Raw genomic sequence first — 64,208 nt, 5'->3', positions numbered from 1 at the left:
GTACTCGTGTCGTTTCATCGAGGTGAGGCTAGAGAACCATGATACATCTCTAGTCATATAACATAAACAGTTAGAGTCGATGAGCCACTTGTTATCCAGGCATCCACCTGCCACCTACATCATGTAAGAAGAGCCTGAGTATTTAGTGCTGGGTAAGTAAGAAACTCCTTAGGAATCCAGCATCGAGTCGCTCGAGGAGAAAGGGTAAAAACAGGTGTATGTAAATCAATCCTAGCACACTGAAGTTGAACACAGCGATGAGAAAAATGTGGTCCGTCAAAGCGTTATGACTCGAAGTCTCTTACACGTGAACCAAAATCATATGAATCATAGTATGGTCTACGTCGGGCACCGCCTCTAGACGAGAGATGAGAAGTGTCGAAAATTCGTGAGCAAGAGCGAGGAAAAGACTCATATATATCAAACGAGGGGCGGTACATGCTTAGATAACTCTACTCCCACTTATACCTCTTATCTCTCCTACGGCGAAAACCGAACACAAACAGGTGACCCTTTCTCTGGAAGGAGGTGCACACATAACATCTCTCAGGAACTGGCCTATTGATCACTCTCGGTTCTATCATAGGAGTTTTCTTCTTAGGTTGAGGAGCTCTTTTGGGTTATGTTTTTGGAAGCTCTCTCTTCTTTATTTGTGGTGTGGTTTTTTTCTTTTCTGGCACAAGAGGTGTGGCATTTATTATGGATCTTTCAGACTCTAGGGTGGTGGGTGTGGTGAACACAATCTTATTTTGCCCATTGTAAGCAACTCTCTTAAAACCCAACCCTAGAGCTAATTATCTCTTATATGTACACATCTTGATCTTGGCCAAGATCAAATCCATTTTGCTCTTGCCTTATGAGCACTTCTCCACAAAAGAAACAAGATACTCATTCTCAGTCATGAGCTTCTGAACTTGCTCTCTAACCCAGCTAAATTTGTCTTTAAGGACGATGCAGGTAGGACAGTTTGGCTGTATATCCTTGAAACTCTCGGCACTTTTCAATCTGGACTTTAACTCCTTAATGTGCTTGACTTTCACATCAACATCATTTATGAGCAAAGGGTAATTCTTGCAAGCACCTAAGAGAGTTGGTCTATACTCCTCCTCAAGGATCTTCTTCTCAGCAGTCTCAAGCTAGCTGATGATTTGAACATGTAAAGTCTAAAACTCGGTAAGCTCACTCATGACCACAAGATAACTATCACATTTCTCATCGTTGACCCTAGATCTATGCAACTCAAGCTCAGATAAAGAACATTCTATCTTAGACTTGACTCGACTTTACTTCCCTAACCTCACGAACTGCTTTCTCGAGTAATCTATTCTGGCTAACAAGAGCATCATTCAAGGTATCAACTTAAGCAGAAAGTTGGTCATAGGAAGGTGATACCTCAGAAGGATCAAACTCGGGATCATAGTCATTGTCATCCGTTATGAAGCAAAGGCCGATGAAGTCCTTATTGTTCTTCTTGTTTCTCATGGGCGACTCCTCCTCCATCGAGCTCTCATCATCACTTGAGGACGTGTCGACATCACTGAGCACCGCCATAAAAGCTCGTGAAGCCACCTTGGTCACCTTCTTGGCTATCTTGTCGTGGTTCTTGAAGAAGAGTTTCTTATTCTTCTTGTGCTTCCGGTAGTCGTGGTTGCGATCTTTCTTCTTCTTGAGTTTAGGATGGTTTGCCCTGCAATGAGTGGTGTCACCACACTCATATCAAGCACGAGAACCACCTCTCCTTCGGTCTCATCGGTTGTTGTAGAAATAGGTAAATTCTTCACAATCAAATTAAGATCCTCATCATCAAGTGTGTCCATCTGCTTTTCAGTGATAGAGACCAAGGAAGACAAAGCAAATCCGCTAGGTGAAGGGTTAGCACAAGAAAAACCAACTTCAGCCGGACTACTACCATTGAGTCTTAAAACCAACATCATGTTATGAGATAGGAGGTTTCTTATACCCATCCTAGCCATCTTGACTATCTTTATGCATCACAAGTCAATATGCCATAACTGGATGACTTCTTAATGCTTGAAATCTTTACTTCCCAAATAATATAGTCAAGAACATAGAGAAGTTTGATCACCCTCTCATGATCAGAGTAAGGTAAAACCCCAGTGAATCTAAGTTTGCTAATAATTACATCAAATCTTGCAAACATAGCATCCAAAGACTATCTGAGGCTCTGCACGAACATATGATATTTCTGATTGTACGTGCTCTGGCTTAAAGCCTTGATTTGGTCGGTACCCTCATGAAAGACACTAATAGTAGACCAGGTCTCTCTAACAGTATGAAGGTGCTGAACTATATCAAACTCATTACGACTTAGGTGATGATGCCACGTGCACTCCTCCTTTCCACGATTTTGAGGTCAAACCGTGAAACTGTCTTCCGCGCTTCTTAAAATGTGACTCACCGTCACTTGATTACACCTTAAGCAAGTGACCTAATGTCGACACATGTATTCCGTCTTGTGATCTTAACCGTCAGCAATTCTCTCTCGCTCTCACCCTCGGGCCGTCTTGTCACTTGCATCGGCATCCATTTCGCTTAACTTTGTCAACACGTCGTCTTCATCTGTATTTTCATGCTTTGCTTGATCTCCACGTGTACAGTTAGGATCACCCTTGACTCCATCCAGTCTCCTTGATCGTTCAACACCAAGCACCCCACTTAGTTCCGATCATTCTACAGTCGACCACCAAGTTGCATCCATCACCTACACATCATAAGAGAAGTATAAACATGCCTTCAACTTCATCTCAAGTTAGTTGAAAATTATAATTCTCAGTTTAAAGCACATCCAAAAAGTCGTAAACACCGGATGATCCAGTGTACACTCCTTCTGAGCATCGGATCATCCGACTCTTGTAATTCTGGCTCCACTGAAAACTTCCTGGAAAATCCTCCGTTGTATACTCATCCAACGTCAGACCACCAGATGAGTACAACACTAGTAACCCCATTTTGCATTCTTTTTGGAACAATTGCTCCAGTAAACTCTCTAGCGAGCACATCTTTAATCACCGGATCATTCAGCGTATACATCTTCATCAGACAAGCTTTGCAACTTCTCTGAAAAAATTAGTCTGATGTTCATTGTTGACCATCGCCGGACTATCTAGTATTGCAATAAATTTTCTCTTCTGAGCCAAAACCCTCCAACATAAAATCTTCCTAGGCAGCAAATATACAAATGTTTCAGTGCCAGATCATCCGGCGAGTGCAAATTTTTCTAGCTCAGAGAGAAAAAATGTTAACTCTATTTTTCTGTGCAACTTTAGTTAATTATGATCATAATTGCAATATATAGACATGCTTATGCAATTCTAAAATCATCAAACTACATCATCAACTTTATCAATCACTTATCACGTATAAACTAAAATATATTTTTCTGTGCAACTTTAGTTAATTATGATCATAATTACAATATATAGACATACTTATACAATTCTAAAATCATCAAACTACATCATCAACTTTATCAATCACTTATCACGTATAAACTAAAATATATTTTAACTTAATTTCTTAACCAGCCATAAAAACCAGCTTGTCAACTTTGCATACAGTCGCATACTTCAACCATGTACCTGACATCTAGAAGCTCCTAGAATTCACTATTCCGTGCGAGTTCTGTGTCTGCGGCATTTGCTTCGCTAGTTGTACTGGATAGTAATTCTTTGACTCCTTTATCTTGGATAGTAATTCTTTGACTCCTTGTATCTTTTAGTATCATTTGAAATCTTTGACTCCTTATATCTTCTATCATTTTAAATGAAATATGGAAGTATACACTAATAGACTTCTATCTACAAGTTTGCTTTACATATAGGTCTACTAGTACTGTTGTTAGCGTCTATCAGCACACACTTCAAGAACAATATTACTCTGTCTTGTTGCGCTCTTTCGCATGCCTGTCATCGTAAGCTCCCCAAATACTCCAAGCAGTTCACTAGAATTCGTTTTTATTTCGCAGATTTGTTTCTGATTCGACTTAATGAGGACCGTTTGGTGTGAATGTCAGCCCAGGTGCATGTCCGTTGCACATGGTTAAAGAAAGTTTGTGTTGACCTCTTCACAGATGCCTGCATTTGCCCATATGCTCGCTGCAAAGGGGAATGCGCTCCCTTTTCTGGAAGAAAATCCTCCCCGTTTCTGTTATTTCAACTGGAATGAAATGCTTATGTTGAGATTCATTGGCGCATGCCTATGCCACATCATATCAAGACCCTTTTGGTCTCTATGCATGAGACTAATTTTGAATCAAAATTCTTTTGAGATACTATAAAGTTTTTTTTGAAAATTGTAAGTTGACGACTTAATGCTTGCAGTAAAGTATGATTGATTCTATTGGGAAATTTGCCATTCACTTCACCGTGTCGCCTTTTTACCTTGACGTTCCGCTTCAAGAGATTCCATGATAAATTGATAATTAGTCCACATGGCATCATTACTGCCTAATCCTAGTTATCCGAGCTGGGGTTGTTACAAAATCCATTTGGGTTTTGTTTTACAATTTTTTATAACAGAACATATTCCATGGCGGATCATATCGAATTTATGGGTCCGATCTATTGATGCAGGTTCACTTGCTAATCACAAAATATTTTCGATTTACAACTTGCAATATTAAATGAATGCCTGATTTGGTTGGGTTTGGTTGGTTTGACAAAATCCCTGGACGCCTATTGTTATTTGTTTTCGGTAGAATCTTTTCTATTCGTTTTCTGTGGGAACTACTTAAGGAATGGTCCTAACTGTTCCATAAAATATGAGACAATTTTGATCTGAAATTTCAAACATATATAACAGGTAACACTATATCTTTCTTTTCCCTCTCAAGTCTCAAGTGGGTAAAAAAATATGCAAGCCGTGGAAGCGCTTGCATTATCCATATTCCAGCCACGGACAGTGAAATTTCAATCGGTGGGCCATGTGAACACAAAAAGAGCACAAGAAAAATTTTAGAAGACAGAACGGGACAGAGAATGCAATCTAGACTGTCGTTGCGATGTCTCCTTTTCACCCTCTCGCAATCTGTCATTGTTGGACGGCAAAGAATCATTCTTCCCCTTCTTGCGTGTAGCTCACTTCCTGATTCCCCTATGTTCTCTGCCCATTAAAAAAAAAGTGAAAACGAGATACTCTACCGTAGAGTGCAGACCTATTCTTTTTGAGGGGAAACATTAGGAAAACCCTTACTATGTTAGATATATTAATAAGAAGCCGGAAAGCCAAAGATAACACAAAAACGGAAAAAAAAAACCCAGAAAAAAGAGAGAGGGAGGGAGGGAGAACACTGAACAAAGGAGCAAGGGAAGGCTCTAATAGAAAGAAGAGAGCCAGGAGGAAACTAATATCATAAAGACATCCGGTTTGATTGCAAAAGAAAATCTTAAATTAAGCTATCTTTTCAACCATTGAAGGAAGGGGGAACTTCCTCATTTCTTTGTTTCTAAATGTTCCAGGTCGCAATGATGAAAATTTCCATGAAGAAGGGATAGCAGCAATCCTGTTTAGCTTTTTTCAGCATAAGAAAAAATTGGAGGTTGAGATTCTAGGTGATGTCGATAGCCCTCTAACATCTGGAAGCAAAGGAGCAGTCGAAGAACAAGTAGAAGGCAGTCTCTTCAGTCATATTGTTGCAAAGCACACAGCTGTAGTCATCTCCCTCAACCTTGAATCTTTTCTTTTTTAAAAGGTTTCTAGTGTTGAGTCTATCCATCAGGAGCCAGCAAAACACTCTCAACTTGTTGCTACATTTAGACTTCCGGATCCAAAGGAAAAGGAGCCGATGGCTAAATCTCCTTGAAAGTAAGATTGTAATTTTTTTTTTTTTTTGGTTTGTAGATATTTGAACCCTATATGTAATGCCACTCATCAGCTTGGTGCTATTCGTTCTGAATATGAATCATTTTGTCAGTCAAAACTGCAAACTCTTAGAATGCTTGCTCTGAGAGAGGTGTATGAAAGTGGTTGCGAATGGATATGTCTTGCCTGAAGGAAGTAATCGAGACGTTCTCATTCCTAGCATAGGAAAAAAGGCATGGGAGTTGTTCTCTGAGGAAGGAAGAGTTTCAAATGTTAGTCCTGAGTAAGACCGAGCCTCTCATGCCCACCTTACAAGAAGCAATACCCCTGAAATGGTCCACCGATTTGAGGATATCCTTTCATCAGAATGATCCTTTATTAAGCTCCAGGTAGAGGGCCTGACCCCGTTGATAATAAGCCTCCCAAATCAAGTGCACTCGGGCAACATCATTTTTATTATAGAACTTGTGAAGATTTTTTTTATCAAAAGAGCCTCATTCTGAATTTTAAGGTTCACAACCCCCATGCCTCCTTTTGCTTTCGGTCTACAACTTTGTCCCAGGCGACCAGTGTTTCTTTGAAGAGTTAAAATTAGAACCTCTCCAAAGACAGTTCTTTCAATAATCTGAATAACTATAGCAGGCAGACAAAGGGTACACATAGAATAAGAGGGAGGACAGAAAGAATAGAGTTGACCATTTCCAGTTGTCCAGCCATGGTGAGGAAATTAGAGATAGTCGAAAGCCTTCTTTCAATTTTGTTCATTATAGGTGCCTGATCCTCCACTTTTGGCCTGGTAGTACCCAAAGGAAGACTAGGGTAGGTGAAAGTTAAAGAGCCCAAAGAGTAGCCAAAGACACCAGCCAAGAGGGTAGCCTTTTCTTGCGTAATGTCGATGGGGACTAAGCAGGATTTGTTGTAGTTTACTTTGAGACCTGTTGAATCCGAGAAGGTTTGCAGAATACCTTTTAGGCAAAAAAAAAAACAACATTTGGGATCCTTCCATGAACAGAAGAATATCATCAACATATTGGAGAATGGGGAACTCCTGATCGCTCTGGCTTTGAATAGGCATAGAGAAGACCCTTGATCTAAAGGCTGCATTGATAATGTATTGAAGCTAGTTAGTGGCCAAGACAAACAAAAGAGGAGAGAGGGGATCTCCTTGTTTGACACATCTTCTGCAATTGAAATTTTTTCGAGAACTCCATTAAGCAAGACTGCAGAGGCACCAGAGGTCGTAATACAGTTCATCCATGTGACCCATTTTGCAGGAAAGCCCAAAGGCTGAAGCATCAAAATAATGGTGCGGTGATCAACCATATCAAAGGCCTTTTCCAAGTCCAACTTTAAAATGATCATTTCCCTTTTAGACTGATAGCATTGGTGAAGATACTCATACGCCCAAGCAAGACAATCTTGAATTGTTCTGCTTTTGATGAAACCATACCGGTTTTTATGAATTATAGAGATAATCACCTTCTCCAGTCTTTTCACAAGGAGCTCAGTGATAAGCTTGACGCTAGTATTAAGGAGCGAGATGGGCCTGAAGTCCTGGGGATAAGTGGGGTTGTTATTCTTTGGAATCAAGGTGATGAAAGATCTGTTGATAGCCTGAAAGATTGATAATACCATTATAGAAATCATCACAAAGAGAGTAAAAGTCATTCTTAATTATCATCCAACATTTCTTAAAGAAGAAACCATTAAAACCATTTGGACCCAGTGACTTATCCACAGGCATATTAAGAATCACTCTATCAATTTCCTCCCTAGAGAAAGGAATCACCAAATTATCAAGGGAGTTGGCTCTGCTATGACTCTCAATCTCTCCGAGCCAATTGCCTCCATGACCCCCGCTCCCACTCCACCGAAATAGCCAAAACCGCCACCACGATTTCCCCTGTCTCCATAACTGTTCGCCTCCCAATCATCTATAAAACCCAAATAAAAGCCTCGGTCGGGCCTCCCTCTGCCTCACCACGCCCAAGCCCCTAAGTTTCATCAGATTTCCTCTGCCAGAGAGCTTGTGCGCTTTTGCAAATCCTTCGTCGCAATCTACCACCATCGCCGAGCTTCTCCGCGCAATCTCGACACAGTCCAAGCTTGCGATAGTGTTCGCCGGCAACATCTCGTCGTCATCTGCCGCTCCCCGCTAAGTTTCCATCACCGCATCGAGCTCTCATTGCCGCCGAACTTCCGTCAAGGTGTGGTGTTGTCATCGCGCTTCTCCGAGTTGTCCCGAAGCTCGGCGATCCGTCAAACGAGCTCATTGCAGCCCCAGGATCTCCTTCCACCGCTCGCCATCAACTCCCGAGCTGAGCAGTACCATTTTCCCCTTCTCTGGCGATCCTCCGTTGTCCTCGAACTGTCGTTGTTGTCGATCCCAGGCGGAGCCCAGGTGAGCCCTCCCTCAACCATCTGATCTCGCGTAGATGGCCCAGATTAGATCATCTAAAACCTTACCCCTCCAGTCCACGATGGATCGGTGGACCATGCCACCTTAGCCGGTCCACGGGACCATAGACCCAGTCAGCACCCACGTAGGCACCACGTCATCTGTTTAAGCCAAATCAGCTATGACATCAGCATTATGCATTAAATAAAATTTTTAGTTAAAAAATAAATCCTTTTATTCTCTAAAATTATGTCTTTTTACAGTTTAATCTCTAGACTTTTCTATTTTTACAAAAAGACCCTATCAGTACTATTTATTTTACATTTAGCCCCTTGAATTTTTTATTTGCATATAAGTCCCTAAAATTTACAAATAAGCCTTAGCCATTTTCTATTTTTACTAAATAGCCCCTATCTTTTTACAAAATGACCCATGTAACTTCAAACCTTTATAATTTTTCATATGAGCTCTGTTTTAGGCGATTCTTACGCTCACACGGTTGTAGTAACGAGTACTTTTTGTTAGTAAGCTTTTTATAGTGCTTTGATGCTGTTTGGTATGTTGTGTCTTAGTATTTCCTTTGTGTTGTTTGTTGGTAGTTCCTGCGATTAATTGATAACATTCTGAAACAGTTCAAGGGACTTCAAGATCAAGATTTCAACCACACTGAGTAGCATCTAGGCAAGTGTCCAGAGTAGCATATTGACCCTATTGTAGGAAAGTGGGTCTTTTATTTTTAGTTGCATGCTTGTTAATATGAATCCCATTGCTAGGGTTTACTATATACTTCTATGGTTATCCTTGTCGCATGTGTTGTAGTTTGGGTGTCAAGGGTAGAAATGCTTAGTCGTGGTGTCGAGTCGAGTGATTTAAATGTTAATCTATTTAATGGTCTATGCAACATGAACTGATTTGGGTAATCTTTGTAGCAACATGGAACATAGGGATTCTGAGCAGGAGGTGGTATGATGATGGTGCGGGTATGCACTGTGGGTTGGTGGTAGTACCTGTTTGGGATCCTAAGGACCAGTTCTTGAAGTCTGTAACTAGGCTGAACAACGCAACCATGAGGCCTATATGGATACGGTACGGCCTGGCCAATTAATTAGCCATCCCTTTGATTCTGTAGGCACCAGTGGATGGTTGAGTGACACAAGAGGGGACCTCTGTAGTGATGAAATCACTATTAGCAGTGAAACCTTAGTGGGAGTTTACAGATCGGTGGGAGCTTGGTAAAGGCCTTGTAGTGATCTCCTGGTAGCACACCATAAGAAGTGTGCAAGTGCTTGATCAGCACGGCAACATGGAGATTGTCACCTGGTAATGTGAATGATGAAATCATGACTCATGAGTAAAGTGTGCAAACTCTGCAAAGTATAAAATTAATTGATCAGCCATGCTCATAGTCAAGAGTGGCTTGGGCTTCTTCTTGATTAGTTAGGATCAGGGTTCTAGTTTGGACGGTCGGGTAGCCAGGTAATGGAATTATCTATTGAGTCTTGGTAGTCAGATGGTATCCGATGAGCTATTCTTCTTGTTTAAGTAATACCTTCACACTTAGTAATTAGGATGCCTATTCTTGGAGTTACATGATAAGGTTGCTTAGTGCAATAAACCAGTTTCTAACCTTTTCTTGACTTAAACCCCATGTCATACTTTCCCATACTTGCAGGGTACGATATGTACTTACACTTGCTATTTTCAATAATAAATAATGCTCAGTTGGAGAATACTACACGGAGATCAAGGAAGCTAAAGACTACAATGAAGACAAAGCATCCTAGGCCGCATTGCCCCCAGTCAATTGCCTGTGGTGTGCCTTGAAGCTTTCGTTGAAGTTTCCTCTTTTTCTTCTTCTACTGATTAAAACTCTGGTATTTATTTCAATAAAGTTGTTTTGTTCGATATAGAACTGTATATCACTTATGATATCACCGCATGTATGATAAAACTGATCCTGACATACATGTGAAATACACCTGGTTATTCTTTTGAAAACAAATAGGCATGACAAGTGGTATTAGAGTTATATGTTGGTTGTAGGAACATGACATTAGTTAGAAAGGATGTTTGGTAGACTTCTTGGTAACCTTGCTGGAGAAGACAAAGATCTACTTCAGAAGCCTACCCTTAACGGTTAAGATATTCCGCTCACTTATGTGCCCTTTTGTTTAATGAGTGAACGCCCATCCTTTTATGCAAAGAGTTAGTAAACGTTGCAAGGTGTTTTCTTAACAAACATTTTTTTAAGGGGGGTAGCTGATCGCAAGACAAACCCTAAGGCCACATGTTCTTCCTTCTAACCTCTCTAGCCCACCTAAATCTCTGGGCGAGATTTCATTTAAGGGGGGGTAGATTTGTGACGCATGTTCCCTCAGTGCCAACCACCTCCATGACCCTACTCCCACTCTGTAGAAGCCGCCACCATGATTTCCCCAATCTCCACAACTGCCCGCCTCCCAATCGTCTATAAAACCCAAATCAAAGCCTCAGTCGAGCCTCCCTCTGAATCACCGTGCCCAAGCCCCCGAGTTTCATTGGATTTCCTCCACCAGAGAGCTTGTGCACCTTTGTCGATCCTTCACCGCAATCTACCACCGACACCGAGCCTCTCCGTGCAACCCCGACGTCGTCCGAGCTTGCAACGGTGTTCACCGTCAACATCTCGTCGCCATTCACCTCTCCCCCATTGATTTTCCACCACCGCATCGAGCTCTCGTTGCCGCCGAACTTCCGTTGAGGTGCATCATAGTTGTCGCGCTTCTCCGAGTTGTCTCAAAGCCCAATGATCCATCAAACGAGCTCATCGCAGCCCCAGGATCTCCTTCCGTCACTCGCCGTCAACTCCCAAGCTGTGCAGTACTGTTTTCCCCTTCTCCGGTGATCCTCCATCATCCCTGAGCCACCATTGTCATCAATCCCAGTCGGAGCCTAGGTGAGCCCTCCCTCAGCCATCTAATCTCGCGTAGATGGCCCAGATTAGATCAGCTAAAACCTTACACATTCGGTCCACCACGGACTAGTGGACCATGCCACCTCTATCAGTCAACGGGACCATAGACCCATTCAGCACCCACGTAAGCACCATGTCATCCATTTAAGCCCAATCAGCGATGACATCAGCATTACGTATTAAATAGAATTTTTAATACAAAAATAAATCCTTTTATTCTCTAAAATTATGTATTTTTACACTTTAACCCCTAGACTTTTTTGTTTTAAAAAAGACCCTATCAATACTATTTATTTTACATTTAGTCCCTTGAGGTTTTATTTATTTGCATGTAGGTCCCTAAATTTTACAAATAAGCCATATACCTTTTTTGTTTTTACTAAATACCCCTACCTTTTTACACAAAAACCCTTGTAACTTCAAACCTTTATAACTTTTTCATACGAGCTCCGTTTTAGGCAATTCTTGCACTCACGCGATCGTAGTAATGAGTACTTTTTGTTAGTAAGCTTTTTATAGTGCTTTCCTGCTATTTGGTATGCTGTTCTTAGTGTTTTTTTGTGTTGTTTGTCGGTAGTTCCCGCGATTAGTTGATAACGTTCTGGAATAGTTCAAGGGACTTCAAGATCAAGATTTCGACCACACTGAGTAGCATCCAAACAAATGTACTTGATCACATTGACCCTATTGTAGGAAAGTGTGTCCTTTACTTTTAGTACATGTTTGTCAATATGAATCCCATTGCTAGAGTTTACTAGATACTTCTATGATTATCCTTGTTGTCTATGTTGTAGTTTAAATGTCAAGAGTAGAAATGTTTAATCATGATGTCGAGTTAGGTGGTTTGAATGTTAATATATTTAATGGTTTATGCAACATGAACTGGTTTGGGTAATCTTTGTAGCAACATGAAACATAGGAATTCTGAGCAGGAAGTGGTATGATGATGGTGCAGGTATGCATAGGTGCGGGTATGCACTGTGGGTTAGTGGTAGTACCTGCTTGGGTTCCTAAAGATTGGTTCTTGAAGCCTGTAAACTAGCTGAACAAAGCAACCATGAAGCCTATATGGGTATGGCCTGGCTAATTAATTAGCCACCCCTCTGATTCTGTAGGCACCAGTAGATGGTTGAGTGGCACAAGAGTAGACCTCTGCAGTGATGGAATCACTGTTAGCGGTGAAACCTTAGTGGGTGTTTATGGGTCGGTGGGAGTTTTGTAAAGATCTTGTAGTGATCTCCTAGTAGTACACGATAGGAAGTGTGTAAGTGCTTGATCAGCATGGCAACATGAAGATTGTCACCTAGTAATGTGGGTGATGAAATCATGACTCGTGGGTAAAGTATGTAAACTCTGCAGAGTATAAAACTAATCAATTATCCGTCCTCGTGGTCAAGAGTGGCTTGAACTTCTTCTTGATTAGTTGGGATCAGGGTTCTAGTTTAGATGGTTAGGTAGCTAGGTAATGGAATTACCTGGTGAGTCTTTATAGTCGGATGGTATCCGATGAGATATTTTTTTGTTAATTGGTATCTTCACACTTAGTAATTAGGATGCATATTCTTGGAGTTACAGGATAAGGTTGCTTAGTGCAATAAACCAGTGTTTAACTTTTTCTTGACTTAAACCTCATGTCATACTTTTCCACACTTGCGGAGTACAATATGTACTCACATTTACTATTTCCAATAATAAATGTTGCTCAGTTAGGGAATACTACACGGAGATCAATGAAGCTGAAAACTACAATAAAGACGAAGCGTCCTAGGTCGCGTTGCCCCCAGTCGATTGCATGTGGTGTGACCTGAAGCTTTCGTTGGAGTTTACTCTTGTTCTTTCACTGTTGTTTAAAACTCTAGTATTTATTTCAATAAAACTGCTTTGTTCGATATAGAACTGTATATCACTTATGATGTCATCGCATGTATGATGAAACTGATCATGGCATACATGTGGAATGTACCTAGTTATTCTTTTGAAAAATCGGGCGTGATATTTACGAACCAAACTATACATATCAAACTGTATACTCAAATTATCCATGAAACCCATTCTACCCTTGAAGACATTTAGAAGAATTGCGGCCTTTTCATCATGGTCACTGACAAGGCTACCATCCTGATCTTCAAGAAGGTAATAGTGTTCTTTCTGAACCTCTCTGTAGCAGCAGCATAGAAGAACTCTGTGCTTTCATCTCCAAAAGTGACCCATCTAATGGTACATCTCTTTCTCCAATATTCCTTTTTGGACTGCAAAATCTTGAGAATGTGATTTTTGAGGATTCTTTTGAAGTTGGATTCTTGGATGAAGACGTGTCTTCTCTCCTCAAGTTTCTCCAAGATCAGAAGCACATGGTTACAATCCTTGATGAGATTGTTTAGGTTGGAGAGGTCATGGCACCATCTCTTTAGGACCCTTCTAAGAAGCTTCATTTTGGTCGAGATAATTTTTGGGCTGAAATTTTCTCTGAAGTTAGAATTCCAAGCCACTTGGACAATCTCCATGAACCCCAGATGGTTCACCCAAAAGTTTTCAAATCGAAAGATTTGAGCTTTGGGAATATTTTGGTCCAATTTGAACATAACAGGGAGAGTGATCAGAAGTTGGCTTAGAAAGGGGGAGTAAAAGGGTGTTTGGGAAGTCCACAATCCAGTTAATAGATGAAAAGCACCAATCCAGCTGTTCAAGAAGGGGTTCCATCTGCATGTTGATATAGGTGAACTTCCTTCCTTTTAAAGGGATTCTCAATAAGCCCAGACTGTTGATAACATCATTGAAGATTTCGATATTAACAAGATTTTCTCTAGACTTGTTCCTATCTTCCAAAGAATGGTAGAAATTAAAATCCCCCAAGATTAACCAATTTTCCTCATCATCAATCTGGAGATCTTTCAAGCACTCAATGAAAGTCATTCTCTCAGGGCCATGGCAGGGTCCATAGACCGACATGAGGTGCCATTGCTAAGCATTGAGATTGGAAGTGAAAATAATTGTCAAGGCAAAAGAAGCAGTAAAGGTAATGTTGTCAGTGAAGAGAGACCCAATCCAGACAATAAGGATGCCACACGAAGCTCCTATGGAGGGAACATAAGTAAATTTGTTGAACCTTTTGAGGGCGATTTTCTTGAGAAAGGAGTTATCAATGACTCCCATTTTAATTTCTTGGATACAAAGGATAGAGCAGGTACTTTCCTCAATTTTGCTCCTAACGGCCAGCCATTTCCTTTCAGCGTTGAAACCTCTGATATTCCAGTTTAGAATGTTCCAGTTTCTTTTGGAGTTATTCATTACAAACACTTAAAGATAAAAAAGCCAATTGTCTGACCATAGGTGAGACAAACCAAGTTAAAAGGCAAAACATAGCACTGAACTGGCAACACATTACAGCGCAAACTCATTAATGGGGGAGGGGGAGGGGGGACAACCAAAGATGAAAAGGAGTCCAGCAAGAGAGGACAATTGTGAGGCTCCAGGTACTAAGGACAGCAAAAACAGTCGCTAAGGCATACAAATAGATAGTCCATTTGGCCAGACTGCACAAGAAGAAGCAATTTTTTTACACACTAATAGGAAGTCTGGACATGCACCAAAAGAGCCGACTAACATATCTTGGTGTTTTCCTAGCCATACAAACAAAATTTAAAGATGTAAAGGACTATGCTGGGAGTCTTCAGACTCCCTCCTTGACTCCGGTAAAAGCTCCTTGGTCACCTCCCTAGGAAGAAGATGGCAAACCTCAACGGCCTCCTTCTGAATAGCATCAATAGATATGGCTGGGATCAACGAAGAGAAATTATCAATATCCTCAAGCGAAGGGGATTTAGAAAGACTAGGAAACACATTTAGGGAGGAAGAATTACCCATAGACAGGGCCAGGACTAAGATATCCCTGGAAACTCTGGTGTTTCTCTTAGATGTTGTGGTTGCGCTAGCAAAGGAGGAGTACTTGTATCCCAGCAAACCCTTGTTCCTTCGCTGACTCCTTCTGACCTCAGTGTCCACTGAAGGGACTGTTACTTTCTTTTTTAAGCTCTTTTGGGCAGGCAAAGTCTTGGGGCCATTCTACCTCCTGGAATAGGTCCTAGAGATGGACTTATTCACCTTGATCCTCATATCTTCGTTGATGTCCATCTTAGAAAGAGATTATTGCTCCTTTATTTTGTTTCAGAATGCCAGGCGATCAAAGGAACCTCATTGCAGATAACCGAAGAGCAGCGGTCGTGTTCATGCAAAGGAAGGGCCAACTATGATGGATCCAACAACATGATGTGATTACCAGGGATCTGCTTAGACCTTTATGATAAAATGACATTGTTTAGAGAATTGGCAAAAGCTTAATCAAGATTGTCCGAGAGACCCATCGACATCATGTGTTTGATAGCCACCAAGCTGTTAGACTTGACAAAGAGATTGAAGTTCTTGCAAATATCATGCGGATTCAACGTAAGTTGATGCTGCTCTGTGCCGAACAATTCATCCTTGCCACCTCAAGAATCCTAGTGAAGGCATTATTCATAAAAGGCAGCATCATGTTCTGAAAGATGTTCATTTGGTCAGCGGACAAGGAACCAATCTGTTTGAAAGACCGAGCATCATTGTCCTGAGGTATCACATCCTAGAACACTTGATCCACCGAAGAAGAGGAGCTGATTTCATCCTCCTCCTTAGTAGTAGAAAAAGAAACAGAATGGTGGTGCACATTCTATTGGGGTGCCTGGAGAGCTAGAATAATATCAGGGGCAACAACCCCTTCTTGGTGATCAGGCACCTGCAAAGCCTGTGAATCAGGATTGATCTATTAATGGATACCATGGTGAGGCTGCCAGATATGTGCCTGTTAGTTCTGCATTACCTGAGGGAAACCAAGAGGTGCATGATCCTACATTGGGTGTAGGTTTCCATTCCCTGATGGTGCAGCATCTTCATCTTGTAGGTGTAGGTTAGCGGCTGCAGAGTTTAGAATGTAGATCGGGACTGTCCAGGAACGACCAATGCCTCCCATTCCTGACCTTGTCTGACCACCAGGCTCTTGGGCACACTATCCATATCATCGAACAGACATTTAACTGAAATATGAGCTTTATTTTTAATATTAAAATGTCAGCGAATCAACTTGTCAAAAACTACACAAGCTTAATCAAGAAAATGCAGACCTATTCTTGCCAAAAGATTTGCAAAATCTACCGAATCTCTGAAAAAAAGAATTGGACCGGTGACCATCGACTGGTACTAGGATATACAGTATATTTCCCTTTCTCCGTACGTACTGTTCAATAATTCACTGAAGTCCCTGGGCCTTTCTTTCTAACTTCAGCCTTGACCAAGCCCGGTGGAAGTCTAGAAGAAAGACTTGCAAGAGAGAGAAAGAAATTATAAAAAAAAACTTGTCAGAAAAAAATTAGAATTTTCCGGAGTAAATGAACTTTGGTGGGCCCTGCAGCCGAAGGATTATCAACTTGATGAAGTGACCTGATGAGTTGGCCATCGAGTATATATAAATGCATCTCCTCTTCACCGCACCACACCACACCTTTCTTTGGTTTGGAGTAGTTTATTATGTGCTTGAGGTCCTACTTAGGCAAAGGATTAGGCACTAATGACTAGTCAGCAACTTGGCCATAGCTCACAGAATGTGTTTAGTGTGCTCCCTATCTGCATTGATCCATAGCATCTATTCTCAGGAGGGAGAAGAGCCAAGAGACAGACCAGAGAGAGGCCTTCTCCAAGAACAAAATTTTCTCTTTGAGGAAATAATCTTTTTAAGTTTTGGTGCATAACAATGCACTGATGTTAACCTGTGAAGACAGGGATAATCCCAAACAAACCCATTTCCAGGCACCTAAAATTTTTATAGTTTCCATGCAAGTGGTTTTCACATTGGAGGTGCTATATCATATTCGATGGTGCTTTGGTTAGGAATGCCTGTGAGTAAACTAATTGTATCTGATAATTAGAAATGTATTATGAAGTGAGAGCATATAATTTGACGAATCAAAACAGCTCCTCTGTCTCGCCTAGCTCCCCTGTCTCTATGCTTTCAACTAGATAGGAGATGGAAGTGTAGAACAACTTCTCAAGCTCCCTTTTTAAAAAGGCTTATGTCCATTTCTCTCTCTATTCAATGCTCCTTTTGTTGAGTACTTGCCGTCTCAGAGGCGAGGGACCAATGAGGGATCAAAGGTGGTTACAAGGAGTGGAGTAGGAGACAGAAATCCTGACAGAAAAGCCCTACCACATCTCTCTCCCTCTCTCTGTATCTATCCCTCCAACTAGCTGAAGCCTGTGAAAAAAGAATGCAGGCCCGTAGGACGTGTTCAAAAAGACAATATCTTCTTTGCAGTACAGTGGATGAAACTCCAAGGCGGATTCAATTCGCCAGTGCTAGTGTGTGAGAAGAGAAACGAACAGGAGAAGAGGCTCTGCTTGCATGCCTCTAGGATGGTATGTGTAGAGAGCATCTTGTTCTTTCTCTGGCTCTCCTCTTCTTATAGTTTATCACCATCGCTCACTCTCTTGTGTCTTGTGGTGGTAGAGCCAGTAACCATGGTGCAAGGCGAGGAGAGTTCTTGGAGGATGGCGAGTGCACATGAGAGAGTAGCACTGCCTTTCAACCAGGCACTCGCATATGGAGTACAAGCCCATGCTGCTGCTGCCGCTGCACCGCCTGCCTGCTTCTTGTATGTACTACCTCTCTTCCTTCAGCTCCTCACAGAAGTCATCAGGGGTTTTTCTTTGATCTCTCTAGCCATCTTCTACCTCACCTCATTCAAGAGCAAGCATGAAAGACCAGATCACTACTGCAACTTTTCTGCCTTGCAACTAGCTATAGGAGCACTTGTTTTTCAAATCCTTGAGTGGGTAACTTCTTTAAAGTATTTTTGTCCTCCTTTTATCCATCTTTATAACAAACTTATTCCACAAACTTATGCCGTGCCACTTTCATTGGATTACACCTCCGCCCACACCCCAAATTTCTTAGTGCCTAAGGCCTGAATCCTGCGAGTGATTTGGGCACCGAGAGCTCCATCTTTTGGCCCTCATCCTTATCCGTCCAGCTCTAACCCTCATGCTTTAGGCAGGTCTCGGCCTTTCCATTCTTGAAAAGTTTTTAATTTTTTATCTGCTTTGCCTTCTGCTCGCTGCATATGTCGCCTGCGGCTATAGCTTGAAGGACTGGTGATGACTGATGAGTTCTGTACGAATACGATACTGCTTGGGCAGGGACTTCCAGCCTGCGGCCGCAGCCGCTGCCTACTTCGGCGAGTTGGAGGAGGCACTGATCCATGGGGGCGCCAGCGCCAGCGTCGATCCCAGCATGATCAAGAGCGACGTGCAGACAAAGTGTAAGCTCCTGCCTTCTCTCTCTCTCTCCAAACCTCAACCACACAGTACTTGCCAAAAAGGCTCGATTCTTGCATGCCTGCGCACAGCGCCGCACAGGGCGAGACATGCCTCGCCTTTTGCGTTGATAGTTTCCTATGAAACAAAGAAAAGATGGAAACAACTCCTTAACTCGCTTCACCTCCTCGCTCTCTGCAACAACTTCATGGAGGGAGGAGGAGAGAGAGGATGAACAGGGGAGGAATCAGTAAGGCCCCGTGTTAATTCTGTTTGTATGCATGCAGCGGCAGGATATCTCGCGGCCAGGCCCCCCACGCTGGAGATCTTCCCTTCATGGCCAATGAGGCATCAACAGCAACTGCACAGTGTGAGTAAAGGACCCGCTTCCCATCACTCGTGGCCAATGAGGCATCATTCATGCATGCATGCATGCATTCATTCATCACTCGCCTCTTCTGCTGGCTCGTCGCTGAACCCAAGAAAAGATGTGGCTGTTCTTGGCTGATTCGCTCTGTACCGCGACCACGAGTAAAGAGAAGAGAGAAAAGGAGCGATTTTACTGCACCAGATATGGTATAAAAAAATTTACCGTCCACTCACTGTTGTTCTGTCTGGCCTGTGTAATTGCTGAACAGGGGAATTCGCAGTCAGTAGGGAGCACCCCTGACTCGAGCTCAGCACAGAACACAATGTCACAGATGGAGTTGGTGTCCCCAGCCTCGTCTGCGCAGCGGCAGGAGGTCATGATGGTGACCACTGATGATTACAGCTACAAGCCAGGCCTCGCTGCTGCCGCTGCCCCTCCTCCGCCTGGCCCCGCTGCCGCGCCAAGCTTTCAGCAGCAGCCGATGCAGCTGCACGGAGGAGTCCATGACAAGGTACTACTGCCGCTGCACCACCCCTTGATCTTTTCCTATCAGGCTATCAGAGCACTAGCACGTAGCACCAGTCCTCCACTCCTACTAGCTCCAAGAGTTTGAAGAACCAAACACGACTCACCAGTCTCTTCCGGAATATTGTTGTCCAATCGTTGAAAATTTTGGCCCTGAATCTGGTGGCAGTAGTATTGCCCCGTCGTGTCACCAACGACGAGGCAATGCACGGCAAACCAGTACTGTACTGTACCCCTGCCACTTTGCTTAGGTTATGTCCCTAGGATGACTGATGTCTTAAGGACTAGTACTGCTACTAAACCAAAAGCCATGATTGTTTGGGAGAAACTGGGCAGTCCTGGATGATTGGGCTAATGGCATCTGGTCAATGTTAGGGAGAGGACACCAAATGATGGCCAGGGTCACCCTAAACCTCCCTTTTGTCTCTCCCTGGGTGTATGGATGGATGAAAGCAGGATGATGTTGTGATAACACCATCTCCCTGCACCTTGCCTCAACAGCACTGATAGCAACAGAGCTGCGGTTGCCAATACAGCTCAGGCACTGAGCTTTCAGGGACAGCTACAGCAAAAAGCTGTTTGGAGAAGATAGGCAGTAGCAGTAGTACCGAATCAACAAAGCTTTGGCTCCAATCTACACCAGCTTGCTTGTTCCCTGTAGTTGCTTTTCCTTGATGGTGAGAGAGATGGGCAATGTGCTGTATAGGAAAGGAGGAGAATACTACATGCATCCTGCTCTAATTCTGCTCTTTTTGGTGTACTTTTGCACAGAGGAAGCATGGATCCACAAGAAAAGATGGCAAGTTGGTAGATACCAAGGTGGGATAGCCTACCTCTTGTTGCCCACTCACTCACTATTGCTGCTTGCTGTACTTGTATTTGATTTCTGCCACATGATAAACAAACCACTCTGATCTGAATTCTCAGACGGAACGGAGGCTGGCACAGAACAGAGAGGCAGCGAGGAAGAGCAGGCTGAGGAAAAAGGTGCCAAGAGCTCCATGAACTCAGTCAGTTTGCTTAATCAACTAAAAAATGCCTGGTCCTAAGATTGTCTGGTAATTTACTCGTCCTTTCTCTGCAGGCTTACGTGCAGCAACTAGAGACTAGCAGGATCAGGCTTCAGCAGGTCGAGCATGAGCTCCAGAGAGCACGGTCACAGGTTTGTTCCAGTCCGAACCTCTCGTGCCCATCTGATGCATTGGAAGTTCGTATCATGAGAGCTTGATGTGTCATGGCGCTACCGTGGTCCAGGGTCTGTTCGTTGGAGGGTGCAGCGCCGCCGGGGACATGAGCTCTGGTAATTCAGCACCGTCCACTTCCATAGTACCACTGCTCCAAAGCTTCAAGCTTTTTCACCGTGCCATGCAGCTGATGCTGCAGGCCGGCTCGGTTTCCGAGATGGCTGATTTCTTGCGCACGTACGTGTAAAACATGCGCCGTGCAACGCATGCATGCAGGCGCCGCCATGTTCGACATGGAGTACGCGCGGTGGCTGGACGACGACAGCAAGCGGCTGGCGGAGCTCCGCGGCGGCCTGCAGGCGCACCTGCTCGACGGCAACCTGGGCCTCATTGTGGAGGAGTGCATGCACCACTACGACGAGCTGTTCCAGCTCAAAGCGGCACTCGCGCGCTCCGACGTCTTCCACCTCCTCACTGGCACGTGGGCCACCCACGCCGAGCGCTGCTTCTTCTGGATGGGCGGCTTCCGCCCGTCAGAGCTGCTCAAGGTCCGACCATGTCGACGCCCGTGCGTCTGTCCGTTCACGGCCGTTGAGGCGGCGCGCCGTACTGAGGCCTTCTTTTTCTTGAGCATGCAGATACTGATACCGCAGCTGGACCCGCTGACGGAGCAGCAGCTGCTGGGGATCTACAACCTGCAGCAGTCGTCGGAACAGGCGGAGGAGGCGCTCGCGCAGGGCTTGCACCAGCTGCACCAGTGCCTGGCCGACACGGTCGCCGCCGGCACGCTCAACGACGGCGCTGCCGCCGCCAACTACATGAGCCTCATGGCCGTCGCACTGGAGAAGCTCGGCAGCCTCGAAAGCTTCTATCAGCAGGTCACCAGTTTTTACTCCTCTCCACTTCGTGCATCATTCCTGCCTTAAACTGTTATTATTGTTATTAGAACATGATCAATTAACATTTTTAACTCTAGAATAAATACAACGAGGAAAAGCTGGCCAAACTTTCCAGTACACTAGTCCTTCTCTCTGTCAGAACTGTACAGTAGCAATGCAGCTGGTCCTACAGACCCCTGAGCCTTGTCCTGCTTTCTCCATGACAAGTCAACTTTTTGTCAGAAAGCTAACTTAAACCTGCAGAGAACCAGATAAACATCATTAGCACTTTCCAGCATGCATAATTAGCCTGTGATTAAACAACAAACAGCAAGCTAATGCTGCTGGTGACAAGTATTGTGTGTTTTCTAGAGGAGTTGGTAGGGACCAAATAAGGCAAGGCTTTGTTCCTGGCCACACGTGTACTGGCCGTATATACACGCACACACCCGTCTCTTTCTACAGAAAGTCAATGAACGAATACATACGGTTACCACTGTGCATAAACAATGTTCCTTGTGCCTCTACCCTGTGCCGGCCATCTCTTCTTTATTCTCTCCCTCCACTGTTTGCTGGTGTCTCCACTGTGCAAATATGCATTGCAAAAGTTGCAAGGGTTCAATCCATGAATAGTACTCAGGAAAAGGACACAAGCACCTAAACTTCAGTCTGACAGGCAGGACTGCAGGAGCCTTAAATAAACAAGACGGAGCATGCTGTTCCATCAAAAGTTAGAAAACAAATGATCATGCCTTTTTATGGATTATCTTCTCTCTCAGGGGGGTAAAAGCAGACTGAGACATCCATTTTGTTAGTTTGTTTTCACCTTTCCTGAGTTCTGTTTCCTTTTGAGATATATGTTTATTTGCGGTTTATGGACAGCAAGCAGGTAACTAATTAGTATTTCCTAGGTTCATGATTGGAGCAATAATTCCACAGAAAGTCTTCTAAGGAAAAATGGTGTACAATGAACAAAGTACTTAGGTCGTAGCAGTATATTTGAACCAGAAAAAAAGATGCATATAATCATTCGTGAATGCTAGTACGGCACAGCATATGAAAAAGACTTGGCAAACCTGATCACACATGATCCGCTAGAGGCTGGTTATTGCTGATCTACCGATAGTTCCTTTTTCTTTTCATCCGCTAGAAGTATGTAAATATAAGAAAATGATAAGAGATAAGACAGCAGGCTCATATACACCGTCAATATATCAGAAGCAATTGCTACAGCATCAATAGTCCAAACTTAGCAGAAAAGAACATCTCAATAGATTAAGCGCCAGCAGGAAGCTTTCAACCAGTGTCCAGAGTGTTAGAATAAGCAGGAACAAGACAGAAGCAATTGCTACACCATCAAAAGTCCAAACTTAGCAGAAAAGAACATCTCAATAGATTAAGTGCCAGCAGGAAGCTTTCAACCAGTGTCCAGAGTGCTAGAATAAGCAGGAACAAGATAGCAACACAACACTAGAACAGATGCATCTGCATGATTTGAAAATGTCCTGTCAATCTATCATTTAAGATAATGGAAGCACTAAGGTGTAGCATAGGTAAGACAAGAAGCAAACTAATGTGACACCTCAACTTTCTTTTCATGTATGCTGTTCCAACTACAGGCTGACAATCTAAGGCAGCAGACGTTGCATCAGATGCGCCGGATCCTGACCACTCGGCAGGCGGCACGGTGCTTCCTCTCCATTGGGGAGTACTACCGCCGTCTCCGAGCTCTCAGCAACCTCTGGGCTTCCCGTCCTCGCGAGTAAGATTCAGACTTCTTCAGCTGCAGAAACTACACTCCCTTCTTAATCCACTGCACTGTGGTTGTTCCCAATCAATCTGAATCACATGTCTTCTTTTTCTTCAGAAAGTGCATTCAGATTTCATTTAACAAAAGGGAGAAATGAACATGGCTGACAAGCACGCATTTCATTCTCATGTTACAGGAACTTCATTGGGACAGAGAGCCTCAGCCCCACAGCAACCGAGCTGCAAGTCATGCATCAACAGCAGCAGAATCAGTTCTCCGGATTTTGAAGCCTCACCTGGAGGGTGTAAACTTCTGCCGGCGACAATGGTGATGTTACAAAGAGGGAGATATTGGGAGAGGAGAGGAAGTTGGATTGTAATGTTCTATTATTAAAGTACTGAAAGCAACATCACTTGGAGAAAGGGAGGGGATGAAATTGTTGTGGTGCAATGCTGGGTGGCTCACCTGTTCATATGGCTCTTGAACTGATTGAAGGGTTAGCACCACAGACTTTTGTGCGTAACAGAAAAAAAAAAGAGTAAAGGCAGAAGATTCGTGTCTGTTCACTTGCCTGAGAAGACTTATTGCAACTAGAGAGACAGAGTAACCGTTGAATAACTTTTAAGTTTCAAATAGTTGCAAACACTCTTTCAGTAGTAGACTATCTCCAAACTTATTCTGGACAAATAGATCTATGGAATAATACTACAAAGAATAGCGAGACAGTGATCTATCATCCAGTATTATTCAACAACAAACAACGAAACCAGATAATCGGGTGGCAGCCAGTTGTCTGAACCTGATTCTATTAAGCACTGATGGAAATGAGAGAGATGGTAACTTGGGAATCTGTCTGTACCCTAGGTGAAAATGTAATACCGTCAAATAACAAAAAAATCACCTGGTTACTAAGTTAAAAGTAGAGTGTCTGAAACAGCTGGAAAATATAAACCAAGAAAGTAGATGCAACATGAAAAGCAATCTCCAGCAATACATATAGAAGCAACATAAGGAATCTAACATCAACTAAAAAGCAAATCCGAAAATGCATGCCCAGAACAGTAGATGGACCAATAATGGAAAGAGGCCAATGATCATCAACTTATCAATTGACTCAGAAAATCAAAATCAGCTCTGCTTTGTATGTCATCAACCAAGAATATTTGAATTAGGTTGTTGTCAGGCATGAGACTTTCCATCAGATGATCAGATGTACATTCCAATCATGTAGCTCTGAAATTTGCTCCCTTTAACTGCAAACCTGCTGATTTAGAAATGCCAGAGCCAGACAAATTGTGAAAAGGATAAAAAACCACAAGAGCATACAGAAAGCATAAAATATGAGTACACTTCTGCTAAACCTCAATCAATCAGCAAAGGCAAGTCAGAAGATTAAACACCAAAACTTCTCAAGATTGAAATAGATTAAATGTATACACAACAAGATTGAAATAAGATTAAATGTATACACAACAAGATTGAAATAAGATTAAATGTATACACAACAAGATTGAAATAGATAATATCTATATACAACAAAAGAAAGTGATCAATAGCTGTGCACTAACTTTGGAATCAAGTGAAGAACCGAACCTAGCAGAGATATTAAATGCAGGTTGCTGAAAATGAGAAACATATCGCATTTCTCTATAAATGAGAACCTTGCAGGCCAGCAGAGATTTGTCTCCCCCCCCCCCCCCCCCCCCAAAAAAAAGGTCTGACAACAGCACTTCTCTGGCATGCATTCAATTGATTCAATTGAGAGGTAGGGTCACTAAATGTTCCTTAAAGAACTAGCAGTGCAAGCTACAGTGGTAGAATTAGGTACATATACTTCATACAACATTCTACTCCAACAAAAAACTAACCTAGAGAATGATCCATGTGCATTTACTAGGGCAGCAGTAGGCAGTATCAAATGGTGAATTCCACCTTATATATCACAGTTACTGAACAAATCTGATTCTTGGGTTCAATTTCTTTTTCGGTTATAATCCGAATGAATAACAGAACTCACATCTGATTCCCCACTTCTTTTTTAGGAGGGGAGCAAATGTTTTGACCATTCCTCCAAGCTTTTGCGGTGAAGAGTGTTCATGCTAATAGAAGGTCGCTTCTCACGAATCATTTGCTCAGCAGCTTTCCAATCTTCAGCTAATCCTAGTGCGACAAGAAGTGCACACATCACACAGACGCTTCTGCCATGACTTGTTACAGATATAACACGCTATTAAATTATGAAATTCAAGAGATCAATCTTATCGGACTTATAAGCTCATTGGGCGGCCTATTGAGCTTAAACTTGGCCAAACAGTCTCTTAAGATAAAGTCTGATACCATTATAAGATTTGCCACCATAATATCTGTGAACCTTGATCCCGTTTACATGTATTGAAGGTACAGTTCATCTTAAGCGCAGCAGTTTCACTTGTCCGCAGAGAAAAGCAGAAATAAATTGCACAATGGTAAATAACCACATGGCATAGATGACATGAGAATTAGAAATACAATCATATCAGCATGCTTTTGTTCATAACAATCCAGCATATTACATGATATATGGTGCACCAATGCAATGGAACTACAAAGTTCATCATCATACTCTGGAGGTAAATATGTCTCTCAAGTCTCAGCAATTATCCATTATGACTAAGCTACAGAAATGCATTCAGGAGCATAAATATAAGTATTTTACAGAAAAAAAAACATAGACACAACATAGTTCCTTATCCAAAAGTAGAAAATAGAATAGCATATTTACCATAGGCACAGTGGACATATACAGGCTTGTTCTGAGACCGCTTTCTCAAAGCCCATCGCACTGCAGACTCAATCTGCGATGGCTGAGGAGCCCTTGTATCCCAGCTAGCAACACACAGATATACATTATTAGATAGAGTCGAGCTTTTTGGCAGCTCGCATGTGCAATCTATGACTGCAGGGTCACCTGGTGGCAGGTGTTCAACTGAAGAAGGCCATCCTCCAACAAACATTCCATCTGCTATCTCAGTGTACAAGGGCTCGTTTTTCATGAATCTCCGTAGCAGCACAAACAGGTGGATGAAGAGAAGAAATGGTGAGAACACGATCCATGACCACAAGGGAAATTCCATTGGATGCCTTGTCAAGGAGTAAAGGAGGATCGACTGCTGGGTGGGAAGCAATCGAGACTAGCATTGCAATCATAGATGTGTATATGAGGGGAAAAGAGATAAGTGTCACTCCTAGTCCTTGGAAAAAATGCGCCACCAAAAGCAGGACAGCAGCCTTCAGTCCAATTAACCTGGATATCCCCCAACCAATCTCTGCAAGTCATTAAATATTTACTGAATCCCAATATCAAGGAGGCATGAAGCACAAAATCACAAAATAAGTAGTAGCTAAAGCATCCTTTAGAGACCTCATACTAAATAACTGAAAAGAAAAAGGGGGGATAGACTTCGAGCAAATTCACCATAAGAAAACATGTAGCTAGTTCAATAAACAGAACGAACAGGAAATCTATTATTTTTATGAGGTAATGTCATTCAACATTACGCCCTCCTCAGTTGTCTTTTATTTCCATGTCACAGTACTCAGTGGCTTCAATGTCTTAACATTAGAGGCACGCAGAACTTATTAATCCATAATCATCCCAATGCACGACACACCAATTCCAGAAATTACATAGTTGTGACCCTTAATTAGCACAATCCCATGGTTCTGAAATTTAGCATTTCAAAACTGTAGATGTCACGATTAACCTAAAAAACAAAGTGATACGCCACGCACATTCGAAAATTAGCAATTCACTATATCGATAACGAGCATTTCGCTCAGTTTCTCTTGAGTCACAAATCTCAGAAAATGCGCAACAAAATCAATTCGCAGATCACAAAGACGGAAGGAAAACCTTCTCTCTGCTTCTCCTCGTAGCTGAAAATCTCAGAGAGTCGCGCCCGCCTCACAACTCCAGGCTTCGGAGGAGATTCTCCTTCCCAGCACCGCTCCTCCGCCAGTTGGCCTCGCCTCGCCGCACCCAAAGCGCTGCCTTGCTCGCCCACCTAGGGTTTCGGGGATCGCGTCGCGTCGCCTGATGGGGAATCTCCACGTATGAGCGTGAGGAAAGTGCATATCAGCATAGTCTACATGGTCGCTACCGAGGTTAAGAAATGGATCATCCACTAACATTAAAAAATCTCTCTCTTAGCGGGTGAGCCATGAGAGCCATGTCTTCGGTAATGGATGTCCGCTGGAGGGTAAGATTTAGAAAAATCTCCTTCCTAACGAGTGATTCATTATGCGAGACAATTTCTCGCCCGTTGGAGTATAAGAACTATCGGGTTGTAATGATTAGTATGATTCACCTAGTGAAAATAAAGGCATTGACTCGAAATTGACTTGGTACCATTAAAACGGATGAAATTTTTATAGCATTTTCATATATGCTATTTGTGCTTGAATTTTTTTAACAAAGACTCAAGTATAACGTGTTCACATCACACCAATTCTATTCTGTCATAACATCACATCACACCATGTTGTCATGTCACATCATTTCTCTCATATCCAATAGGCGAGAAGTACCTATTTTTATAAATTTTAAAAATGGATGTATATTTCTGCTAATTTTAAAAATATAATATAAATATATAAATAAAAAAATTCAGGCTAACGTGTATAAAAAAGAGGCCGTATTGCAGCCTGGTAGCGCTGCGCCCAGCCCATTTACGGACCGGCGCACTGCGAACTCTCTGTTCTTCTTCTAGCTCGATCCGAGCATCATACTTTGCAAAAGGCAGTGAGCGAGCCTGTAAACTAAACACTACGTAAAAGAACTTGCGTGTCGTCTCAACTTAACGCTAGGTGAGAAAATACAGATGCTCACACACAACAAAATCAAGTGTAAAAGACACACAAACAAGCGACATAGTATGGCTCATGTTAATATACATGGAGAACAGAACACAGAGCTCATTCTGTGTGTAATCTTACAGCTGGTTTATTGTTTGTACAGCCCACGGCTTATAAATAGTAGCAAGCCACAACATGGAGATTTTACATAATGCCTGTATCTAGGCACCCTTGCAGATTTTACAACCATCATAGCACATACTAAGATGCTGCCTGCTACCAACACCATTACCGCCATATTACTTTCTGTAGGAGCGAGCAAAACGGAATGACAGAATGCGAGTCATTCGTCAGTCACATTTCACCACATGGAGCTGCCGCAGCGACGCAGCCCGCGGCCGCCCTTCTTGGCGCTAACGTTCTCCCTCGACTGCTCCATCATCTTCTCCACCAGCTGAAACAAACACAAAACCATGACATTTTCCCGTCAGCACACTGACACACATGCTGATTGTTAAACTATAACAGTAAGTGAATGACGAGGACTGTGTAAAAGGATAGACCACGGTTGAGATCGGAATAAATACCATCTTTTTCTTTGACAGCAGAATTGTCTTCTGCAAAAGAAAAGGGAACAGAGACGCTGTGAGATACAATGAAAATCCAGATGAACCATGTTTCGCTTCTCGGTACCTCCTCGGCTCTAAGGCGCGCATTCTCCTCCTTGAGATGGTTCAATTCAGCCTCAAGCTCCACCGTATAAGCCTGCACCAATTGAAATACAAAAAGTCTATTCATTAACAAAAAAATCACGCTAAAACGACCGTCGCAAAAAAGGCAACAAGTTGGCATACACCAAACGAACAGGGCCACGCACACCTGCTTTCTGGCGCGTGACCTGGCTGCCGATTCACGGTTCTTGATCATGCGCCGTTGCCGGCGCTCCACCGTTTTCTCGGTGCACCCATCCTCCGGGGATTCGCGCTTCCGCGCGTTGCCGTTCCTAACCGTCCCTCCGTTGCCAATGCAGTTCATCATCTCCGCCTGCGTCATCGCGCTCATACCGTCCGACGACCCCGGGCTCACGGCGGTCGCTACGCACTGGGACGGCGGCGGAGGCGGCACCACCGCTACCCCTACAGGGTACCCGTTATGGTACCCCATGCCGTCGCCCATCACCGGGTACACGGCGTTGGCCGGCGCCACTTGGAACGTCATGGGAGCTGCAAACTGCCCTTGCTGCATGTGGCTCATCGGCCCAGCTGGGACCATGCCAACTTCCGAGGCTGCCTGGCCGTGGCCGGAAAAGGCTCCTCGGACGACGCCGACATGGACCAGGAAGTCCTCCAGCGTCATCTCGCCGAGCGTCACCTGCCGACCGCTGGCCGCGACGCCGCTGCTCCCCATCTTCGGCTGGACCATGGCCTGCGGCGCGGCGTGAGCTAGGGCATCCGCCGGCCCCTGGCTGATGTCGGCCCAGACCTCCTCCACCGTCTTCCGGGACAACGGCGGCGGCAGGGAGAACGACCCCTGCCGGATCAATCCGCTTCCTCCCGCACCTCCACCTCCGCTTTCACCCGTCCCCGGCACCATGGCCTCCTCCTCCATATCCCCCTTGCAGCCGCCGGTGGCGGCCTGGAATTCCTCGGCGTTCCATATGTTGGCCATGAACTCGTCCATGTTCATGGACCCGAAGTTGCGCCCCGGCTCGCAGAGCGAATTCTGCAGCTCCTCCAACGTCAGCGAGAGGATCGACGACTGCCGCGCCAACGGATCCGCTTGCTCCTCGGTGGCGCTGGTCCCGGCAGGAACGCTCTGGTCACGCTGGTGCGAGGTGACCTCCTGCTCGTCGAGGACCTTCACGTTCTTGCTCGTCTCCGACGCCATCTCACTCAATTTGCAAGAGCTTGTTAGTATTCCGCTAATGTGTCGCTGGATTGAACGCTACACACCTTCCTTATTTATAGCCTGCACGCGAGAGAGCAAAGCGTGGTGATTAGATGCGGGTTACAATAGATGGTCACGTCGATGCATCGAATCGAAGGCAACCCGGGCGCGGGTGCCGGTGGTTCTTGTCGCATGCGCTTGATTAAAAGGGCGCGCAATCGATGCACTCAGCTCAGCCTCTGATCGGCTCTATGCGGGTGGATGGTGGATAGACACTTCCTCGTTCAGTCGTTTGGATATTTGCTTCGTGAGTTACGTTCAGTTTCTTGCAGATGGATCTTCTGCACTCGCCCATTTCGGTATGCATGTTATGCAGAGTGCAGTGTGATTTTAACTCTATCAAACAATTGCAAACAGCTACGACAATAAGCTGAGCTTATTCTCCAGCCCCCATCCTTCAGCGGCGTCTCGTGGCTGGATCTGCCTTTTGATGCATAAGAGCGTACACCAGTGTCTACGAAAATTTGTGCACTTTTTCTGGGAGTTTTTTTTTTCTTTCTTTCTTTCTTCTTATATGTGATTCGATGACGCCTGCATGCTCTGTTCTATCTGCAGCCAAAGAGCGCAGGTGACGCTGCACTCGTGCAGTTTCGCGGTAGGACGTCACTGTGGATACACTGCGAGGAGGCGTGTTCATTTGTAGTTTTGGACTATATTTCTACAGCTTTTGTGGGGATATCTCCAAACCCAGCCGTGTGCTAAGCGCGATCTGACGAACTCGTTGTTGACATTTAGCATGCGGTTCGTTCGGCAGACGACGGTGGCCACCGCGAGGACACCTCACCGCACCGACTTAGCATGGCCGTAGTGTGATCGTCTACTCCTACTCAAACTCAGAGATAAATCGTGTTCTATGTGCAGTCACAGTATTTCACTATTTCTGGTGTGCATTTCGCGTGAAATCTGAAGCAATAGTCGTGCCAAATGCAGGCCAATTCTGAACAAAAGTAGTATTTTGTTAGGGCTGGACCAGCTAGGTTCAGACATGGATTCCGTTGTAGGCCCATAACATGATTATAACTCTAATTTGACCCATAAATCAGATGTTGGCCCATTGTAGGCCCATGTACGGGTAACAGCCGAACGACTGATAACTATCACTCCTTTTTAATTTTCTAAAATTTCTTTGCTCAAAAATATTTAAACTCTTACAAAGATGGTATAAATTTACCCATGTGTAATTATTAGCCATATAGATCATACCTACCAGAGTTTGACGGATCGCGTGGGCTTTCTTTTTGGCAGGAACTTTGACGGGTTAGCGACATGAATGATACTATTCATCTTTAAAAAAGAATGAATGGTACTTTTCAGATCGTTTTGGCCTACTCAACTGTAAAGGAATGGAGGACAAAGCATGCATCAAGAACCAAGAGATCGAGAAGACTGCTTCTTCGAGATTACGGCAGGAGACAAAGAGGAGTCGAGCTAATTCTTACAGATTAATGTTAGCTCTAATCACGAATTACGCAACAAGAAGCATCAAACACTTGCATTCCAACTCAATTCCAAATAATTAAGCAACAGCAGTGAAAGATAACTAAGCAGTAGACAGTGGTACTAGCAACTACAAGCTGATGTGAAAAATGAGAGCAAAAAGACTGTGCGGCGCCACACATACCTCCTCGAAGCGCCGCCGAAGAGAGCACCGTGGCTGCCGCGCGCCGCACGACCTGCAGCCGGCCGGCCGCTCACTGCAGTTGACGAGCGCCCAACTGCCCAAGCGACGGAGGGGAGAGTGCTAGCCGTGCCGCGCGCACGCAAGCATATGCGCGGGAGGGGGGTCGCTGCGTGCGGCGCCGAAACCGGAGGCAAGTCAATTTGTTAGACATGCGCGTTGCCATTTTTTTAAGCCTTAGCACGGTACATAAGCTACAGTATCTAAACTTACTCTCAAACACATCCTATATATACCTATACACTTAAGACGTAAGCTAGACTATAACATATACTCATACACATCTATCTAAAAGATTCACAAAAGCTCATACTACACTACGGAGTAGCAACGAACATCTGTCCGAAACAATATTTTAAGGGCAAGCCTTGTGCCTTGCCATTTTGACAGCACTTTATGGGGGGCTCGCTGTTTGCCTCCTGTCGTGTTTGGACGTGTCGGGCTCGTCGGCACGTCGGCTTTCCACCGCAGTCACTATCCTTTCCTTCCGAGGCGGGGAGGGAGGCGATCGGCTCCGAGTTCCGAGTTCCGAGGGGGCGCTACGGCTTTAGCCCCTGCATGCTGCTTGCTTCCGCCTCGGGGTTTTGTCAGCTCTGGTGCCCATGCAGGCGCAGGCAGGCGGCAGTCTGCCGCGCGTTATCTCCTTGCTTTTGCCTTCAGAGTCTGCGGAGGTGCGCGCCACCGGTGCTCACGCTGTGGGCACCAACGCTGGCGTACACCCAAGGGAACGTTTGGAGTGTGCTAACGTTTGCATGACCCATCTCCGCCAAGTTTAGCCAAGAGTTTTGTTGTAACCACTGAGACAGCCATGCATGTCAATGTGAAACCACTGGAGTTTTTGCTACGAACTGAATCTGTCCATGATAGTTGCAATTCAATTTCTTTCAGACCAAATACACCCGTTATTTATTACTTTAGTTTCTTTTGCAAAAAGATACACAGGCATGTACTACTACAGTTCAACGAATTATGCTGTATATAATTGGCTGTGATTTCAGTTCCAATATCCGGAAAGATATAATGCAAGGTGAACCAGCGTTTATCTCGATGGTACCGTCTCTAGGTGCGAGCGGTACTGGTGGAGGTTCGAGCCATTGGCGGGGCATAGTGAGAGCTAAGGTGGGCTATGACCCCCTTAACCTTGGAAATTTATTGAAAAAAATACTTAAATTTACTACTAAATACTAATAAATTGCCAATATGATCTTTAATCTGATCCTCCTAATCTGATTGGCCCCTCTCCTTTTTTTATTCAAGCTCCGCCACTAGTTTGACCGAGTACGCGCTAGGTGGTGGGGTGATTGTGGCGTCACTCCACTTGCCCAGGTTCGAGTTTTAGGTGGATGAGGATGTGCTTGCGTTTAAACGGAGCGTGTGGGTGCATGCATTTGTACTTAAAAAAAGCATGATGCATACCGGTGTGGTCGTGGAAAACGAGATGGGGGCCGAAACGTACAGGTAGTGGGGCGTGGACACGTGTAGGATACGTGCCGTGACGGTGATCCCCACTCCGTGTTTGCAGTCGGCGGTCCAATCTCCGTCGTGCAGTGCAATCAATGGCTCTGCGCATCCGGTGTCCGCAAGTCCACAGGAAGCAGGCACGCACATCCACTACCCTGTCGTGTCACTTGCAACATCCATAGTTGGCACGCCTATTGACTGCAGGTAAGGTTAAAAGGAAGGGTTAAGAAAAGATTTTGGAGCTGTTGGATCAGGATCTAGCCATTGGATTAAAGAGGGCCAGAAAGAATTTCATGTGCTTGATACACGAACGAGATCTACGAGAATGGGATCCGCCCGTTCTGCATTGAGTGGAAAACGGTGTACTTAGGGCAACTCCAGCTGATACGTTTTTCGAGTGATACAGGAAAAATGACGACTGCAAGCGTCTGTATCCGGTGTTCAGCAGCGTCTGGAAGGGAGAAAGCGACTACAAATTTACGAACGAAAATAGGATCACACAACACTGTTTATAGAGGATATCTATAAGTCTGGAGACATGAAAAGTAATATAAATTAATAACTATGTAGTTGTTGGATATAAAAAATATATAATACTTTAATAGTATTGGATAGTATTATAGGAGATAAATTTTTAGAGTATTTATTGAAGAAAGACGAAAATTGTAATAGTATTCTCATGGCATTTTCAAGTTTGAGCGGTGTAGTTGAATCTTCATCTTTCATCACTCTTTTCCACAAGTTCTAGTAGTTTTTTTTCACGTGAGAATAACTTTTTTTCATATGGGGAATTTCTGAAAATTTTGGTTAAATCTTTTTGTTTTAGCCTTATTTAAGGTACGATAGTATAAGAAGTAAATTATTTTTTTACGTGAAACTTTTCTGTAACCATGTGTAGTATATCAATCAAGACAGCACTACACACTATTGTCATATTTAGTTCTATTAGAGGGTGCCTATAAAGAGATGAGGCTAAAAAATGAGCGAATACATGGTAAGAGATAAGCAAATGGAGAGCCCCTCTCTGCTCCACACACGCAAGATCAGCTCACTAGCTGCATTGGCCTGTCTCTACATCCATACACCAGCACAGTAGAACCATGCTAGCCACCTCAGCAGCCAGCCTGCATAGCACCCAGAGTCTTAGACTGGGCCACGTCATCCACTACTAGCCTGAGCACATACTACGCTCCACTAACCACATCGACCTGCACAAATTATTTTAAGGAGTCAACAGTGTTATCGTATGTAAATTTTCGGCTCCCGTTACCCTGCACGCTCGACCCCACTGTCTTATACCGAGCCGCCATCATCTTGAGGTATGCTGCCCCTTTTCCTTTTCCTTTGTGTCATTATCGGGCACCCTTGTCGTTAGCCGTCGCCGCCCTCAATCCTAGCTGCCGCCTCTACTCGTGCGAGAGAGAAGAGAGGGTCGGGTGGGAGAGGGACAGAGAGATGGGATAAGGGAGAGGGAGTTGAGCTGGCCTGTTCGGCCTACCAGCCCGAGAGAGAGGGGGAAAGGATGAGCCATGCCCATTTCGGCTAGCCCATGAAAAAGAAAAGAAAAAGATGGAAAAAAACAGAAAGAAAAATGAGCCCAATAGAACCCACATGCACAATACTTCTAATAATTTTTAGTTTCTTCAGAACTTGAGTGGATGCATATGCAAATTAATATGTATAGTTGAATGTTCATGTATCATATTCATCATTTAAATTAAATATACAGTATATCCGCGTGTGGCACCATAGTACCGGCGCCACCAATGCCGCGTTCTCCCTTATCGCCTGGGCTATCATCACGCTCGCCTTTAGACTGCCGTGCAAGGAGATCTATATCGGCGGGCACCACGAGTGATGACAAGAACAAGAACACCTAGTCTATTATATTATTTATTAAATTTTTATATTCCTATTGCACCGTACGTACATTAAACTAGTGAAAACCAATAGGAGCACAGCAGACATGGCCTAAGTCATTCCGACGTTGGTTCCATACAGTAAAATCCTACGAGACGCGGAATCGTCACGGCCTTGGGCTAGCTGGCCGGCTTGTAAAATCTGAACGTTCGGAACGCTTCCAACAATCCGTGGGCTGAGCGTTCCGACTCTTTAGTCAATTTGTGCAGGCCCCAGCCTGACGCCCAGAGCGGCTTGGATTCTACAATCGGTATGTCAGCCGATACAGGCCCTTTAAGATATGGCCCAAACGCGATCCGTCGGGGGCAACATTTACCAAATTACTCCGTTCAGATTTCAGTAAAAAAAAACCCGTGCAGATTCGTTACAAAGAAACTAGCAATTAGGCCACTTTAATAGCGTGACTAGTCTCAATATAATATTTTATCATGATAATTTTTAATTAAAAAGTAGTGTCTTTAGTTTTTTATAGGCAAAAATAAAAAAATAAACAATATATACTTTCATATTTGTCAAAATATATAACATATTGGCGTATTTGCAAATATAGCATATGTATTTGGTAGCTTAAATACCGAAAAATCGATTCCGGTACTTGACACACCGAAAAACGATAGGTCCAGCATGTATTTGGCACCTTAGGTGCTCCCGTATACAGGTAGAGCGTGGTGCTCCCGTCCCTTCACGTCGCGTTGTGACGCTGCTTTCAGTGCGTCCGGTTGCTTTTGCTTTTTTCGGTTTTGTCACCCCACACGTTGTTATCCCCACGTTAATTAGTTAGTCCCGCGCTACCTTGTTTCGCTATAAGATGAGAGCGAGCTAGTAAGGAGACGCAACACGAGAAGGAGGAGATGAGCAACGTGAGCAAATGAGAAGAGAAGAAGCAGGGCGAGGTGAGGAGTAGCAGCAGCATAAGGAAAGAAGAATTAGTCCGAAGCGATGAGTAGTAGTAGCGTGAGTTACAGTAAATACTTAAATTGTACATTTAATTAATACTTGTAGAAATAATAGTAATTAGAGTAAGTAGATTATTTAATCCATTCAATTATATTTATTTAACTATTTGCTTAGTCAGTATAATAGTAATTTGCGTGAATTCGTATAACAGTAGTTAGCGTGAATCTGTATAATAGTAATCATTTGCTTAGTCAGAGTAAGTAGATTGAATAATAGTAATTTCAATGAGTTTTGATTAGTTGGTGTAATTAAATTATTTATTTAGTTTAATAACACACTTTATGCTAGTGGCGGCGTAGGTTGATGGTCCAGTGCATGCATGCTCTCTATAAATGTAAGTAGGGTGTAGGTGCAATGAGAGAACATAGAGAAAAAGAAAAATTATAAAGATTTTAAAAACTTGGGTTGGACAGAAAGATTGGATTAACATCTCAATACACCAAAAAATTATCAAATTGAATTTTTTTTAACTAATAGTGTTGTGCGCGTGTTTATTAGGATTTTAACTCAATCCATTAAAATTATGATGCGCACCAAATAGCTGTATGGCCAGAGAGGTGGTAAGTGATAGGATGTGATGAGAAGGATGGATAGATAGTGGTGTCGGCCTGTTTAATTAATATTTTAATTTAATATTAAATATTAATTATTTTATTTGAACTCAATATTGATGATTTAATTAGCATTGTTAATTACATAAATATTTAGCAATGTTAAGTATTGTATTATTTAATTTCTATTGTTAATTTATTTATTATTTATAAAGATGTGTAGTCGTGTATCGTACATACATCTAAGTAATTATTTTATTATATGTACTTTTGTTTAGCAGATATGGTATGACTTTCCATATTTATTATGGAGAATGTCCTACAATTTTGCATAGGAGACTCGTAACAATTCAGAATTGCTAGCACATAGAGAGTTCAGTTGAGGTACTAATGAGCTAGATGGCCTGAAATCACATGTTATGAGCCTTTTATGTGTGAACCAACAATCTCGTACTGTTGTTCGAGTGGGTGTGTGGCCACGACTTGTTCCAAAAATCTTGATCGTTGTCCATACGTTGTTTGAGATGAGAAGGAATAACACATGGTCTTTATACTCACACAAGGTATTGTAGGAGAACTTTAATATGGGGGTGTATGTAAACATAGTGCCACGACTAGGTTAAAGTGATGCAGTGACTATCGTAGAAGGATCAGGTCAGCAGGTAATGAATGAAGAGGATGAAGGGCATGTCAGGGAGGGCATTTCCGATAAAGAGGGAGTTAGAGTGAACCCTTCTGATGTAGATGCAGGATACATGAATGATGAAGCCGGTGGTAGCGGGGATAAAGAAGTTGCTGACAACGATGACCTGGTGCCAACGATCCAATACTTTTGTGGTACTGGACTGCTGGATGGTGCCGTCGGTGAGTATAACATCTTATCTAACTAGGGATACAAGAATAGCGACATCCAGATCGGGCAATAGTTTCTTAACAGGGGGAGATCATCCATTTTATTAGCAAATATGATGTAATGACAAGAAAGGATCACAAGTGCACCCGGTCTAATCCTATAGAGTATGAGGTTATGTGTATCAAGCAACCGAATTCGTCCTTACTTCGTGCGAGCACATTAGTCAAAATATGATAATTATTTTGTGATAAATAGACACACCTCACATACATGCAGTGAGTATGCTATTAGGAATATGAGCCACGCCATTGAAGCGAGGTTCATAGCCCAACTCCTCATCACCCTTGTTAGCACGAACATTTATTTGTCGCTAAAATTCATTAGAAGGAGGTGCAGACTAAGACGAGTATGCTGATCAATTACCACACCGAGTGGTGAGCGAAGCAGAAGGCATTGAAGATGCTATTTGGAAGCTTCGATGAGTCTTAAAACTATGTTCTGAGGTTATTGCAGAAGATTGCCATGATGAATCTAGAGACTCAGTGGGTCATGGCGAATGAGCTGATCAAGCTAGAGAATGGGTCATGCAACACTACTGACCGATACCTCGTTAGGTTATTTCGGTCCTTTAGACAATGCATCGAAGCTTTCAGATATTATAGGCCGGTTGTATGTGTTGATGCCATATTTCTGAGCGGCAAGTACCATGATACCCTTATGACAGCGATAGTGGTAGATGTAAATAATCAGATCATTCCTGGTTGAGAGTGAGAATAATGATAGCTGATTGTGGTTCCTCACTTTGTTAAGGACACGTGTCGTGGGAAATAGGAAACGAGTTTGCATCATCCCATACCGCAACAAGGGCCTTCTGTATACGTTGGATGTGTTGCATGATAGCACAAACTACTCCATTGCATGACCTGATGTGTAGAGAAAATGGTGCATGAGATATGTCACATCCCAAAATGCTAATTACAAGACTAAGCATGTATAATCATTATGGTGGTATGTTTTATGCGATTAGTTATTATTTTTGATATTTTGGGAGTGAAAATGATATAGTGAGATATAGGAAGACCCTAAATACCTTGAAGAAATAAGAAAGAAAAGAGAGGAAAATTAGAACAAAATTCAGCAAAAACCTTCTCGCGGTCTAACCAGGCTCAACCGCGATCTGACCGTCAAGTGGACAGCCACGTAGGCTTACCACGTGGGCTTTCCGTGGTCTGACCGCCAGCGCATAGATGCTCCCTTAAGTGGTTGACCACCTCTGTCACTCCTTCTCTCTCTCATTTGCCCCCCTCTCCCTCTCATTCACTCTCTCACTCCAACAAACCCTAGAGAGAGAGAGAGATCCAACTCGACGTGTTGACGGGCGGAGATCAGAGGTGGGGACTCCCATGAGCTTCCCAGAGGACGTCCCCTAGCTTCTTCCCTCTTTCCTCCCGTCGAAGGGGTTTTCTCGCCGTTTCTTCCTCCACGAGTTCATTCACCCTCCAGAAGCGATGGATCGAAGCTTTCCTATAGGATTCCGATCTAATACAAAGTTTCTCTACACCGAGGTAAACATACCTCTACCATTTTCCCGTCGTTTTGATTTTTGCCATGGAACCATAATGAATATTGTGGTCTAGAACTCATTTTTGGGGTTTTACATTTTCGGACCGTGCATGTCGTCTGAACAATCATAGAATATGTTCCCTTGGTCCTATAGAGTACTTAGGTGCCCTTCATCGTTGAAGGTTTCACCAGAGTCCTTGCTGGTGACCCCATAAAGGTGATGTCGGCAGGATCTGACTACCACTAGGGCCGGTCTGACCGCCAGTAGGTCGGTTCAAAATATGTGAATTTAGGAGCCAGACCCCTGTTAGGGGTGGTGTCGGAGGATGAACACCTCAAGCGGGGATCCAGAGGGACCCCTTTGAGATTCGACCATGGGGATGGTTTTGAATCTACCTCGTATGTGAATTAATGAGAGTAAATGAGATGCAGGCGGGACATATGATCGGATGCCAGAGGAAATAAATGCTCAGGGGATTTTAGATAGGTTCGGGCCGCACGGAGCGTAACACCCTACTCCTGTGTGTATGCTATTTAATGCTCTAGAAATATCTCTCTGTGGATCTCTTGTGTTACAAGGATTTCTGTCTAAGTCTAGAGCTTCGGTCCTGGAGAACCTCTGCTCGGTTTCGAGCTTCGTGTGTCCTGTCTTCGTTAGCTTGTCTGCGTCTGTTGAACTTCGTGAACTTGTCTTCGTCTGGTTCCCTCCTTTTCTCCGGGGTATGCTCCCATTTTATATCCCGTCGGGGAGGCTTGACGTGCCCAGAAAGGAGGGCGCGAGTCCCCATGAGCCATAAATGGAAAGCAACTATCATGTGCTGCAGCTTGATGTTATGGGGGTTGAAAATGCGTCCTCAACCGGTCCTGTCGTCATCATGCCACTTTTTAGCGGGTGCAGCAGGGAGGGGGCCCACCGGGTAGCCACCGAGCAACCCCGCGTGCCCGCCCGGTCAGAGCAAGCCTGACACAGCAGGGCGGCAAGCGACATGCCTCGAGCCCGGCGACGATATCTCCAAGCCACACCGGATGACGTGCGATGTGACCCGTCGCATTAAATGCCCCCACGCCTCCCTAATGGGAGTTGGGAGGGACTGACAACAGGCATGGGGGGAGTGGTTGGAAGTGTCAGGCCACGTCCCCTCTTAAATGCAGCATTGAGCCTTTCACCAACTGACACCTCACTGCTGAGCCCTTGTGGGGTCCACCGGCAAGGGGCTTCTTAAGTCCTCGGGGAACTCTAGGTGCTCGAGGACTACTGTTCATAGCCCCGAGCGCCTCCTCCCGGATATATCTCTTTTCGGTCCTCGGGAAACTCGGGTACTCAGGGATCACTGTTCATGGCCTCGAGCGTCCACTCCTGGAACTGAGTCTTCTCGGGTCCTCGGGAAACTTGGCGCTCGGGGACCACTGTTCATGGCCCCGAGCGCCCTCTCCCAAAACTGCCTTCTCGGGTTCTCGGGGAACTCGGGTACTCGGGGACCACTGTTCATGGCCCCGAGCACCCCTCCCGAAACTCGGTCTTCTCGGACCTTGGGGAGATAGTCTCCGAGGGATGGCGCCACGTGGCATTCTGCTGTCCTGGCCTTAGGACTTGGGGACCCTTGGTTCCCATGTCACCGACAGGCGGTCTGACTGTTAGTCGGCGGTCTGACCGCCACCATTCCTTTGATCTAACCGTCAGGGCCCTAAACTCTTTGCACGCTTGCGGTCTAACCGTTACTTCCACATCAGTCTGACCGCCAGCTCTTCAAGGCTTTGTGCACTGAGGTTATCTCATATCAGGTTTCAAACTTCGGAACTCTAATCCTTTGGCAGTCTTTTGAAATATTTTCAAAACACGACGCTCTATTATTATCCAAGCATGCACCATTTACACATTTTTCTATCATTCATTTGTTTATGCAATGTGTCCTTGATTCGTGTAGAGAGCGTTGCAACGACGGTCCAAGAGGGTGAAGGCAATGCCAAGCTACCGGAGTTTTGTGAGTGCTGTGCGGGTAGTATCATGTAACCACTAGAGTAGCAAGGAAAACATCTAATCATATTGCATATTTTTTTGAATTGAATGGAGTCTAAATTGATAAGTTGTCGCTTATGCACTGAAGTATTTTACACAGAGAGGCTGCAAAGGCTTAAAGGCTCGAATGAATGCACCGGAGCATTTTACACAGAGAGGCTGCAAAGGCTCGGATGACTCAAGATAACTCACTGGAAGGTTCGGTGATAGATTTGAAGGTACATCGAAGTGTCCGGTGTTCGCAGAGGTATTGAGGGAAGTTCCAACGGGTAGTTTTGAGGTTTACTCACTGGATGATATGATGCTAGTACTACTGTTGTTACCAGATTATCTGATGTTAACAGTTTCTGTGAGCTATTGGGGCAACGGATAGTTGGTGGGTTTAAGGCTATAAATACCCCTCCACTCAGTTATTTGGAGGAACTAGAGTCTAGGGAAGACTATAGACACTTGAGAAGACATCCAAGCCATCAAAGTGCTTAAAGTGATCATCCAAGGCAATTAAGCACAAGATTCGTGAGTGATTAGTGCTTATAGGCCTAGAGAGAATGTTACTAGGTGATTGCTGCCTAGAAAGTGGATTAAGTAGTGATCCTAGCTTGTACCAAGTGGTACACCGGTGCCTTGGAGACTCGCCGGCAACTTGAGTCGGAGTTGCTAAAGCTTGTTGAACCTCCGACTTGGTGTGGAGCGGTGGCAAGATACATGTATGGGACGTGGAGATCCTTGCCTTGGTGACTCAAGCTTTGAAGTAACCATGGCGGCAAGTGATCGAAAGAGAGGTTAGTGGTAAAATCTTATCTTGATGGCTTGGTGGCTTGGTAGCTCAAAAGTCATGACCTTGTGCTGACCGGGAGCATATCCTTGGTGGTGCTCCAAGTGAACTAGGGGTGGTATTCATGCTATCGATACCATAGAATAAAAATCTCTTGTGCCGAGTTTGTCTCTCTGCCTTGTTTACGTTTCTGCATTTATATTCTTGCAATTTACCTTGCTAGAGTAGGTTACAATCCTCTTGAGCGGTAGAGTAGACACACTAGATAAAGCTAAAGCGTATTTAGATAGAAATTGAGATAGATTTATGGAAGAACTTGTGAGTTATTACCGTAAGTTCATCGAGAACTTCTATAAGATTGCCAAGCCAATGACTGAGCTGTTGAGTGAATATGAATTAGCGTTCTAAACTTTGAAGAAGCTGATCACGACTGCTCCCGTTCTTGCTCAATCTGAAGTGGACAAGGGTTTTGACGTCTATTGTGATGCTTCCTGCATAGGCCTTGGATGTGTCCTCATGCAAGAAGGTTAGGTTGTTGCTTATGACTCACGTCAGTTGAAGTGCCGTGAGGAGAACTACCCAACCCATGACTTAGAGTTTGCGGCAGTTGTACACGTTCTGAAGATTTGGCACCATTATATGCTAGAAAATCTGTGTTGTTTCTATACTGACCACAAAAGTCTCAAATACATCTTCACTCGGGTGATCTGAACATGAGACAGAGAACATGGCTCGAGTTAATCAAATACTACAAGCTAGAAGTTCATTATAATCCCAACAAGGCGAAAGGCTCGATGCAATTGTCTTATGGTTAAGCTCGGAAATACCATACTTTGTGATGAATTTCAAAGGCTTGGACTCGAAATGGTCCCGGAGGAATTTCTTGCAAACATAGAGGTCAAATCCACCCTCTTGGATGAGATCAAGGAAGCTCAAAAGGTTGACAAGGGTATGGCCCGAATCCAAGAGAAAATGAAGGAAGGCAAGGACACATATTTTTCTGAAGATGATCAGGGTGTCATATGGTTTGAGAAGAGACTTTTGTTCCGAAGGTTGAGACGCTGAGGAAGAAGATTCTTGATGAAACTCATGATTTTGGATGAACTTTATATCTAATCAATGTGATGGTAAGTTTATTATATTAATGTACTATCCAAGCATAATTCTTTCCAACATATGAAAAGCATTATTTACAATGCTACTTAAGTATGTTTCATCAGACCCGCTCACGTACTCATGAATACACTTTAGTGCATATAGATGACTACTTCATCTCCAACATAATCTCATTGTAGGTCAATTATCAAACAACAGAGACACATCACCTCATCGCACTACAGGATTGATTCATGCACTGATTTTTCACTGTCGCTGCAATTATGCCCGTTAATGAGCTTACCAGAGTATCTGATGCCCTTTATCAATATAAGGCACTGCAACATTGGCTCATGCATAGGTTTTCCCCTGCCATGACACCTCTGTCCTGACTCGGGCTTTAGACACGCCAATGCTTATTCTAATGTCTTCTTTGACTAATATTGTAGCACGAGCACCTTGGGGACTGGCATAGATTGGGGTTGTATCACTAACACATCGGGGACTAATATTAATTGCAGCTCTAGCATCAACCATGTGATTGTATGAACCATTCAACACACTAATATTGCTTGCTTTAGGATGAATGCTTAAAACAGACTTTGACTTTGGATTAAGATCAAAGGGATAGATGTTACTTCTACATTCACTCAAAATCAATAGCTTTCACAAGGAATGCTTTCATAGGATTCTATGCCTCCATGCAAAGGCAACAATAACTCATTGCTGAAATTTTGCAGAATAAAATGACCACACTAAGCAACAGCTTTCACATGAAATCTCTGCCAAACATCAATACCATAACTTTTCCAACTTTCACATGGAATCATATGCTTCAGCCCCTAACTAAGCTCATGCATGCAATCCATGCACCATCCCCTAGCCACCATAAATAATCCCACCCTTATTCATGGGTAGATCACTCATTCCTTAGCTCTCTCAATTGCAATATCTTCCTCAGAGGTCGAACCGCCGATGTGCTTCTGTGGTGACCCTTGTAGGCTTAGGACATCCCTACACCCATGCCACACACTTCTTCATATGTGCCAACTACTAGTACGACAAGTCTCGACATAGACCGTACGAGTACCCACCGGTATAGCGACGCATATCACTCATGTGGCACTTTTCGTAGGATTTCATGCACTGTCTTACTAATCTTCTCTCTTGTTTCATTTGTCCAGTCTCCTCCACCTATTTGTGACTTCATGGAATAGCTAGACATGGAGAAAAAATGAGCACAAAAAGTGGTGGATCGACATGAGCATACGGTGAAGGAGGGAAGCGTATGAACGCTAGAAGTATGAGCAACAACATGAGGAAGTATGTCTCAAGCGTCAGGAGGAGGAGCTTATGAGGAAGATAGCAAAGGAACACGCTACGACTGAGGCACGTGAAGCAGAGAGGGAAAGGAAGCCAGAGAGGGCCCGTCGCGCTAGAGCAGAGGGCCCTGATGCCCTACGAAAGGGCAAATATCCTAGGTGCATTCAGTAAAGAACATCTATTGTAACCCAGTCTATTTTTATTTCCTAAGGCATATTAGGTTTAGCAACGGTACGCTATTAAGTTAGTTTTTAGGCGTACTGTACATGCCAACGTTTGTTGTCATCATCTCTTTAGAGTTAGGGTCCATTCGCGCAGCGACGAAAATCTTTGTAATGTTTATCAGCATATGTAACCTCTATGCTGGGTTATATGATAATCGTACTTCACAACTATTATTGTTCGACAAATTAGAATTTGTATCATATCAACGCTACTTCACTAAAAAGTTACGCACACAAATATATTAAATGAATAATAAAATATTGATAAAATTACGTTGAAACAAATTTACACACACTCACTTATCCAGTTTCTTTCTTTATTTATTCGTTCGTGCGCTGATAAAACAAAGTTGTGCTACTGTATTCTATTCAGCCCCACTATCACCAGTAGGTACAACACTCTATTCAGAGAGATGACACGAAATAACACATACTCACTCGTCAAATTTCTTTCTTTCTTTATTTATTTATGCTCTAATGAAACAAAGTTATGTTATTGTACTTTATTCAGACCCACTATCAGCAATAGGTACTACACTCTATGCAGAGAGATACCATGAAATGACACATGACAAGACGTGACATGAGCGATGAAAGCAGCACGCGGCAGGGCCGGCCTATTTTCGGAACCTGAGGTGCCGAATATATGAGTGCACTGTATTAAGCACCCCAGGTTCTAAAAACAGGTCGACCCACCCATTTTCGGTGCCTCATGTTCCGAAATCGAATTTTCCATGGTGTTTAAGGTGCGGAATACAGGTGCTATATTTGCAAATACATCGCTATGTTGTCTATTTTGATAAATACGATGACGTATATTGCTTATTTTTTATTTTTGTCATTTTTTATAAGGTTAGTATCATTTAGTTACAAGCCACATAAAATTAGAAGAAGAAATAAAAATATGTAAGTGGAAAAGAAAATTCTTTATACTCTAAACTTGTACCCAAATCGTATATATGTATTGGTTTGATTTGTATACGTTTTGATTAACTGTCAAAATTATACGTCAGATATAGACAGTTCAACCAAAATTAGAATATATTTCACTTGGCTATGTGCTATGTCTTGCCTGATAGTTGCTTGATGTGATGACCTTGAGCTACATGACACTTCTTAATATATTACTTAGTAAGAATTTAAAAAATCATTATTTTTTATTATGAATTTTAGCTATCGGTTAATTATATTTTACATTTGACTCTTTATTAATCGTATTTGGTATGTGCTATTTGATTTAATGTAGATCGTTAGATATTTTTATATATATTTTTTGATTAATATGATAATTTCGTGATCTTAAGAGTGATGGTGGTGACTTTTTATCTCAAATAATAATATAATAGAGTACGGACTTTGGTGAGCCAGGGTGGTCGCTGCCCTGCTGCTCACTCCGACCTTCTCCGAGCTAAAATCCTATGGGACCCGGTCTACAGCTCCATCAAGCTGGACCCTCTCCACACAATGACACGTGGCAAAACTAATCTTAATGTACTCATGCCACTAACCACCCCCATTAATCGAGGGATCCCATTAAACCAACGATCCATTCCCTATTACCATATGCAATCATCAGGTATACAATGGGAATCGGAAAACAACTATGGCTTTCGTCCCAGATCTACTCCTTCAACCAGGGCTCGACCACGACGCGCATGACCAGAGAGGCCTCAACCACTATGGTGCGCCGAATAGAAATGACCTTCAACCCTTCACGACAACCTTGTTGACCACAACGACGCTCCCTGATGTCACGACCACCACGGTGCTCCGGTTGGAAGAAGCATGTGAGGACTCGTCGGCGCCGTAGTTGACGATGATGCCAAACTCAATACCTTCGCGCCGATGGCCTCGTCGTGCGCATGCCTGCCTGCATGCAGGCTTTTTTGTACAAGTCACAATTGTTCCACCTTTGTTCATTCTCAATGTTGTAAATTAATCAATTTTTTTTTGCGACCATAAATTAATCAAGTTTGTAGCACTGTATTAAGCAGCCATCCAATCTCTTTCTGGTTATCCTCCTCTAAATTACTAGCTAGATCGAACATACTTCACTAGTCACATATGCAACTCGTTTTGATTTTGGAGATTTTGTAAATTAATCAAATTTGCAGTACTCGTTTTGCATAACGCTCTGCTCTCCGAACTTTGTTTTTATCTGATCTTGGCAAACACTATGATTTTATTCTGTCATGACTGAATATTTGTGCTCTCACTAATCTGGAATATCAGTTATGCAATCACAAATAGTTTAAACACTGACTGGACGATAGAAAATAAAATAAAAAGATAATATCACAAGAAAAGCGGTCTTTTTTTTTTGCTCAAGTAAATATGCTACTGCCATTTGCTAGTCGTGCTCCAGCTCTTGATCACGATGAGACTCCTCAACCTTCCTCTACTATGTCCTTCATCGAAATCTAATCGCCTAACAGTAGACAGTGTTGTAGTATCTCGGTGAGCGTGAAGTAGCAGACTTGTAATTTCTCCATGGATTTTTGGAATAAATGTTCCAGGATAATCACCAACTGACAAAGTGGTCGATGATGGAGCTATATTATTAGCACAAACATTGAATTCCAGTGTGCCCTATGCAATAAAGAAAATGGAACACAAGATTAGGCTTCGAGTTACTGATCTGAGATAGAATATTGATACTATACTAATCTTACATCGATTGGTACATGTTCAACAGGAGCTACATTACTTGTTTCCCTCTGAACTGCATTTTTGGAACACCTTTTCCCTTTCCCTTTCCATATATATATATATATATATATATATATATGTATGCATGTATATGTATATATGTATATACATATGTATATATGTATATATGTATATACATATGTATATATGTATACATACATATATATATACATATATATACATACATATATATACATACATATATATATATATGTATATGTATATATGTATATGTATATGTATGTATGTATATGTATATGTATATGTATATATATGTATATGTATATGTATATATATATATATATATATATATATATATATATGTATATATATATATGGAATCAGGGAGAAAATTTGTACTAAGTCAGACATTAAAAAATGAAGAGTAAAATGTACATATCTTTGATGCAGCCTTACTTTTTCCTTTCTTCCTTCCCTCAAGTACATCCTTTAATCTTTTAATCATTGGGCCTTTTTTCCTAATAGGAGCTCTAAATGATATCCGTGTTTTGGCGAATTCATCTGTGCACTCGAAGTAGCTTCCGGGATCCTCTTTTTCATCCAAGCTTAACTTACTAAGCAAATCATCTACTTCAAAAGACAACTTATCGATCCCATTGTTCACATATGCAAGAATCTTGATTGAAGGTTTACACTTCAATGCAAGTGAAATCATTTTCGGAGAAATATGTGAAAATTGGGGTTCTAATCTATCCTTGTCACTTGGTAGTTTAGAAGAAAATAGATCCTGCTTTGCATATTTTGTCCATCTATTCAATATGTACTGACTTGGCAACGTGACAACATTGCAGCTGTTGAAAACTTTCAGAGCATGCTTGCATAAGATACCTACATGATTTAGATTTTTTTGTAAGGTAAATACAAGCTGACTAGATTAATTATAAATTTATGGAGCGTGTATACATACCTATACAGCCATACAACTTACAAGAACAAGATATAACCAAAGTCCTTGAGTCAAGAGCCAGTACTGCTTCATCATCCATATCATCAAAAGCTGTCACCTTGTAAGTATTGTTTGTCCCTTCAGCTGGACAGCAGATTGCATGAGAGACCAAACTGCTTCTTGAATTCCTCTTCAAAAACAGAATAGATGGTCCTTGTATATGATTTAGCTGCAGTCTTCAACAAAGGTAAGTTATCTTTAGAAACCACTGGGTCGGTATGGCGTGACTTGTAGTCTTCATATGTTTCTATCTTGCGAAGACGAACAATGCACTTGTCATATTCATCTAATAGTTCTGAAAGAGAAAGCTTTCTGTGAAAAGTTTTCGTGAATACATTGTTCATCCCTTCACTTCTTTGAGTTGATGTCATATCTGCACTAAAAGAATCTCGCCGGTGGACAGTAGCCCACTTCTCACGCAACTTGTACATATTCTCTAACCAAGAATTTCCTTCGACTTTGTACTTAATCAACAACTCTTTCCATACCTTATTAAAATGTGCCACTGACCTATCTTCATACACACATTTCTTGAACTCCGAAATAAATTATGAGTGGTTGGCAATTACACGGCTGAGATGTTTTGGAGCATTTTGGTAGATATGCCACAAACAGAGACGATGGCTTGTGTATGGGAAAACCATAACAATCGTCTTTGCCATCGTAGCACACTGATCAGTGAAAATTGTTTCAAGTTGTTTACCTGACATTGCTTGCAGGAAGGTGGTAAAAAGCCACACAAATGACTCAACGGATTCATCATATAATAATGCTACACCGAAAACAATAGTCTGCTTGTGATGGTTAACTCCAAGCAGAGGAGCGAATGGCATTTCAAACTTATTTGTTTGAAATGTTGTATCGAAAGAAACTGCATCCCTAAAGCAAGAGTAATCCATGATAGCTTAACCATCAACCCAGAAAAAATTGGATATTCGGCCGGTCTCTTCATCTATTTGCACAACATAAAAAAATGAAGGGTCTTGAGCTTGTTTATCCCTTAAATACTTCAATAGTGCCTGTGTATCATTGGTCTCTAAGTACTTCTTGCGCTCACTTCTAATGTAATTGTTGCAATCAATCTATAAGAAGTTAACATTTTTAGCTCCGCCAGACCACTGTTTAAAGAAACTGAATATTTCAGATTATTTGATTCCTGCTGCCCGTATTTTCTTCATTATGTGCTGATCAGCAGTTGACATTTGACGTTGTGACCTAAGCCTGTGCGCCTTATCCAGACTTACAAAAGAATGATTGTGTTCAAGTATAACTTTTTGTATCTTCCAAATACCTTTCCTGGTGATGGAGAACTGAACACGAGCCCCACAATATGTTCTTGAAGAAGCTTGTTCTTTCTTTGTTTCATGAGTTGGATGAATATTCTTCTTACCTTCATTACTGCAAAGTAAATATCTTGAAGATATAGTGCATCTGCTCTTTGTTTCCTATGGCACCATCGGATGCCGAATCCAATCTTTTTAGCATAAGAAATATAGAAGTTGTAAGCCTCTTTTCAGATGCAAAGTACATTCCCACTGTTGGTACATTGCTAAGGATGCACTATGATTGTTCGCCTATAGACATACATTAAGTACAGAAATTAGTGATAAATTTATTGAATCAAAGAAAATATCCCACAAGTGGCCATCGAACGAACTGGGAGTGCATTTTCTTGTCAGCTATGTATATACCATTTAGTTTTGATAAACTTAAATGTTCTAGCATCAGTAAGACAACTATAGATCGTTGTGGCTTACCTCCAAATTCAATGCAGCGTTTTCTCCGGTTAGAGTGCCATTGTGATCTAAGCTCACATCGGCGACATCGGCGTGATGCAGGCCCTCTCCGGTCAGAGCGCCATTGTGGCTGAAGTCTGTGCCTGTGATGTAGTCGTGGTGGAAGCCCTTTCCATCCAGAGCGTCGTCATGGTCGAAGACAACGTTGGCGATGTCATCGCGGTGAAGCCCGTTTCCAGCCGGACCACTGTTGTGGATGAAGCCTGAGGCGGCTGCCATCGCGTCGTGCTCGAATAAAGCCGTCGTCTTCTTGAGATGGAAGTTTTAGATAATTACGATAGGGAGATCATGATTAGAAGTAAAGGGCAGGAATCGGTAATGGAATCTCTTGATTAATGGGGTGGTTAGTAGGATGGGTGCATTAAGATTAGTGTCATCACGTGTCGCTGTGTGGAGAGGGTCCAGCTTGATGGAGTTGTAGACCAGATCCCATAAGATTTTCTTCCCGTGCAATGCTCGATTCTGGTTCTGCATGCTGGCCACTTACTCTGAATACCAGCATTAGGTACTCCACCGATCCCGGGTGTTCGGAGAACCATACTACGATCAGACCTAAGATGACTTATGCTTGTCAGCGGCATAGGATCCGAGTTCGAGGGCAGGCAGGCGGGGGGCCGTGCAACTTCACCATACACGCCGATTGCCGGAGGTTCATGTTATGCTGTGCACAAACAGATTATCAAAGCTACGAGATGATTCAATGGTGCTACTTTCAGAGCTCGCATATCTGATTCGTAAACTATGCCACTTGCCTCTAATGAATAATAATACACACTTAGATTATGTATAATTACACTGTTTCGGGCACCAGCAACGTAGGCTGAATCTGAATGTATATGTTCGTTACAGCCTAATCACTGTGACGGCGCAGCACCGGTAACATCTCAATTCATCAATGTGAATAAAGTAGCATGAGGCAAGCTGTTAACTGCTAAGTTTATCAACTGAAGATCATCAATTACCAAGTTCATGCAATTCCCAACTCGTCAAGCAATCAGTGCACTGACTTGGCCAACACCGTTTATTCTTTAGCTACATGCAAATTTCTATCATATTACTTGTTTCCCTCCCCAGCCTTCCTTTCTGTTCAGCCATCCAGCTCGCTCTGCAGGCCTCGCGGCGTCTCGCCGAGCAAGAGCTCCCTGATGATCTCGTCCCCCACGCCATCCATGTTCGGGAGCGCGTGTCCAGCTACGGGGTGCTCGTGGTACCGTATCCACGGCAGCTTCTGCGCCACGTAGCGCTGGATCTCCACCCGAACGATCTTGTCCTCGTACCCCTGCCAGATGCTGACGACGCCCTCGCCGTCGGGGAACGGGTTCTTGATCTTCGTGGGATCGAATTCCCATGTGCCGAACAGGATCGTCAGGTCGCGGCACAGGGATTCGTAAGTTCCCTGCTGTGTTGCTTTGGCCTGAAAAAAAGAAGCACTTTTCGACGTCGGTTGGGGAATTCTGCAGTGCAGTTGTTTCTTGTGTGGGAATTCTTCGTGTCTAAGTAATTTGTCTACATCAAAGCATCTTTGAAAAATGGAACGCTTGACATTGTTTTCCAAAAAAGGATTTGACCATGCGACATGAATGTGTTAAAAATCAAGCGTTCAAGCCTCCATTTTCTAAACAAACAAACGTATCCACTAACACTGGAACACGTACGCTCGGCTTGTTTGTGAATAGGGAATGAAATTTTCGTACCGGATCCACCAGGCCGCTCTCCCGTTCCTTCCTCCGGAGCTCCGTGAGGATCTCCAAGTCCTTCTCGGTGAACGCGTCAGGCTCCCCCCGGACAATCGGCGACATCCGGAACCACTTCTGCGTGAGCCAGGCGTAGAACAGCGACGGCATGTGATGAGCGATCCAGAACGTCCTCCGGTCTCTGACGTCGAGCTTGCCGTACGCGGTTCTCGACACGTTGACAGGCAGCGGCCACCAGTAGTTCACCGCCGGCACGACCAGCGCCACTCCGGCCAGCCTGCAACAACTCAGTCACCCGCTCAGAACAAGTTGACAATATGAAACTACTGGTATCCGACTAACGTGCCAGCTGCAATGCTTATACCTGCGAGGTATGTAGTTAAGGCAGCTCCACGCCGTGTAGCCGCCCATGGAGATGCCCACCACGTAGAACTTGTCCCCGAAGTGCAGCGCATCGGCGAGTTCCTCGACGTCCGTGGCGTCGCTCTTCAGCCGGCGCTTCGGGTTCGCGTCGCTGTCGCCGTACCCGGCCCTGTCGAAGTACAACAGGTATATCCCCAGCTCCTCTGCAATCTCCTGCAGCCGTAACAAACAAGAGAAGACAAGGTTCGGTTCTCGATCAAGAAAGAGCTCGCAGCACACGGAGCCCAGCTTACGATTGCGCGAGGTCAGATGGTTGTTACTCGGGACACCGGGAACTCGTTCTCCTTGGTGGAGGCGAAGCCATGGAAGAAGATGACCTTGTACTTGGCGGTCTTCCTATCCACTCCGGCTTCCCTGTAGGCCAGGTGCCTCCCGTCCTTGAGCCGGACTCTCGGGGAGGTGACCGGCGGCCCTCCCGGAGCGCCCAATATTGCCGGGGGCGGCGGCCGGGTGGCCTGGTACGCACAGCCCAGCACCACTGCAGCTAATACCAGTACTACTCTGGCTGGCACGATCATCTCCATCTGCCTGCCTGCACACGAGACAGTAAAATTTTACTAAAAAATTGTGTGGCACCTAAGAAACTAAGCATCCAGATAGCACAGAGTAGTAGAAGAGCCAACTGCGAGAGAAGGTTTCGAATGCGCCAGTGCCTGTGTGTGGGCTGCGGCGTTGAGGTGGTCTCTGGAGGATCTCGCGCGATCTTGTAGGCAGCGACTGTTAGACCATGGCCACGGTTCCTTCACGGTCTAGATTCTTATCATGAAAGTATTTTTGTTTACTTTAACATTTCGTAGTTTTCTTTCACGGTTTCTATCAGAAAAAAAACTCTTAATGTCATTCCTTCCAGAATGGTATTCTCTCTATTTTTCCTTCGCGATTCCTCACAAAAGAAAGCTGTTAGAGATAAGAAAAAATAAAGAAATAAGAATAGAGAAAAAATTAAAAAGAAAACGAAATAAAAAAATATATAGTTGGAGATATCTTGTATCCAACGATCCAAGCGGCGGCAGCAAGCTTACGTTGCAGTCGGCTGTGTCCTACAGGACAAGGGCCGGTGTTGTGCAGGCCCGTATGGTGTGATTTCGGACGGTGGGTCGAGTTTGTCCGTTCCCTCAATTTGGCGTAAAAAGCTGGACCTGCCGACCCAATTTTTGTTATTGGGTCTGCACTATTTGAGAAGGGATAGCGATCCAGCAATGGGATCCCCTGTCTTTCGAGCATCTGATGTTGCTCGATTCTTTCCAGCGGCCGTAAATAGGCAGTGGGCAGTAGCGTCTTGTGTAAGAATTGCCCTGACCATGTTCCGCACATAAAGAACGGAGAAGATTATTGCACTGTGGTTGAACCTGAAATGTTGTCGGAGATGACTGACTCTCCACCGTTGAGGAGTACCACTAGGTTCGTCCATGTCCCAGATCGGTTCTGGCTTTGGAGATTTTTAAGGTGTGTATTAATTATAACTGAATTGCTCATTTTTATTTATTAATTTAAGTTTTTATATGAGTTGGTTGGTGTATGTAGCTTAATATAAGTATCAGAGCTAAATACTTCAAGTTCAAGTCCTAACGGATATAATTAAAAAAAATTATAACCGATTCCTAATTCTCTGTCTAAAACCGAAAGAGACTTCACATAAAAGGAGTGTTAAAATATAAATGAATGAATATATTTTTATTTATTAGCTTAGATTTTTTAATGAGTTGATTACGTAGCTCAATATTGTGGACAAAATGAGGACAAAGGCTGTGTAAAGGCATAAGCAAGCGGTACCATAAATAACGTGCATGGATCGTCCCGACATCACCGTTCGCGCTCTTGTGCTCGCTGCCTGTTGCTTGTGCTCGTCGTCGTCGGCTGCCCGCCCCCCCCCCCCCACTCCCCCATTCCATCGCAGCAATGTTGGAGATCAGAATGGGCCGACAAGTGCAATCCTGCCCCAGACATAATCAGATATGGACAGATCCAATTAATAATCTCTCTGGACCGAACCTTATTTCATATTGAAAATAAAGCTTTTTTATCTAAAAAATAATCTCTGTGGGCCAAATGAGCCTGGAACGAACTAACGAGCCCATTAACTATACACAGCGCGAAGGGGGAGAACCGTGTCGGCGCATGGGTCTGCGGGGCTTGTACGTAGCGTGTGGTCGTGTGGACCATCTAAAGATGTTCAAATAGATTGTCTACTACACCGGTTTGAGGTATGATATTGTAGCTATAACTTAGTTATACACTCAGACTGGTATGGTATGAGACTATGAGTTATGTCTAGCTCTAGTGCACAGCATGACCTGGTTGCTTTGGGCTGACACGAGCACGGCACAGCTTAGGCACGGTTGGCTCATGTAGGCACGACAAGAAAGCGGCCCAACTTGAGCATATCGTGTCCTGGTTGGTCCGGTATGGCATGGCCTACCCGATAGGACAGAAGCTATTGCACGTGGGGCTAGCTCGGGTGGGCACGGGAAGTCACGTCGGATTTACGGGTTAAACAGGTAACATATATTTTTTTAATTTTCTAACCATTTTGCGATTGTTTGGACTCCAAATAATTAAATAAATGTAAAAAAAAATATTTTCACATATAAATGGAAGATCACACTGTCCTTTCATTCCACATCAGCAACAATATTTGTTATCTTATTTACTCCTCTCGTTCTTGTCTCAAAGTTCTTTAGAATTTGCGATAATTTGGTAAAATTAGTTTGAATTGTTGTCATAAATTTGAGAAATTTCAAAAACGTCATCCTGCTGTCGTGAAGAATTCTTAGTGATTTTTTGCATCATTATTCATTCTTATTTTATTATTTGATTTATTTCTAACTATAAATATTTGAATTTTTTATAGTGTCATTTGACATTGATCATAGACACCGGTGATTATTTTAGATAATACCAGTGCAAACTCTAGAGTAATGAATATTCTTACTCCGTTGTTTAATACATATGCTAAATCTTTATTGTTATATCAATATTATGCTTGTCATATTATCAATCTCATAATAAAATTTGGTTTAAAAAGGTTGTCGGAATACCTAAATGATTTTCATACTGTAATATCTTTTGTAAATTCCTCTAAACAACAAATTACAACATATAAGCAATACTGAGTTGTAATGTGTATGCGTCTATGTAAATTTGATGTGGATATAGCGATAAGATAGAACTCTATTTTCTTAATGCTAAAAAATATTGTACCATATAAGAGTATTTTTAGTGTGTTTATTCATACACACTATCATCAGTATGTAGTTCAAACTTTATTCATGGAAACACATTGGCATGTTATCGAAAGGATATTATAGTTTTTTGATTTTTTTTATAATTCAAATGCGAGTTTATCAGAAATTTATTATCTAATATCTTGTTTAGTAGTGTATAATATTGTTGAAATTACTACTCATTTAAATAGCTATAAAAATGACAATATTCTAAGATATTGTGTAGTTCTTATAAAATCCAATTTTTTAAAATATTGAAAAAAAATTCCTTTGTTGTATGTCTTTATCTTTATTTTAGATTCTAAGCTAAAATCGTAGTTTTTTTAGAGTTCTCATAATTCCAGGTGAAGCTCTTAACCATAATTATTCTAATTATTATATTAATAGTTGTTCTAAGTTATTCGATGTTTATAGTAAATATGAAATAAAGTATGTTAGAGTTCACCTGCAACAATCTCCACTAACACCCATAACAAATAAGAAGACGACAATATAGGAAAAAAAATATTTGGTAGAGTTTTTTCATCAAGAAGTTTAGACTCTTCATCGTGACCATCTACGACTATGAGCGCTGAAATTCCAACATCTAGAGAAGAGCTAACTACCTTCATCGACAGTGACTTTATCAGCCATGAACAGGAAAATTTCAACATACTGCAATAGTGGCATAAGCACAAGACGAATTATCCAGTGTTTTCACTGTCAGTAGAGATTTGTTAACGGTTCATGCATCTATGGTTTTTTCTGATGCTGCTTTTAATCTTACTGGAAGGATAATCTAAGAGAGAAGAACAAATCATTCAAGTGAGGCGGTAAAAATACTCACTCTAGTAAAAGATTAGGAACAAGCTGAAGCGCGAATGCAATACACTGTAGAAAACACTGAGCTTGAAGTTTCATTCGAAAATTTGTATCTAGATGTTGATTAGAACATGTAATTTTTAATTTTTAGTTAGCTTGCACTCTTTTTTCTTCGTTAGAAAGGTTTTAAATGAGACAATTTATTAATAAAACTCATTTTTAGAATTAATTATATCTCCCCATTATTTCTGATTTTTTTATGATTTTTCTATATTTTTTCGAAAGAGATTCAGAACCCACCACCAACCTCTCATCTTTGACTTATAAATAGCCACCATCCATCCATGCCAAACTCCTCATTTCCATCGGCCACCCATATCTCTTTTTATACTTGCTAAACAAGTAACTTGCTCACTTTAACAAATCAATTCTATATTGTCATTCATGGATCAAGACGTCGAGAACTCGTGTGTATGGTCATGGGTGCGACAATATTTTGAAAAATCTTTAGAGAAATTAACGGAGAATATGTAAGATTTGCTAAGTGTAATATATACAATCATAGATTAGGTGTCATGTCTACAAATAGAAAGGGACACTTCAGAAAGTATATTAAAAATTGCAAGTAAACTTTTGGGGTTTCTAATGAAATTATATAATTTTTAGAGCATAGTCATATGTTATATCTTTTTTTTTCCTTCTAATAGAAATACTTTTAACGAGGCAACCAATCAATAAAGCCTATTTTTATTTATTTTTTATATTTTTTGATTTTTTAGAATTTTATAGTTATTATTTTTATTTTTTCTATTTTCAGAGTGCTGCTAAGTCGACCGTGCCTAGTCATGCCGACGGACCGACCTTGCGCCGCTGCGCTTCCGAGCCTCCAATGCATCGTGCCACGATCGTGCCTGAGTCAGTTTAGTGTGATATGATGCCTGACGAACCATGCCGTAGGTCAAACAAACAGCATGAGAATTGACATGACATGGCCCATTGCTGTAGCTAGACCGTGTTTAGATGGGACTGCGTCGTGCCTACCCGATAGCCCTATTTGGCTATCTTTACAACCATCGGCCGCCTGGCCCGGTGCCACAGCCCAGTCCTACCTTTCTTTCCGCCGTTCCGATCGGCGATCGAACTCTTTCTACCCCAGTCCACTCCACCCCAGATCCCACCACGTTTGAGTGGTTCCAGGCGACCGAGTCCAACACGACCAATACGTGTGCCGCTTTTGAATTTGGCGGTAGTACGTTACTCTCCCTTTCCCAATTTCTCCGGTCCAGGCTAATGATGGCTGGTGCCTGGCGCCTCTACGTATGCGGCGCCTCCGTTTCAAAAAAGGGTTCCACGAGTATACATCGAACCATATGCGTGCAGCGTGCATGCACCTCACGCGTCTGGGCAGGGGCAGCTGGAGCGCCCTGTGATTTTCGCTTCCCGGTTTGTTTGACACGTAGCGCAACTGCTTTGAACGGTTAATGGTTCGGCGCCGGTGTGCTTGTGTAACAGACCATGCGTTCCTGGCGATCAGCTAGCCGGTCCGGTCATGGCCCCTACCTTTTTGACGGCGTCTAGCTATCTGCTGCCATCATCTTCTACTGAAGTAAGGTAAAGCTGCACTCGCCTATGTCGGCTTCAAGTGTTTTCCAGTTCCTGCCGATCTTGCCAGTCACGAGGGTGCACAGATTAGAGGCAAAGCGGTCTTAATCTGGATATTCCTAGGACTCGGAGAGACACCTAGTGATACGAACAGTTTTGCCGATGCTAGAAACTTTCTTGACTACAGCTTTAAATTAAGGTACTCTATTAAGCTAGGTATCAGCTGAATATCTTGGAAATTCTGAAGCTGTAGTCCAATCCTGTTTGTCAAGGCTCAGTCTCTAGTTTCATTTTATATATGGTGTTTATAAGTTAATATAAAGTGATTTAAATATCTATTTTTAATCTAGAATGTAAATAAGAGGGTTTATTTATATACCTTTGGTGCACTTAACTACAGCTCTATAATTTTTTGGCTCATCCATCCATTTTTATGTACGCACGCGAGTACTCATTCCCTGTTGGTCTTCCTAACTATTAGTGTACTGCACTTGGGCTCCCATTCAATTCCCTGCACCGCATCCATCCCTCTCCGTAGTCAGTACTGATCGGTGATGACTATTCCCCAGTCCCGAGTGCGTGGAACGCTACTGTGTGAAGCACGGCGGCAGAGGACCAGCCTGCCATGGACTATATCCAAGTCTGCAAACCAAGCTCGCTAGGTACGCGGCACTCTGCAGCCATCGGTAACACACTAACGCAACTCATGCATTCGCACACAAACTATCTATAGTAGCAGACAACAATCCAGGTGTATGCTATGCATCCTCTCGGCATTCACACTCCCAAGCGTTATCTCAAGCAGGTTTTCTTAATTTCTTTGCCTGCGTCGCGTGTGAAAGCCACCAAACTTCAAACCGCGAGGGACACACACATAAAGCTAGAGAAGGGCATTGGCATCGAGCATATATATGGCCATGGACTGGTGGCCTCGGGCCCGTCATTTTCTACAGGCCCGTGACAGACACGCCTTGACATTAGGATGCTAGCTACCCCCTCTCCTCCTCCTCCTCCTCCTCCCATCTTCTCCACCAAACCCCAAGATCAAGAGAGCTAGTACGTATGTATATATATTGTAGGAATCGATCAGTGATCAAGATCTATGGGGGTGCAGACTTGTGCCATGGAAGGTGAGGCGGTTGGCTCACCTTTCTTCTAGTGGTTGAAGCCGCGGTGTTCTTCCTTGTTGTCGCCGTCGCCATCGTCGTCTTTTTATCGCCATCAACCTCAATGGCGTCCAGGCAACACGAAGTAGTGCTTGGGGAAGAGGGAGAAGTTGGTGGAGGTGGAGGAGGGCAGGAAGTGTGCAGTATGACGTGCCTGCCGCTGCTTAGCAGGCTCGAGGAGGGGAAGAATCCCGATGATGACGAGCAGTACTACCATGTCAAAGAAGAGATCATGAGCAATATAGCGCAGTCTGGCGTGGATTTGAATATTGGCTTGCCGGTTGGTGGATCCTGCAATGAGGATGCCACCATGGAGGAGAAGTATGAGGAGGACAACGAAGCGGAGGAGGATGAGGAAGAGAGGGGGGAGTGGAAGCATATGCATGGTGGCTGCAAGGTCGAGGGGGAGGAGCAGGAGCATCGCGAGGTTGTGGCGTCGGTGGAAGGATCAAGCAATATCATCGAGGGGGAATTTGTCGGGGTTGGGGCGGACAGCGGCGTGCCGATGGGCTGCCGTTACTGGATCCCGACGGCGGCGCAGATCCTCATCGGCCCAGTGCAGTTTATCTGCCATGTCTGTAACAAGACCTTCAACAGATACAACAACATGCAGGTATATATTACGATGTTTTCCATGCTCTTATGATCTTGGATCTTGTTACTTCATCCTTGTGATTTGCCAGTTATAAGTCGTGCTTCGATTATCGTGTTGATTTTGGAGAAAAAAAGGAGACAAGTCACAATTGAAAGTGTCCGCATGAACTTGGAAAAAATTCGTGATTTGAAGTTAGATCACACTATTGGTACTCAATCGAACTCTATTACATAAGTATATGGTCTTTCCTAAAAAACCATACATGATCCAACATATAGCCATGCATCATTCCTGCATGCACCGCGGCTTAATTATCCAGTTCTTCAAAAGCACAGTAACTCGGTGTACTGCAATTTATGCTAGCAAGGTAGCAAAGAAAATGTTCATAAATACCAGGCGAACAATCTCTCCAGAAAAAAATAGAGACTGAAGAGTGAACGGGAGTTACTCCTAACGCTAACTGACTAATCAAATTTCCAATCTCTGTTACTCCAAGTCTCGAACTAATGCACGCATGCATGCATTGAAATATATGCAGATGCATATGTGGGGGCACGGTCGCGAGTACCGGAAGGGCCCGGAGTCGCTCAAGGGGACGCAGACACTGGCGATGCTGAAGCTGCCGTGCTACTGCTGCGCGGCGGGGTGCAAGAACAACATCGCGCACCCGCGCGCCCGGCCGCTCAAGGACTTCCGCACCCTGCAGACGCACTACAAGCGCAAGCACGGCGCCAAGCCCTTCCACTGCCGCCGCTGCGCCAAGCCCTTCGCCGTCAAGGGCGACTGGCGCACGCACGAGAAGAACTGCGGCAAGCGCTGGTTCTGCGCCTGCGGCTCCGACTTCAAGCACAAGCGCTCGCTCAACGACCACGTCCGCTCCTTCGGCGCCGAGCACTGCCCCGTCGACGAGGCTCCCGCCGCCACCAAGGACCGCATCATACGCTTCCAACGGTGAGATAGCGTCACCTGCAGGCTTGTATGTACGACTATACGTACGTACATGCGTACCATGAAACCGACCGATGCGACGACGGTCGAGGCTGATTAAAGTCTAGTACGTAGATATCTCGTTGGATATATCAGTACCAAGAATGCTGATATATCCATGCCTGGGATCGATTTAAGATGAAACCAGCAGAGTAATAGTGCAACGTGGGGCGTAAGTACCATCTATCTTGGCTTTTCATCAATTCGTGAGTTCTCTTACCTATCTAATGTTTTTTTCATCTAACGCTCTAAGTATGAATCTCAACATAAATATACAGCCGAGATAGAAGGTGTATACGCATCACGTTATGTAATTTTCTCTAGGTTGTGTAATTTTCCCTGCACAATAAGATGGCTAGCGCCAAGTTAAGCTGTGAAGAAGCAGAATTTTCTCCTGCCGGAAACATGAGCTGCATGCAGTGTATGTTAAGGCGCAGTCTACCTAGCTCTGTAATGGAGAAAATTTTCCAGCTTCACAGGCTAATTAATTATATATTGGCAGCTCGGATTCTAAATGCATTTTTATGAGACAAGCAGTATTGAGGGCTGATTAATTGTCAATTGGAATATATTGAACGATCCGATACTGTGTTATCTATGAAAACTTTTTATTACTGTATCATCGCGCGCATTCTCCAACTTCATGTGTCCTACGTAATTAGTCGTGGCCAGAATCTCCCTGACCCTCTTCTTTTTTCAGAACTACACATATAATAGTATGTAGTTTTTCGTTGGAGTTTTATATAGATTTTTATTTCTTGAAAACGAGACGATGCAAGAGCTAGCTTTGCTTTTTCAGTAAAGAGTTTTTATTAGATTAACTAGAGTACCTTTTTGGAGCATACGTAGGATCGAGAAGATTACCCTTTTTTAACTATAGGTAGTCTATCCTTTCTATTTGAGTGAAATCTTGAGTTATTAGTCTAGTTTTTTTTTTCTCACTGTAGATCTATCATTTCTTTGTTTATTTTTGAAAACTCATTTTGTGTCTATAGTGTGAATATGAAGGTGGCTCTACAAGGACCTAAACTTAGTTTCTCTTAAAGTTTTCTAACTCTTCATACATGCCATTGACCTAATTTGAATAAGATAAAGTATGCCCAATATCATGAGGCTTAAAAGAAGCAATGAATGTAGAATCAGTAAAATGAGCATGAGAAGCGGACTTAGACCTAGTTACCCTCTCATCGAGATCTCCAATCATCATATGTGGGGGATATCGCTGCTGAATGTATTGAGGAGCCTCACGTCTTGAGAGAACCTCCCCCTCAAACACAGCCAGTATAGGCTCGAGAGTAGCTGAAGCAGATGTGGAGACTGCAGGACCCTCTGAAGTAGAGGTGGAGGCTGCATGACCCTCTGCTAGAGTAGAATAAGCAAGAGCTAGCTCTGGAGCATGTGTGGTTGAGAGAAGTAGTGGATTATCCTCGTCATTACCAAGAGCTGAAAGGTCACTATTTACAAAGATGCTCTCACTCATCTCCTGATCGCCTGCACACTAAAAGATAGAACTAGCATATGGGATTGATTCATTAAAAGTCACATCATAGGATTCTATGATGGTGTTAGTGTCAAGATTGCAAACCCTATAAGTATGACTCTGAAGAGAACACCCCAATAAAATACCATCAGAAAAGCATGACTCAAACTTATCAAGATTGCCACGCTTTACGATGAAGCAATGACAACAAAAAAAACTCTCAAATATGAAACCTTTGGCTTCATCCCAAAGCGGAACTCATAAGAAGTTAAATTCAAGATCGAGCACAAGAAAATCCGATTTGAGATGTAGCACGATGTGCTAATTGCCTCATCGAGCATCGTCCTAACCATCTCCATCAAAGTATTATTCTTTTTTCAACCATACCATTCTGCTGAGGAACGCGTTAGGCAGAAAATTGATGCTCAATGCCATATTCAAGACAGAAAGCATCAAAGAGATAGTTCTTGAACTTGGTACCATTATCACTATGAGCTTTGAAAGTGTGAGAACACTTCATTCTTGCTTATAAGAAAGAAGACCCAAGAGTAGCAAGAGTAATCATCAACAATAAAAAGTATATACCACTTCCCACCCACTGAACGAACCTGTGAAGGACCAATAGTATCAATATGGAGAAGTTTATATGGTCGTTCAGTCATCACCATATTAACTGGTGGATGAGGAGCGGCAACTATCTTACCATGCTGACAAGGAGCACACATAAGGTTCTTCTCAAATTTGAGTTTGAGCAATCCTTAGATCAAGCTTAAGGCACTCAAACGAGTAAGAAAATCAAAATTCATGTGCACTAGTCTTCTATGCTACATTCAAAGTTCAAAAGAAGGTTGGGCAATTAAACACCAAGAAGAACCAGAAAACTCGGAAAACCAGCTCCAAAAACTCTCCCAACTCAAGAAATCTTGCAAATCAAAGCGCTAGAAAAATCAAGAACTCGAGAAGTATCGCGCTTGAAGCACACTTCCAAGTCATCATCAAGCAACTGAGATACAGAAAGCAAGTTACATCCTAGATGCTCAACCAAAGCCATATCTTTGAGAGTGAAACTCTCATTTATATTTACAATACCTTTGGCATTCACTCTACCTTTTTGATCATCCTCGAATGTAATGTACTCATGATGCTTTGTTAGGGTGAAACTGAAGAACCATGATGAATTTCTGGTCATGTGGCGTGAACTACCGGAGTTGATGAGACACTCTTTCTCCAGGCCTCCGCCTTCCACCTACATATGAGAATAATAGAAAGTAGATGGCTCAGTACTGGGGTTAGTCAAAAACCTCTTGGGAATCAAGTACTGGGTCATCCACCTTGAAGCAGAAATAGTAGGTGCATGCAACTCAACACCAACACGCTGGGGCGAGTACCATGTTGAAGAAAACGTGGTCGACCAAAGCGTTGGGAAAACCTCTTACACGTGGACCAAAACCATATGAGTCATGGTAAAATTCACACTGGACAACGCCTCTAGGAAAAGATTAAAAATCATTAGACTCGTGGGTAGGAGCAGGTAAAAAGGCTCATGTACATCAACAGAGGGGCGATACATGTCCTGAGTACTCCACTCACACTCACGCCGCTCATCTCTCCTTTGGCAAAAGCAAAACCCAACCAAATGACATTTCCTCTGACTGTAGGTGTAAGGGTAAAGTCTCTCGGGAGCTTGACTATTGGTCACTCTGGGTTCTCTCATAGGTGCTCTCGTCTTAGGCTGTAGAGCTCTCTTAGGTGTGTGTTTCTTCTTTGTAGATTGAGGTGTAAGCTTGTTCTTTTCTAGCATGGATTGTGAGGCATTGATCTTGGTTTTCTCCGACTCTGGGGTAGTGGGTGAGGTGAAAATAGTCTTGTCAGAACTGGTGTAAGCAACTCTCTCAAAGCCCAAACCCAAAGCTAACCCAGCCTTATCAACAGACATCTTAGTCTTGGCCAAGCTTAAATCTATTTTGCCCTTGCCTTCTAAGCACTTCTCCACAAGAAAAATGGGTACTTATTCACAACCATGAGCTTTTAACCTTGCCCTCTAACCCACCTAAGCTTGTACTTAAGGATCATGCATGTGGGACACTTTAGCTACACATCCGTAGAACTCTCAGCACTCTCTAATCTTGATGAAATGAAGCATTTGTGAGATGTTTGCATGAGATGAGCTAGTTATTTGAGTTGGTGGAGTGGGTAAATTAAGTTTAGAATCCATGTTTTAGTGCCTATATATATGCTTATATGGGTTACACTTTAACATGCAAGTCGAGTCGGTCGAATAATCATCAAAAAACTCGCGTTTTACTACAACCTGGAGGTTCCGGGTTAATCCAAGAAATTTTGGATAGAGG

General features: G+C 43.2%; 4 protein-coding genes and 1 pseudogene across 8 annotated transcripts; 2 read left to right on the top strand and 3 right to left on the bottom strand.

Annotated features, from left to right (window-relative positions):
- The first annotated feature begins 17,377 nt into the window (after positions 1-17,377).
- Positions 17,378-23,759, top strand: LOC133924962 (transcription factor LG2). 3 transcript variants are annotated; one of them, XM_062370738.1, is made up of 13 exons: positions 17,378-17,612; positions 17,710-17,848; positions 18,393-18,514; positions 18,797-18,879; positions 19,148-19,390; positions 20,176-20,223; positions 20,332-20,391; positions 20,489-20,566; positions 20,659-20,704; positions 20,865-21,136; positions 21,227-21,466; positions 23,086-23,228; positions 23,413-23,759. In XM_062370738.1, the coding sequence occupies exons 2-13, from the start codon at positions 17,715-17,717 to the stop codon at positions 23,501-23,503; spliced, it is 1,560 nt and encodes a 519-aa protein (XP_062226722.1). In that variant the 5' UTR covers positions 17,378-17,612; positions 17,710-17,714; the 3' UTR covers positions 23,504-23,759. The 3 variants fall into 3 exon arrangements, with proteins under 3 accessions (XP_062226722.1, XP_062226715.1, XP_062226729.1); XM_062370731.1 differs by having other exon boundaries at positions 17,382-17,612; positions 17,704-17,848; XM_062370745.1 differs by lacking the exons at positions 17,378-17,612; positions 17,710-17,848 and adding an exon at positions 17,911-18,250.
- On the bottom strand, positions 22,938-28,338 carry LOC133885773 (uncharacterized; annotated as a pseudogene).
- LOC133890508 (bZIP transcription factor ABI5 homolog) lies at positions 28,139-31,982 on the bottom strand. Its single transcript, XM_062330898.1, has 5 exons — positions 31,618-31,982; positions 28,929-30,017; positions 28,743-28,814; positions 28,637-28,666; positions 28,139-28,503 (listed from the first exon to the last, which is right to left on the bottom strand). Exons 2-5 carry the CDS (start codon positions 29,934-29,936, stop codon positions 28,411-28,413), a joined length of 1,203 nt encoding a protein of 400 aa, XP_062186882.1. The 5' UTR covers positions 29,937-30,017; positions 31,618-31,982; the 3' UTR covers positions 28,139-28,410.
- Positions 31,983-50,809: 18,827 nt separating this feature from the next.
- LOC133924946 (uncharacterized) lies at positions 50,810-52,729 on the bottom strand. Of its 3 annotated transcripts, none has more exons than XM_062370705.1 (5): positions 52,626-52,729; positions 52,263-52,534; positions 51,944-52,155; positions 51,580-51,856; positions 50,810-51,299 (listed from the first exon to the last, which is right to left on the bottom strand). In XM_062370705.1, exons 2-5 carry the CDS (start codon positions 52,524-52,526, stop codon positions 50,973-50,975), a joined length of 1,080 nt encoding a protein of 359 aa, XP_062226689.1. In that variant the 5' UTR covers positions 52,527-52,534; positions 52,626-52,729; the 3' UTR covers positions 50,810-50,972. The 3 variants fall into 3 exon arrangements, with proteins under 3 accessions (XP_062226689.1, XP_062226705.1, XP_062226696.1); XM_062370721.1 differs by having other exon boundaries at positions 52,320-52,534; XM_062370712.1 differs by having other exon boundaries at positions 52,656-52,714.
- A 5,826-nt stretch (positions 52,730-58,555) lies between these two features.
- LOC133924939 (protein TRANSPARENT TESTA 1-like) lies at positions 58,556-60,981 on the top strand. The gene is made up of 2 exons (XM_062370692.1): positions 58,556-59,408; positions 59,929-60,981. Exons 1-2 carry the CDS (start codon positions 58,860-58,862, stop codon positions 60,343-60,345), a joined length of 966 nt encoding a protein of 321 aa, XP_062226676.1. The 5' UTR covers positions 58,556-58,859; the 3' UTR covers positions 60,346-60,981.
- Positions 60,982-64,208: the final 3,227 nt, after the last annotated feature.

Source organism: Phragmites australis, chromosome 1, assembly GCF_958298935.1.
Source record: "Phragmites australis chromosome 1, lpPhrAust1.1, whole genome shotgun sequence".
In the NCBI taxonomy this organism is placed as follows: Eukaryota; Viridiplantae; Streptophyta; class Magnoliopsida; order Poales; family Poaceae; genus Phragmites; species Phragmites australis.
The sequence above is the reverse complement of the archived record's forward strand: the minus strand, read 5'-3'. Positions and strand labels throughout refer to the sequence as shown.

Coding starts and splice junctions, on each gene's coding strand:
- LOC133924946 (XM_062370705.1), bottom strand. CDS start 52,526: ATGGAGATGATCGTGCCAGCCAGAGTAGTACTGGTATTAGCTGCAGTG. Junction 52,156..52,262: donor ACGAGTTCCCGGTGTCCCGA/GTAACAACCATC, acceptor TTACGGCTGCAG/GAGATTGCAGAGGAGCTGGG. Junction 51,857..51,943: donor CTTAACTACATACCTCGCAG/GTATAAGCATTG, acceptor GAGTTGTTGCAG/GCTGGCCGGAGTGGCGCTGG.
- LOC133890508 (XM_062330898.1), bottom strand. CDS start 29,936: ATGGCGTCGGAGACGAGCAAGAACGTGAAGGTCCTCGACGAGCAGGAG. Junction 28,815..28,928: donor GGTCACGCGCCAGAAAGCAG/GTGTGCGTGGCC, acceptor CAATTGGTGCAG/GCTTATACGGTGGAGCTTGA. Junction 28,504..28,636: donor TGCTGTCAAAGAAAAAGATG/GTATTTATTCCG, acceptor TGTTTGTTTCAG/CTGGTGGAGAAGATGATGGA.
- LOC133924939 (XM_062370692.1), top strand. CDS start 58,860: ATGGCGTCCAGGCAACACGAAGTAGTGCTTGGGGAAGAGGGAGAAGTT. Junction 59,409..59,928: donor ACAGATACAACAACATGCAG/GTATATATTACG, acceptor AAATATATGCAG/ATGCATATGTGGGGGCACGG.
- LOC133924962 (XM_062370738.1), top strand. CDS start 17,715: ATGGTGCAAGGCGAGGAGAGTTCTTGGAGGATGGCGAGTGCACATGAG. Junction 18,515..18,796: donor GAGCGACGTGCAGACAAAGT/GTAAGCTCCTGC, acceptor GTATGCATGCAG/CGGCAGGATATCTCGCGGCC. Junction 20,392..20,488: donor AGAGCAGGCTGAGGAAAAAG/GTGCCAAGAGCT, acceptor CTTTCTCTGCAG/GCTTACGTGCAGCAACTAGA.